The 72,089-nt window shown below is 37.3% G+C and overlaps 5 protein-coding genes and 1 long non-coding RNA gene across 8 annotated transcripts in view; 3 read left to right on the top strand and 3 right to left on the bottom strand.

The window, feature by feature from the left end:
* Nucleotides 1-22,539: 22,539 nt before the first annotated feature.
* On the top strand, nucleotides 22,540-24,444 carry LOC145122559 (uncharacterized). The gene is made up of 2 exons (XM_079058149.1): nucleotides 22,540-22,648; nucleotides 22,781-24,444. The coding sequence occupies exons 1-2, from the start codon at nucleotides 22,540-22,542 to the stop codon at nucleotides 24,442-24,444; spliced, it is 1,773 nt and encodes a 590-aa protein (XP_078914275.1).
* Nucleotides 24,445-32,384: 7,940 nt separating this feature from the next.
* On the bottom strand, nucleotides 32,385-34,576 carry GRX4 (glutaredoxin 4). 2 transcript variants are annotated; one of them, XM_079056039.1, is made up of 7 exons: nucleotides 34,494-34,576; nucleotides 33,983-34,077; nucleotides 33,736-33,870; nucleotides 33,556-33,655; nucleotides 33,392-33,458; nucleotides 33,194-33,272; nucleotides 32,385-32,547 (listed from the first exon to the last, which is right to left on the bottom strand). In XM_079056039.1, the coding sequence occupies exons 2-7, from the start codon at nucleotides 34,052-34,054 to the stop codon at nucleotides 32,497-32,499; spliced, it is 504 nt and encodes a 167-aa protein (XP_078912165.1). In that variant the 5' UTR covers nucleotides 34,055-34,077; nucleotides 34,494-34,576; the 3' UTR covers nucleotides 32,385-32,496. The 2 variants fall into 2 exon arrangements, with proteins under 2 accessions (XP_078912165.1, XP_078912164.1); XM_079056038.1 differs by lacking the exon at nucleotides 34,494-34,576 and adding an exon at nucleotides 34,249-34,484.
* A 2,555-nt stretch (nucleotides 34,577-37,131) lies between these two features.
* Nucleotides 37,132-38,976, top strand: LOC145121179 (uncharacterized). Of its 2 annotated transcripts, XR_013714523.1 has the most exons (4): nucleotides 37,132-37,523; nucleotides 37,636-37,695; nucleotides 38,339-38,416; nucleotides 38,477-38,976. It is a non-coding gene; the product is annotated as an uncharacterized LOC145121179 (long non-coding RNA). The 2 variants fall into 2 exon arrangements; XR_013714522.1 differs by having other exon boundaries at nucleotides 38,339-38,976.
* A 17,498-nt stretch (nucleotides 38,977-56,474) lies between these two features.
* LOC145122558 (uncharacterized) lies at nucleotides 56,475-57,089 on the bottom strand. The gene has a single exon (XM_079058148.1). The coding sequence runs from the start codon at nucleotides 57,087-57,089 to the stop codon at nucleotides 56,475-56,477; it is 615 nt and encodes a 204-aa protein (XP_078914274.1).
* A 4,207-nt stretch (nucleotides 57,090-61,296) lies between these two features.
* LOC145122557 (uncharacterized) lies at nucleotides 61,297-62,506 on the bottom strand. The gene is made up of 2 exons (XM_079058147.1): nucleotides 61,652-62,506; nucleotides 61,297-61,569 (listed from the first exon to the last, which is right to left on the bottom strand). The coding sequence occupies exons 1-2, from the start codon at nucleotides 62,504-62,506 to the stop codon at nucleotides 61,297-61,299; spliced, it is 1,128 nt and encodes a 375-aa protein (XP_078914273.1).
* Nucleotides 62,507-69,382: 6,876 nt separating this feature from the next.
* The window catches only part of LOC145120576 (DEAD box RNA helicase family protein), an 8,043-nt gene continuing 5,336 nt past the window's right edge, over nucleotides 69,383-72,089 (top strand). Inside the window, exons 1-5 of the mRNA XM_079056384.1 lie at nucleotides 69,383-69,613; nucleotides 70,078-70,914; nucleotides 71,030-71,200; nucleotides 71,333-71,401; nucleotides 71,882-72,089. The exon at nucleotides 71,882-72,089 is cut by the window's right edge and continues 62 nt beyond it. Of these exons, the coding sequence (XP_078912510.1) occupies nucleotides 70,099-70,914; nucleotides 71,030-71,200; nucleotides 71,333-71,401; nucleotides 71,882-72,089 (1,264 nt within the window). The 5' untranslated portion in view covers nucleotides 69,383-69,613; nucleotides 70,078-70,098. The remainder of the gene's footprint in view (nucleotides 69,614-70,077; nucleotides 70,915-71,029; nucleotides 71,201-71,332; nucleotides 71,402-71,881) is intronic.

Raw genomic sequence — 72,089 nt, 5'->3', positions numbered from 1 at the left:
TCTGAATATGATGATTTCATGGTTAAAAATAAGCTGAAAACTATTTCTGAAGTTTGGGAACCCGTGGAGGTATATGTGATGGTATATTAATTAATATACTTTTTTTTGCTATCCATATTATTTTAAATAAGTTACTTTTTTATCCATATATGTACATTCATTATTGTGGGTACTATAAAAGGAATATTACAAAATGAAAAATGGTTTTATCAAACGTGTACCAACTGCAGTAGCAAAGCAGTCCCTGTCAATGATGAAGTAGATGGAACAACTAAATCTTATGAATGTCATAACGAACATTGCACAAAAACTACAACATTTGTAGTTCCAAGGTTTGTACTTTCCATAAGATTCTTTAAAAACTATCTAATACCAAATATATTTTAATATAATTTTTTATTTTCCTAGATTTAAGATCTCGATCCGTGTGCAAGATAACACTGGCACAATCACCTTAACTGTCTTTGAAAGAAAAGGAAGGTATTTGTTGAAGAAATCAGCCAAAGAGTTTTTTAACGCAGCATCCAAGGTCGTTTCCTTAATTATATAAAATGTTGTAAATTTTGTATTTGTTTTCACTTTAACCAGAATGTTTGATAATGTTTCATAAGTGTAGAATGGAGACAATGTTGATTTATATCCAGGGGAGATGAATGCATTGTAAGGGTTGAAATTTGCTTTTAAAATTTCTTCTACCAGATTCAACGTGTCCAAAAAAACCAACCAATATGGTATTTCTAGAGTTACTGATGATGAGAGTTTAATTGAACAACTGGAAGATAGATTTACCTGTTCGCAGGTAAATCCATTACTAATTGTTTGTTTTATGTTATTTACCTAACCATGTAGTATTTAATAAATAATTTATTTTGCTACTTATTTATGTATACAGGCAGATAATTCACAGTCATTAGATTTTAATTCAGCTGATTTTGAATCTCAAGACAACAAGACTTTAAAGGTATGATACATGTTAAAGTATCGAAATATAATATAAAATAGTACTTTATTTTAAAAAACAATTTTACATAAATGTTTTTTTAGGATGCAATTTCTGCTACGGATGATAACATAACTCCTTCAACTTTGGACAAAAACTCGGCAACAAGTCCAATGAAGATTTCAACCACAACACCAGTTTTAAAGCGAAATCTTCAACAAGTTTTTGATTTGGAGTCTAATGAAAAATTATCATCGTCAAAAACTCCAAAGATATCTCCAGATGGTCCAGGAAAAGAATTGTTGAAGGTAAAGTTGGAAAAAAATGGGTGACTTAAGGTTTCGTGATTAATTTGGAAGGGTTCTCCAATTTGGATTTACATGATGAGAGACTACTTTTTATTTTTCATTATGCTATTTAAACATCTTGGTTTTGAGTGTGAAGACTTTTGTTTCCCGGTGATGGTTTTTTTATTGGTTTGTTTCTTATACATTCATAAAACCTTTTGAATGCATGTTGCAACATTTTTTTAGGACAATATGATTTGGTCATTTATTCTTTCTAATTTTTTATGTTATGACATTAATAGAATGCTTTAGTAAACACTTTGGTGTAGGTAACAGTAGGACTGCATGCATTATGTTTGTCAATTCAATTTAAGGACACTAATTAAATTGCTACAATAACTTCTAATTACGTTGAGAAACGGGGTAATATTACTTAAAATTTGTACTTATGTTGTATCTTACTCAAATAACAACCCAATTTTACTTTATTTGTTTATTATACCATCCTATTTACTTGATTTCTATTTTTAAGTACAATCCCTAAATATATTGGAAAAAAATTTGAAAAGTAACATGTTCTAAAAAATCAAAATTACAGTGATTAAATTATTTTTAAAATTATTTTTAAACTGCATTGCTATTACTATCTATATCTATATTGTGGAATATACTCAATGATTTCCCATGTTTTTTTAAAAAATATATGATGTTCATTATTAAACAATAGATTTAATTGATCATTAAAATGTTGAATTTCCAAAAACACTATTTGACCAACAAGTCTTCGACTGTTGGTAAAAAAAAATTATAAAAGACCAACATTTTTTTTCAATATGTTGATTTTTATGAATACTTTATAAATAATTCATTATGTGAATCAATTAACATAATTTTATCCCGCCCAAATACACATTTACTCAATCTATATTGAAAACAAATTGAAAATTGAAAACTCCATATTCCATATTTTATAAAAGACCAAACACTTTTTTTTCGATATATTGTTTTTTATGAATATTTTATAAATATTTGTTTATGTGAATCAATTAACATAATTTTATCCCGCCCAAATACACATTTACTCAATCCATATTGAATTACATGGAAAATTTAAAATTTCGTATTTGAATTTCGGTATCCCTCAAAATCCGCAGCCGAAATTAATGTTGATCAATTTTTATTATGGAGATTATCTTGCCAAAATTACAGTTAACGATTTTCATTTATGTATATATGGTCTATAATTATCTTTCAATTTTTCAATTCAAATATACCGTGAATCACTCAATATCAGGTTCAGAATAAATGGATATTCATATATTAATAATTATCAGTTCCTAATATCGGTTTTATTTGCAGAGAGTATTATATTTCAAAAACTTTGACGACATTCTCTCTGATTTCTAATGACTTCCATGGAATAGGCAAAACTAAGAACAATCGAATATGATAATAACAAAAGGTTTGTGGTTTATTTCTATTGCAACTCATTTATATCGTTTTTTAGTTATCATTAATTTAAATGTCTATATCTATGTGTGTTTCCTTATCATTAATTTACAGTCAACCAAATTATTTGTATGTTTCTGATTCATCATTTGAATTTTTATGAAAAAAATTATTAAATACATAAGGTCTTATATACGTATGTTGTTTGTTCTTCGATTAAACTCTATACATGATTTGATACTTTTTTACTGTTTCTTAGTTATGATTAATTTTGATGTCTAGGTTTCTATGTGTTTATGTATGATTGTAATATAAAGTCAAGAAGCAGTTTCACATATATTTTGTTTAGTCGTCCATCTTTTCTGTTTTTAATCATTTGTTTATGTTTTTATTCATCTTGTAAAAGGTTTTTCATAAATATGATTTGTTTAAAATAACTTTTCAGAATATTACCCAACTATTTAGACATCTATTTTTGATTGATGGTAAAATTACACATCATTGAAAGTATGGATCCTATTTTATATTTCAATTCTTTTGAACAGGGATCTATTTTACTCAAATTTTCTGAAAATATTAAGGTCTAATTATCATAATATAGCATCATATTTTTCTTATGTAAAACTATTATAAAATAAAACTTAGTTTTTTAACCTTCTTTTCTATAAGGGTGGATCATTTGCTGCAAAAAAATTATTAAAGGGAAAAAGGGCAATTTTGTCCTTTCATGTCTCTTACGAAATCATCCACAATAAAATCCAACTACAATGATTTTTTCCCTTTTTCACATATATTGTGTTTATTCATCCATCTTTTCTGTTTTTATTCATTTGTTTATTTTTTTATTCATTTGGATTAAGTTTTTCATAAATTCTCTCTTTAAAACAACTTCTCAAAAGTACCATCATATTTAGTAATATTTTTTTTATTGTTTTTTAAATTACACATCATTGAAAGTATGGATCATGTTTTATATTTCATTTCTTCTGTACATGGATCTATTTTACTCAAATATTCTTAGTTTCTTAACCAGATAACAGAAAGTTTATTTTTTTTAACCTTTTTTACTATATATTTCCTTTGCAGATCAATGTCTGAAGCAAATCCTACTTTAATTGCCGATGTAGATGTTCTTAGGGATGATTTAACATTCAAAGTTCGTGTTATAAACATGTAGAACCAGAACCCATTCAATAACAAAAAAGAAATTTACTCAATTGAATTGATCTTAATAGATGAACAGGTAACCTTATAATTTAATATATTTTTTCTTTACACATTCAATATAAGTACAATTTTACTTATAAATCCAAATTTATATCATACTTCTTTTAGGGAAACAAAATTCAAGCAAATGTCTCAACAAAAAACATCTACAAATTCAAAGATATTCTAAAAGATGGGCATGCATTTTACATAAATTGACCAATCTTTGCATCACAATGGATGGGTGGTTTGAGGTTAACTTGTCATCATCATAAACTTACTTTTGTCCATAACACTGTTGTTACGGATTGTCATGACTTTTCCAGGCCTACATTTGGTTTTGAATTCGTTGATTATCAAACTCTTATCTCATTGGTCCATCCGCAAGACAAGGCAATCGGTTAGTTGATTAGAATATATTTTAATTATTGACAAAAAAAATTTGGGATAAAATATCATATATTAACATTCACAACAATGTTTTTTTATCTTTGTTGTTTTACATAGATGTTATTGGATTGGTGGTTGCGATTGGTGACATGTGGCTAGATAATGCAGATATGAAAAAACACAGACTCAACATACAAATTCAAGATGCAAAGTTTGTTTTTACATATTTTTATTTTTATTGCTTATAATATTATGCTTTAACAATTTATTTTTCAGTGGTTTGATGCAAAACTATTTGGATGCGATGTCGCTCTGTAAATGGTTCGGATATCCTGATTTTTTCATAACCTTTACGTGTAATCCAAAATGGCCAGAAGTTCAAAGGTTTCTTAAAGACACTCCATTTCATCCAGAAGATAGACCAAATATATTATGTAGGTTATTTAAGATCAAGTTGGATGCATTTATTAAAGATTTAAGGGAAAATGAAGTTTTTGGCAAGGTTCAAGCAGGTATTTAAATTTATAGTTTATGTAACAACGTAAATTTTCAAAACAATTTTTCATTTTCAAATCATACTTTCAACCACATGCCAATCACAAAATCACAATGTATCATTGTATCATAACAAAAACATGTCCCAAGATCTCATGTACATAAATCCTCTCAGTGTGTACGAATCATGTCGGCGCCTTCCCGCGATCCTCACTAGTACCTGAAACACATCACACAACAACTGTAAGCATAAAAGCTTAGTGAGTTCCCCAAAATACCACATGAAACACATACGCCACTCGAGGCTACAATACGACCCTCCGGTCTGATGTGTCTCAGCGGGACCCTCTAGTCCCGTAGCTCGTTGGACCCTCTGGTCCGGTCATAGCTCGTTGGACCCTTCGGTCTGGTCTATATCGTTGGACCCTCCAATCCGGTCTATATCATTGGACCCTCCGGTCCGGTCTATACAACACATAGCATACTTATAACACAATGCACATAATCTCATACATACACATAGCATACAAGACCCTCCGGTCTACACATAAATACCACTCTAGGTAATGTATAGTGAGAAGACTCACCTCGGGTATCTCGGATGATCTCGCACACGTATCTACTGATCTAGCCTCCGCCTAATCACATACACAATATCCTCAAATAAATAACGGCTCTCAAAGGCTAGATTAAATCCCCTTCTACGGTCCCTCAGAAGGGTAAAAGACCATTTTACCCCTCCTTGACTCAAAAGTCCAACTGTTGACCGAAACCCTAAAAGTCAACGAAAGTCAACGGCCACAGTTGACCCTACTCGCCGAGTGCACTAGGGTGACTCGGCGAGTACACGCCTGCCCTCTTCGCCCCTGGTCCTCTCTTGACTCACTGAGTCAACCCTATGCGCCACGGGTCGTCACAGATCGCGAGTCGCGGGGCAACCCGACTCAACTCGTCGAGTCCACTTATGGACTCGGCGAGTTGCCTCCATGATCATACTCAAATGACCTTCTAAGGTCAGATCTGCTTCACCACACAGTAGATCCATCCTTCTAACACTCATAAGTCACGTAAAGGTACAACCTTTACGTGCATGCAACCCATATCAAGCCTCAAATGGAGAAATATCCCTAAAAATGACAACCTAGTCTCCAATCCTCCATGAACAAGCATAAAGCAGAATGGGAAAGGTCCTCTGGACCTCTATAGGTCCAGATCTGATGTCATAATCTCAAAGTGGACCTTATACTCCCTAGATCTTCCATAGCATGAGGGTAAAAACCCTAAAAGCAAGGAATCCATCAATATAACACGAAATGGGAAAAGGTTTATACCTCCAAAGATGATACCACAAGATGATTAGCTCAGATCCAGCCCCCTTCACGTTCTAGATGAGTGCTCCTATCTTCCTTCAAGCCAAATCACACAAAAAGATGAAGAAATAGCCTCCTTTTGCTCTCAACTCTCTTACTCTCTCTCTAGGGTTCCTCTGGGGTGCAATGGCCGCAAATGGAGGCCATAAAGGCCTTTAAATAGGGCTCAGGCCCCGAGGATTAAGGTTTCGTTAAACAGCGTGGACTCGCCGAGTCCACGTATGGACTCGTCGAGTCCGCCACTAAATCAGTCCAACCATGCGCGATCCTACTCGGCGAGTCTGTGCGCCTACTCGCCGAGTCCCTCTCCAAAACTCAATATAATTACATAAAATAAGATACCTGGGAATCCGGGTGTTACAATTCTCCCCCACTAGAATCAGACTTCGCCCTCGAAGTCCTGCTCGACAAACAACTCCGGATGCTGCTTCCGCATCTCCAACTCCGGCTCCCAGGTCAGCTCGGACCCTTTCCGATGTTGCCACTGGACCTGCACCAGTGACACCTCCTTGTTCCTCAGAACCTTGATCTTCCGATCCCGGATCGCGATTGGCCTTTCCGCATAATTCAGGCTCGCATCCACCTGAATATCCTCTAGTAGTACCACCGCCGACTCATCGGCTACACACTTCCTCAACTGGGACACGTGAAAGGTATCATGAATCTGGCTAAACTCCGCAGGTAGCTCTAACCGATAAGCTACCTTGCCCACCCTAGTGGTCACCCTGAATGGACCAATGTACCGGGGCCCCAACTTGCCCCTCTTCTTGAATCGGATCACTCCTTTCCAAGGAGATACTTTCAGGAGTACAAAGTCCCCCACCTGGAACTCCAGCTCGGATCGTCGCCGATCCGCATAACTCTTCTGACGACTCTGAGCCGTCAGTAACCTCTGTCTAACCTGCTGTATCTGCTCTGTCGTCTGCAGCACTATCTCAGTGCTTCCCATCACACGTTGTCCCACCTCTCCCCAGAAAATGGGAGTCCAACACCTCCTACCATACAACAACTCGAAGGGAGGCATTCCAATACTAGAATGGTGGCTGTTGTTGTAAGAAAATTCAGCCAACGGTAGGTACGTGTCCCAACTTCCTCCGAAGTCCAACACACATGCTCGGAGCATGTTCTCGAGCGTCTGAATCGTCCGCTCACTCTGTCCGTCCGTCTGGGGGTGGTAGGCGGTACTGAAGTGCAATCTCGTACCTAACTCCTCGTAGAACTTCTTCCAGAACCTGGAAGTGAAACATACATCTTGATCTGACACGATCGAGATCGGTACCCCATGACGCGATACCACCTCCCTCACACACAACTCTGCCAACCTCTCGGCAGAAGAGCTCTCATTGATAGCAAGAAAATACGCACTCTTCGTCAGCCGGTCGACGATCACCCAAATTGCATCGACACCCCTCGCGGTCCTCGGCAATTTGGTGATGAAATCCATGGAAATCTGTTCCCACTTCCACTGGGGAACCTCGAGCAGCTGTAACTTGCCATGCGGACGCTGATGCTCGGCCTTAACCTTACGACAGGTCAAGCACCTCTCGACAAACCACGCGACATCCCTCTTCATACAGGGCCACCAATAATCTTTCTTCAGGTCCAAATACATCTTCGTGGCCCCGGGATGGATCGAGAACCTCGATCTATGCGCCTCCTCCATCAAAATGGTACGTGCCCCTCCTGCATACGGCACCCAAATCCGACCCTGAAAGGTCATCAGCCCTCGACCATCGGTAACAAACTCGGACACCTGCCCGATCACCCGCTCCCTCTTGCGGTTCTCCGACATCACAGCCTCTGCTTGGGCCTCCCGAATGGTGTCCAACACCGGAGTCATCACAGTCAATCTCATACAAGTGCCTCGAATCGGGGCACTCTCCGCCCTACGGCTCAGCGCGTCGGCTACCACATTAGCTTTACCACATCCAACCATCTCCTCTGTCGCATATTCAGGTTGGGCTGATCCATCAGATACTTCAAACTCTTATGGTCCGTGTATATGGTACACCGAACCCCATACAAATAGTGACGCCAGATCTTGAGGGCGAACACCACTACCCCCAACTCCAGATTGTGGGTGGGATACCTCGTCTCATGAGGCTTCAGCTGCCTCGATGCATATGCTATCACATGCCCCCTATGCATAAGCACTACACCCAACCCCGATATCGATGCGTCACAATACACCACAAAATCCTCCATCCCTTCTGGGAGGGCTAACATAGGGGCTTCGCATAATCTCTGGCGAAGTGTCTCAAACGAGGTCTGCTGCTCCGGACCCCATGAAAAAGTAACGCCCTTCCGGGTCAACCTGGTGAGAGGCAGGGCGATCTTGGAGAAATCCCTGATAAATCTCTGATAGTAGCCGGCCAATCCCAGAAAACTCCTGATCTCGGTGGGAGATCTCGGCACCTCCCAACTCATCACCGCCTCAATCTTGGCCGGGTCGACCAATATCCCATTCTGATTAACGAGATGTCCCAGGAACTGGACCTCTCGTAACCAGAAATCGTACTTGGAGAATTTGGCATAAAGCCTCTCCGTCCTCAATACCCCGAGAATCTCTCTCAGATGCTCCTCGTGCTGCTCTCTAGATCTCGAATACACCAGTATATCGTCGATGAACACGATCACCGAACGATCCAACATCGGTCTCCACACCCTGTTCATGAGATCCATGAACGCTGCTGGTGCATTGGTGAGCCCGAAAGGCATCACCACGAACTCGTAATGCCCATAGCGAGTCCTGAACGCCGTCTTCTGGATATCCTCATCACACTCTCATCTGATGATATCCAGATTTCAGGTCAATCTTGGAGAACCAAGACGCTCCCTGCAACTGATCGAACAAATCGTCGATCCTCGGTAATGGATAACGGTTCTTGACCGTCAGCTTGTTCAACTCCCGGTAATCAATGCACATTCGGTGTGAACCATCCTTTTTCTTGACAAAAAGGATCGGCGCTCCCCATGGCGAGCTACTCGGTCGAATAAACCCCTTCCCCAGCAGCTCCTGAAGCTGCGAGGATAACTCCTGCATCTCTGGCGGCGCAAGGCGATAAGGCGCCTTGGCGATAGGCGCTGCCCCCGGAACCAAATCAATGCGGAACTCTACCTGCCTCTCGGGAGGCACACCCGGCAACTCCTCGGGAAAAACATCCAGAAACTCACGCACTATCGCAACGTCATCCACCGAACTCGGCCTCCCAGTGGCCTCTCGTGTGTCCATCACATAGGCTACAAACCCGCTGCAGCCCTGCTGTAAACTCTGTCTCGCTCTGGCAGCCGAACAAAACGCTGACCCGCATCGGGTACCCTCGCCGTACACCGTAAGTACTCCCCCACTGGAATCTCGTATCGTCACCAACTGTCGCTCCCAGTCTATCACAGCCCCAAATCGGCTAAACCAATCCATGCCCACTATAACGCACACGTCCCCCATCGCAATCGGGACCAGGTCAATCAGAAACTCAACACCGAAGATCTCGAGTACACATCCTCGAATCACGTCTGTAGCATATACCGCTCGCTCGTCAACTATGGAAACTCGTAGAGGTCGACTCAACGCCTCTCGCTGGATACTGATGTGCCGACTAAACGCTATCGACACAAATGATCTACTCGCACCCGAGTCAAATAACACTAAGGCAGGTACAGAACTCACAAGAAAAGTACCTACGCATAACATCATATAAGCACAATATCTCAAACTCAGCATAAATAAATGAAAGAATACATACCAGCCACGACATCAGGCGTTGCGCGGACCTCCTCCGCTGTCAACTGGAAGGCTCTCCCGCGAGCCTTCGGTGCCTCGGCCTTCGCTGGCCGAACCTCGGTAACCCTAGCAGCAGGTGCAGACCCCTGCGCTGATCCCTGCAGTAGCTGTGGGCACTCGGCCTTCCAATGGCCGGTCTGGTTGCAATGAAAGCAAACTGAGAATCCCTTGGGGCAGTCCCTCGCGTAATGCCCCTCCTTCCCACACTTGTAACACACCCCAGCTCTGCATGTTCCCTCGTGGCTCTTGCCACACTTTCCACAAGTGCGGCCCTTCGGACCTCCAGATCTCGAATCAGCGGGCTTTACCCGCTTGGCTGCCGGCTGAGACTGTGACGGCCGCCGATCCACCCTCTGAGATTCGGCCTCCTCCCTGGCCTGAGTCTCTAGCTCAATCTCCCTCTTCCGGGCATTTGCCTGGCGCTCAGCAAATGTCCGGTAAGTCGAGTTCGACACGAACTCCCGAATATCCCTCCTCAAAACGCCCAAGTACCGGCTCATGCGTGCCTGCTCGGTAGACACCTGCTCAGGACAGAACATCGCCCTCTCATGAAACTTCCTGGTAACCACAGTAACAGAATCAGTACCCTGCTTGAGGGTCAAGAACTCCTGAGCCAATCGCTCCCTCTCCACCGGAGGAACATACTCATCTCGAAACTGTTGGAGAAGATGTCTAAGTCCATAACTTATTTGGTATATACTTGACCCGACCCGGCATGGTCCATTTGGGTTGCACTTCACCCAAACAATTTATGGATAATTTTATGAGAGTTGTATACTTACGATTTATTAATATATTATAAGTTATAATATATTAATATAAAGTCATGCTACTTAATTAGTTTTAATCTTGAATTAATTATGAATTGATTTAGTGATTAAAAGGAAGACTAATTAAATCATGGGCTGTTATATTTATATGGTGTGGGCTAATGCTCATTTGTTAATGGGCTAAGCTTATATGGAAGTCCATGGATGATCCATGGAGCTTTTACCCATGGATCCTTGGAAGAGGAAAAGACATGGGTTATTAGGGTTTCACCCTAACCATGTACACTATATAAACAAGCTTATGTTGCATGAAAAAGACACTAAAGTGTGTGTGTAAGTGTGGTGGCCAAAACCAAGAGTTAGAATACTCTCTCATATATTTTCCAAGTTTGGGTGATTTGTGATTTCCATTTGAGGCATTCACATTATTGGTGCTTGGCTCTCAAACTCCAAGGAATCAACAATCAACAAAAGGTATGTAACTCATCTAGTTCCTTTATGGTTAAAAGTACCCCATGCCATGCTAGATAGGTTATAAACCTTGGAAAATAATATTTTGCATGTATCTTAGACAAACATAGATCCAAGGTTTAATAGGGTTGCATGTACACTTAGGAAGTGTTAGAATGCTCAAAACCCTACAGTGGTATCAGAGTCTAGGCTTGTTTGTTTGATACTTGATGCAAAATAGTGAAAAAAGTCGAATTTTTTGCTGTCTGCCTGATGAACTCGCCGAGTCCATGGGGGGACTCGCCGAGTTCATGTGTAAACTCATCCTACTCGGCGAGTAGGTTCGTGCACTCGGCGAGTAGGAGCCTCAGAATGCAAATTTTCGACTTTTGCTGCTGGAAATGGACTAGAAACATTACCCTAAACTGTTTTGGTGTTTTAAAACTTGTTTTAGTTGGTGTAATGGTTGTTCTAATCCATTTACAATAGCTTATATCAAAATTTCATGCTTTGTATGTGTTCATATAATTTTTGAAACTTTGATGATCATGTTCATGTTCTTATGAATTTAGAAGATGATAAGAATTATTTGCTGAATTGTTTAGGATTAATTCTTGATCATTTATGTGTTTTAATGGAGTCCATAATTTGTCCTCAAGTTATGGATATCCAAAGGTCACTTCTTTTAAACACACACTTAAAACACATAAGTTACATGGAAATGAAGAGTCTTCATTTTTATGAACCTTTAATTCATAAGTTATGAAATGAAAAGTTTTGAATAGTTTCAAAACTTGTCCTCAAGTTTTGGAATTTGTAAAGTTACACACACATTAATATACTTTAATTCCAAACCCTTAGAGTTTTAAAAGTTAAAATTCAACCCTTATACTATTTATAACATTAATGGTTAATTATTATATATATGTATAAGATTAAAGTCGTCTTACCGCTAGTACGCCTCATTCACGAAGCCAGTCTATAAGGTGGGTATAAGGTTGTTGCCTATAAAATGGCAACTTAATGGGTGTCCACTCTCACCCACCGCTTGCTTGACTGGTGGAGGGTCGTTAGCCGAACGGGTAGGACAAGGACTTATAAATTCTCATTAAAAGTATGATGAATATTATAAAGTAACTAAACCTTATATAAATTCCCAATCTTAGTTACTTTAGGAAAATGTGAATATGGTGCTAACCCATGAAATTCACACTTTGTACCTTACTAAGTCGTTGGTGGAGCGTGTGTGGTTAACCGGCACACTAACTTGGACTAGTAAGGATCACGAAGGGTGACTTAATGTTTATCATAGATCGGTGGAGCGTGTGTGGTTAACCGGCACATTGATTAGGTGATAATATTAAGGGTACCAAGTGAATTTGCATGGTTATTCACACCTTGTTTTGTGATCCTCGGCATCCCAGTCACAAAACTTGAAGGGCACAATCGAGATTGAAACATGCCATTGAAAAGTTCAATGAATCTCAAAGGAATCTAGGAATTTCAAAACCAATTAAACCTAATAATTCATTTCGTTTTCATGGTGGAAATTGGTGAATCGTCATTCACCTACCTTCAAATATATTATAGCTTAGATTACGGCATCCCTCTTCTAAGTTATAATATATTGTGTTGGATCCTAGCCTTAATATTACATTTGGGTGTATTATTAAGGATTCGATATATCTAATCTAAACTTGTTTTCTTCTTTTCAGATGTCTTCCAACAACAAAGCTTCGGGCTCTAACCCTACTGGCTCCTTTTCCCTCATGAACCTTTGTGGGAGGGTCATCTTTGATGGTTCCAACTTCATGGATTGGATCCGGAACATCAGGATGGTTACTCGTTACGAGGACAAGGAATATGTCCTTGATAAGGAGCTAAAGGAGCTTGATGAGTCCACTGCTACTCCTGAGGAGGTCGCTGAGTATCAGGCACATGAAAGAGATGCCACCAAGGTGGCATGCATCATGATGGCCACTATGACAGCTGAACTCCAAAAGTCCTATGAGGACTATTACCCTTTTGAGATGCACCAGGATCTGATGGAAAGGTACCATCAGAGTGCTCGTCAAGAGCGGTATGAAATAATCTCCTCCATGATCACTACCCATATGAAGGATAGCGAACCAATCACGAGCCACATGCAGAAAATGCAAAGGTATGTGGACCGTCTAATGAAACTGAATGTGAACTTCCCTGAGGAGTTGGCAATTGATATCATTTTGCACTCCTTGCCCTCGTGTTATGATCAATTTCGTATGACATACCACATGAACAAGGAGGAAGTCACACTCAGTAAGCTTCAAGGACTTCTGAAGACTGCCGAAAGTGGTCTTAAGAGTAAGTCGGTTGCTACTCCTACTCCTACTACTACCCCTGTTTTGGCTATCGGGCAAGGCAAAGGGAAGAAGAGGAAGCACCCTTCGAAGGATACCAAGGGAAAGTCCCTTGAAGGCTCCTCATCTGGAACCAAAGGTGGTTCTATCACTCCTTCTGCCATCCCTAAGGATGCTGAATGCTTCTACTGTCAAAATAAGGGGCACTGGAAGCGAAACTGCCCAAAGTACCTGCAGGATGTCAAGGATGGGAAAGTGAAACCATCCCATGCAGGTATTTACACTATATTGTCTAATAACTCACCATATTCTAATTCTTGGGTTCTTGATACAGGTTGTGGTATTCACATCTGTTGTGACTTGCAGGGCCTAAGAAGAAGTGAGGATGTGGAGCACGGAAAGATAAACTTAATCATGGGGAACAAGAAGGTTGCACCTGTTACCAAGATTGGAGTTTATACTTTGTTGCTAGATAGTGGGTTAAAGTTAGATTTGAATAAATGTGTGAAATGGCGAGGAATATTATTTCCTTTCATGCTTTGTACAAACAAGGTTTTACCTTTTCTTTTGATAATGAAGTTGGTAGTATTAATGCTTTCTTAAATAATATTCTTTATTTTAAAGCATTACCTTGTAATGGTGTGTATGAAGCTGTATCGGTTGTAGATAATTTAGGGAATAATGTATTGTGTATTGATTCTTCTACTAGCTTGGATAAAGCATCTTTGTGGCATTGTCGTCTTGGACATGTAAGCAAGAAATGCATAGGCCAGCTCCAAAAGGATGGAGTCTTGGAGTCGTTCGACCTCAAGTCGGATGATAGTTGTGAGTCTTGTCTACTTGGAAAAATGACAAAATCACCCTTCACTGGTACTTGTGCAAGGGGTGAGGGTTTGTTGGACCTTATACATACTGATGTATGTGGACCATTCAAAACCGCCACAAGGGACGCTAATCGCTATTATGTGACTTTTATTGATGATTTTAGTAGATATGGTTATGTCTACTTAATCAAACATAAGTCAGAAACTTTTGAAAGGTTTAAAGAGTTTAAACAGGAAGTAGAAAATCAATTGGGCAGGAACATTAAGATGCTTCGATCCGATCAAGGTGGTGAGTATCTTAGTACTGAGTTCCTCGACTATCTTAAGGAGTGTGGGATTGTCTCACAATTGACACCTCCCAGGACACCACAGCTGAATGGTGTAGCTGAGAGGCGCAATCGAACTTTGTTGGACATGGTTCGCTCTATGATGAGTCGAGCTTCGCTACCAATCTCTTTTTGGGGGTATGCCTTAGAGACTGTCGCCCACATCCTTAATCTAGTCCCTACAAAGAAGGTTGCCAAAACACCTCATGAAATGTGGACTGGGAAAGTTCCCAATTTGGACCACATCAAGATTTGGGGTTGCGAGGCTTTCGTGAGGCGCGAAACTCATGACAAGCTCGAACCTCGAAGTGAAAGGTGTATTTTCATCGGCTACCCACAAAAATCCTTTGGTTACCTCTTCTACAGACCCAGTGAGAATGTGGTCTTTGTGGCTAGGAGAGGGGTCTTTCGAGAGAGAGAATTTATAAGCTAAGGAGACAGTGGGAGGCAAATTGACCTTGAAGAAATTCAAGACTCAATTGGTGAAGGAGCCTCAAACACTAGCAATCAACTTGAGGAGGAAATTCCTGTTGATCCAGCTGACGAGTCTGTACTTCCGAGGCGTTCCACAAGGGTTAGGAACACACCTGAGTTTTATTATGGATTTCATATTACTACGGAAGGTGATACATTTATCAGTGACAGTACACTGGTAAATCTGGATGAACCTAACAGTGTTAAGGAAGCCATGGCAGGCCCAGAGTCTGCTAAATGGAAGGAGGCTATGGACAGCGAGATACAGTCCATGTATGACAATCAAGTTTGGAACTTGGTTGACAATGTACCAGGCCGTAAGACAGTCGGGTGCAAATGGATCTTCAAGAAGAAGACCGACATGGATGGGAAGGTGCACACGTATAAGGCTCGACTGGTTGCGAAGGGGTTTACTCAGACTCAGGGTATTGATTATGATGAAACCTTTTCACCAGTAGCAAAGATTAAGTCTATTAGGGTTATGCTAGCCATTGCTGCATTTCATGATTATGAAATATGGCAAATGGATGTCAAAACCGCTTTCCTTAACGGAAAGTTAGCTGAGGATGTTTACATGAATCAGCCAGAAGGTTTTGTCAGTGCAGAGTACCCCAATAGAGTGTGCAAGCTTGAGAAATCCATTTATGGATTGAAACAAGCATCTCGAAGTTGGAATCTTTGTTTCGATGAGAAGGTCAAAGAGTTTGGTTTCTCAAGAAGTGAAGATGAGTCCTGCGTGTATGTCAGAGCTAGTGGGAGTATAGTTAGTTTTTTGGTACTGTATGTGGATGACATACTACTCATAGGAAATGACATCCCAACCTTGCAGGAGGTTAAGTCCTGGCTTGGGAAGTGCTTTGCTATGAAGGACCTTGGAGAAGCTACCTATATCCTAGGGATAAGGATATTAAGAGAAAGGAGTAAAAGACTAATTGGACTTAGTTAGGGTATCTACTTGGATAAGGTGTTGAAAAGGTTCAACATGCAGAATTCCAAGAAAGGAGAATTACCGATCCAAAGCAATGCCAAACTGAGCAAGGCTCAGAGTCCGAGTACGGAAGATGAGATAGCTGAGATGATTCGATTACCTTATGCTTCCACTGTTGGTTCGATCATGTATGCTATGACTTGTACTCGTCCTGATGTGGCCTTCGCTTTGAGCATGGTCAGCAGATATCAGGGGAACCCTGGCAAGGCTCATTGGACTGCGGTAAAGAATATTCTCAAGTACCTGCGGAGGACTAAGGATTGGATCCTTAACCTTGGTGGGAGTGATGACTTGAGAGTAGTAGGGTATAGTGATGCTAGCTTTCAGACTGATAAGGATAACTTCCGCTCTCAGTCGGGCTGGGTCTTTACCTTAAATGGAGGGGCAATCACTTGGAAGAGTTCCAAACAGGAGACTGTAGCTGATTCGACTTGTGAATCAGAGTACATAGCAGCGAGTGAAGCGGCAAAGGAGGCGATATGGCTGAGGAACTTCATCGGAGACCTTGGAGTTGTACCAGCTATTAAGGAGCCTATGGAGATTTTCTGTGACAGCAATAGTGCGGTTGCCTTAGCCAAGGAACCAAGAGATCATGGCAGATCCCGACACATTGACAGAAAATATCACTTCATAAGACACAAGATAGAAGAGGGACTCCTCGTGGCAAAGAGGGTATCGTCAGATGAGAACCCTGCGGATCCCCTTACGAAGGGACTGACGAGGGTTAAGCATTTGCAGCATGCGAGGCGTATCGGGCTGAGGGACGATATTAGTTTTACAGATTAGATAGCCTTTTCTGAAACTTGTAAAATGTAATCGACGTTTGATGATGAATAAAATGTGTGATTTATTTATGAGTAAAGTGTTACTATCATTGTCAATTATTTACTATTGTTTCAGTTTTGCATGTTTTGACTTCCAGAATAATCAATTTATTCAAACCTCCACAATCGGTCATACGTCGGAAGTAGGTATGAATCAAGATTGTCATGAATTGGGTTTGTAGATGGCTAAAGGTGTTTAGACATAGCAATGGTTGCTACAACGTTCATGAGTGCTCATAAGTTATGAGTATTGGAATAAACCCACGCTCACTTGTATCACTTCATGGAATTTATCTCGAGTGATCATGAGACGGTAATATCATATAAGTCTTCAAACCTAGAGATATGAGTTGTTACCTATGAGTTGGTTGTGCATTGATTGCACGTAAACGCATCAGTAACTTGATGTTATAAAACGTGCCTTTGTGTGCAATTCAATAAGTAGTAGAACAAGCATATGAGTCGAAGTTTATATGTTCCTTCTAGAAATAGAAGCGATATCTGGGCCCCTCGATGATTTTGTGTTGACCCATGTACCGGGCCCGGTCAGAACTAAATTGATGTGTTCAGTTAAGTTCTTTGTCAAACAAATCGGAAATCGAGAAACAACTGCTAGACAATAAGTAAGACATTGTTCCATGTATTTGTCCGGCTGATATCATGAGAGCAGAGGATTATATGATCACTTATCTAAAATGGCGCTTCATAGTTCACAAGAGTTTTCGAGAGCTACGATTGCCGGTTGGTTCCTGAAGTAATATAGGCAAATACAGTTATTAGACTTATCCAAGTGGGAGTCTGTTGGAGAAGATGTCTAAGTCCATAACTTATTTGGTATATACTTGACCCGACCCGACATGGTCCATTTGGGTTGCACTTCACCCAAACAATTTATGGATAATTTTATGAGAGTTGTATACTTACGTTTTATTAATATATTATAAGTTATAATATATTAATATAAAGTCATGCTACTTAATTAGTTTTAATCTTGAATTAATTATGAATTGATTTAGTGATTAAAAGGAAGACTAATTAAATCATGGGCTGTTATATTTATATGGTGTGGGCTAATACTCATTTGTTAATGGGCTAAGCTTATATGGAAGTCCATGGATGATCCATGGAGCTTTTACCCATGGATCCTTGGAAGAGGAAAAGACATGGGTTATTAGGGTTTCACCCTAACCATGTACACTATATAAACAAGCTTATGTTGCATGAAAAAGACACTAAAGTGTGTGTGTAAGTGTGGTGGCCAAAACCAAGAGTTAGAATACTCTCTCATATATTTTCCAAGTTTGGGTGATTTGTGATTTCCATTTGAGGCATTCACATTATTGGTGCTTGGCTCTCAAACTCCAAGGAATCAACAATCAACAAAAGGTATGTAACTCATCTAGTTCCTTTATGGTTAAAAGTACCCCATGTCATGCTAGATAGGTTATAAACCTTGGAAAATAATATTTTGCATGTATCTTAGACAAACATAGATCCAAGGTTTAATAGGGTTGCATGTACACTTAGGAAGTGTTAGAATGCTCAAAACCCTACGTAAACATCGTGGTGAACCTCTCCCAGGTCACCGCAGTCAGCTCTGCCGTAGTGAAGTCTGCCGTCACAAACTTCCACCACTCCTTCGCTCCCAAGCGAAGCTGGTTCAGCGCAAACCGAACCCTCAGATGCTCTGGACACGAGCAGGTATAGAAACAACCCTCAATATCGGTAATCCATCTCATAGCAGCAATCGGATCCTGCGTCCCATCAAACTCTGGTGGCTTCGTGTTGCTGAACTCTCGGTACAGCAACGAGTCACCCCCCTGCGGTCTAGCAGCAGCGACGGCTGCGGTGGCCGCAACAACAGCTGCATCAGTAAGAGCGGCGTACCGCTCATCAAAAGTCTTGATCAACGTGGTCTTGATAGACCCGAACATCTCTGGTATCTCAGCTCGAATGGCCGCAGCCACCTTCTCATGAATCATCCTACGGATCTCCTCATCACTGGTACCACTGCCTCCTGGGTGATGACGTGTCCCAACCATGATGTCTCTGAAATACAACACAAAAGGAATCATAGACTCGTTCGAGTATACTCACACTCGATAACTCAACCCTACTTGTTCCTTAGTACCCAATGGATTCTTACTTAGGGTGCGCACTACTCCGGTGTCTTCAGTAGTACGGGCCCTATACTACCGTCCATACCGCATCAGCATTCACTCTAAGTCCTCCTCCTTGGATCCCAGATCGCAAGTACTCTATATCTCAATGGCATAGGCTACCCTTCGGTAGACCACTCATCAGCTCCTCACTGCTACCTACTCGCTCTCAAGCATCACATAGCAGCAAAATCCTTCCTAGGCTAAGGCATCACAAATCAGGCCACTCTAGTCCTAACATGAATACCTAGCCTACTCTAGCATGCATATCGTATCATATCTCATAACACAAAATGTAAGGGTATTTTGGGAAATCACCGTTCGGGCGCTGGCTGATCGTACACACTGTCTCCTTCTGCCTTTCTCAAAATCTTTTACTCTTTTAGAAAAATTGTTTATTTTATGAAAAACTTTCTCAATTCCTCAGTTTGAGTTCAGATCCATCCGAAGATGCACCCGAATCCCTCAAACCAAGGCTCTGATACCAACTTGTAACAACGTAAATTTTCAAAATTTTTCATTTTCAAATGATACTTTCAACCACATGCCAATCACAAAATCACAATGTATCACTGTATCATAACAAAAACATGTCCCAAGATCTCATGTACATAAATCCTCTCAGTGTGTATGAATCATGTCGGCGCCTTCCCGCGATCCTCACTAGTACCTGAAACACATCATACAACAACTGTAAGCATAAAAGCTTAGTGAGTTCCCCAAAATACCACATGCAACACATACGCCACTCGAGGCTACAATACGACCCTCCGGTCTGATGTGTCTCAGCGGGACCCTCTAGTCCCGTAGCTCGTTGGACCCTCTGGTCCGGTCATATCTCGTTGGACCCTTCGGTCCGGTCTGTATCGTTGGACCCTTCGGTCCGGTCTATATCGTTGGACCCTCCGGTCCGGTCTATATCGTTGGACCCTCCGGTCCGGTCTATACAACACATAGCATACTTATAACACAATGCACATAATCTCATACATACACATAGCATACAAGACCCTCTGGTCTACACATAAATACCACTCTAGGTAATGTATAGTGAGAAGACTCACCTCGGGTATCTCGGATGATCTCGCACACGTATCTACTGATCTAGCCTCCGCCTAATCACATACACAATATCCTCAAATAAATAACGGCTCTCAAAGGCTAGATTAAATCCCCTTCTACGATCCCTCAGAAGGGTAAAAGACCATTTTACCCCTCCTTGACTCAAAAGTCCAACTGTTGACCGAAACCCTAAAAGTCAACGAAAGTCAACGGCCACAGTTGACCCTACTCGCCGAGTGCACTAGGGTGACTCGGCGAGTACACGCCTGCCCTCTTCGCCCCTGGTCCTCTCTTGACTCACTGAGTCAACCCTATGCGCCACGGGTCGTCACAGATCGCGAGTCGCGGGGCAACCCGACTCAACTCGTCGAGTCCACTTATGGACTCGGCGAGTTGCCTCCATGATCATACTCAAATGACCTTCTAAGGTCAGATCTGCTTCACCACACAGTAGATCCATCCTTCTAACACTCATAAGTCACGTAAAGGTGCAACCTTTACGTGCATGCAACCCATATCAAGCCTCAAATGGAGAAATATCCCTAAAAATGACAACCTAGTCTCCAATCCTCCATGAACAAGCATAAAGCAGAATGGGAAAGGTCCTCTGGACCTCTATAGGTCCAGATCTGATGTCATAATCTCAAAGTGGACCTTATACTCCCTAGATCTTCCATAGCATGAGGGTAAAAACCCTAAAAGCAAGGAATCCATCAATATAACACGAAATGGGAAAAGGTTTATACCTCCAAAGATGATACCACAAGATGATTAGCTCAGATCCAGCCCCCTTCACGTTCTAGATGAGTGCTCCTATCTTCCTTCAAGCCAAATCACACAAAAAAATGAAGAAATAGCCTCCTTTTGCTCTCAACTCTCTTACTTTCTCTCTAGGGTTCCTCTGGGGTGCAATGGCCGCAAATGGAGGCCATAAAGGCCTTTAAATAGGGCTCAGGCCCCGAGGATTAAGGTTTCGTTAAACAGCATGGACTCGCCGAGTCCACGTATGGACTCGCCGAGTCCACGTATGGACTCGCCGAGTCCGACACTAAATCAATCCAACCATGCGCGATCCTACTCGGCGAGTCTGTGCGCCTACTCGCCGAGTCCCTCTCCAAAACTCAATATAATTACATAAAATAAGATACCTGGGAATCCGAGTGTTACAGTTTAATGTATAAATTTAAACATAATAATTTATATTTTTCCTAAAGATATTTAAATTTATAGTTTAACGTGTAAATTTAAACAAATTTTAATTGCCAACTTGTATTTTATTTGTATATTTTGCATGCAGTTGTTTATACAATTGAATTTTAAAAAAGAGGTTTGCCTCATAGTCATATATGTCTGTTTATGCATGCTGACTGCAAATCCCTACAGTTGAATATATCGATCCCATTATTTCTGCGGAGATTCCAAATATCAATGATGATCCAGAATTGTATTCACTTGTCAAGGAGTTCATTATTCACGGTCCATGTGGAGCTGAAAATTTGAATTGTCCATGCATGGTTGACAGAAAGTGTTCTAAAAACTTTCCAAAGCAATTTTGTAATCATACATCAGTCGATTCAAATGGTTTTCCCTTATATAGGAGAAGAAATGATGGGCATTTTGTTGAAAAATCTGGTGTTCAGTTAGATAACAGAAATGTTGTTTCATACAACAAATATCTGTTGAAAAGATATCAAGCACACATTAATGTTGAATGGTGCAATCAAGGATCTTCCATAAAGTATTTGTTTAAATATATAAACAAGGGTCCTGATAGAGCTACCGTTTCTATGGTGCAAACCAATAATGATTCTGATAACAACGATGCAGTGGATGAAATTAAAGAATACTATGATTGTAGATATATTTATGCATGTGAAGCATCATGGCGGATTTTTAAATACAATGTTCATTATAGACATCCTGCTGTGATTAGACTACCTTTTCATCTTCCTGGTCAACAACAAGTTGTATATGAGGCAGACGATGATATTGGAGATGTTCTTGATCGCCCTTCAATTGCTTCTTCAATGTTCACATCTTGGATGAAGTGTAATGAAATCAATAAAGAGGCACGAAAACTTACATATGTTGAATTTCCTACAAAGTTTGTTTGGAAACGTAAAGATCTGATTTGGAAGCCAAGGGAAGTTGGATATGCGATTGGTAGAATTCACTCGGTTTCACCTAAACTTGTAGAAGCATATTTCTTAAGAATTCTTTTAAATAAAGTGAAAGGTCCTAAATCATTCGAAGAAATTCGCACAGTCAATGGTGAACTATGTTCTTCTTTTACAGATGCGTGTTATAATCTTGGCCTTTTAGATGATGACAAATAACTTATCGATGCAATTAAGGAAGCAAGTCTTTCTGGATCTGGTTTTTATCTACGGTTCTTATTTGCTACGATGCTATTGTCCAACAGTTTGTGTAAACCAGAGATTGTTTGGCAAAACACCTGGGAATACCTGTCGGATGGAATTCTTTACAATCAACAACAGAGATTAAAGTCTCCAGGTAATCTAAATTTTTTTCTCATTATTATTAAAAGAGTATCATATAAATTTCTAGTATAAATTCAATTATATTTTACGTTTTATTCAATTTGTTTTTTTATACGTTCTAATCAATATATTATTTTACGTATAGGTTTATCACTAAACGAAGATCAACTTAAAAACTTGACTTTGTTTGAGATAGAACAAATTTTACCGCCTAACAATTTCAGTTTTAAAAATTATGGAAAAATGCCTTACCCCGATGCTCATTTTGTCTCATCTTCAAACAATCGTCTTATTATTGATGAGCTAGATTATGACATACCAAATTTAAAGAACGAGTTTGATCGGCTGTTTGTTGCATTAACAAATGAGCAACGGGACATTTTTCTTGATATTATGGATGCAATTAAACATAATAAGGGAGGTGTATTCTTTGTTTATGGTTATGGTGGAACAGGTAAGACATTTCTTTGGAAGACAATTTCTAAAGCAATTAGAGCTCAAGGTCAGATTGTTTTAAATGTTGCTTCAAGTGGGATAGCTTCATTATTATTTACTGGAGGCAGGACAGCACACTCTCGATTTATAATTCCCATAAATCTTACTGAGGATTCTTTTTGTAGAATAAATCCAAAAAGTGATATTGCCAGTTTAGTAAGAAAAACCTCATTGATCATTTGGGATGAAGGACCCATGGTACACAAACATGCATTCGAAGCTTTAGGTCGAACTCTGAAGGATATATTAAAGTGTGTCAATCCTAGGAATTCAAATATTCCATTTGGAGGGAAAGTGATTGTTTTTGGAGGTGATTTCAGACAAATTCTACTTGTTGTTCCAGGTGGCAGTAGACAAAACATTGTTAATACTTCTTTAAGTTCTTATTATTTATGGCAACAATGCAAAGTTCATAAATTAACAAAAAACATGAGGTTAATTGTTGGAAGCGATCCATCTGTTATTGAACAAATAAGGGATTTTGCAACTTGGCTTTTGGACATAGGAGAAGGTAATCTTGGTGGTCCGAATGACGGTGAAGCGATTGTTGATATTCCACGAGATATTGTTATTACTAATACACATGATCCTATAGGTTCATTAATCAGTTTTGTATATCCTTTTATACTGGAAAACTTCAACATTGCTGATTATTTTCAAGAAAGAGCAATACTAGCTCCCAAGAATGAAGTTGTCCAAGAAATAAACGATCGTTTGTTGTCATTATTTCCAGGAGAACAAAAAGAATACTTAAGTTCAGATAGCCTATGCCGTTCAGAGTTTGTTTACGATGAGTTTGATGCAAATTTATACTCACCTGATGTTTTAAATGGTCTTAAAGTCTCAGGTCTGCCAAACCATAAGCTCATTTTAAAAGTCGGTGTTCCAGTTATGTTATTGAGAAACATTGATCAGAAAAATGGCTTATGTAATGGGAATAGACTACAGGTTAAATCTTTGGGCAAACGTGTTATTGAGGCAGTTGTCTTATCTGGAAGTAATATTGGAAACCGGACTTTTATTCCAAGAATGTCTTTAACTCCTTCTGAAGACAAGATCCCGTTCAAATTCCAAAGAAGACAATTTCCATTGGCTGTGTGTTTTGCAATGACAATTAATAAGAGCCAAGGACAGTCTTTATCGAAGGTTGATTTGTTTCTCAAGGAGCCTGTTTTCACACATGGTCAATTGTATGTTGCTTTATCCAGAGTTCAAAGTAGAGAAGGATTAAAATTGTTGATTTTAGATAAGGATGGTAGACTAACAAATAAAACATCCAATGTTGTGTATAAAGAAGTTTTTAGAAATTTGTAAAAAAAAACTTTGTATAATTTTATTATTTATATAAATTTCAGTATTTGTTTTAGTTAAATTTAAATTTCATTTTATAAAATTATTACTTTTTTGCATATCTACAAATACAAATTGCCAATTGCATTTTCAAACCACTTTCTGTTCGTAATTTCAACCAACAGTTATGTTATCATATTACTGCAAAACATATACACTTTTTTATTACTAAAGATTTTATTATCAATTTTCAATAAATAAGTTACAATTTAATTGAAAAAAAAAATTAATTTCTCACCCGTGGTGCCCACGGGTTATAACCTAGTTTAATAATGTTAGTAACGTTTGTTAAAAATAACATGTTTATAGTATAAATGGATGCCATAATATTTAGTTATATTTCTTATTTAGGATATTGTAATATTTGGACTGTTTATTATTGGTTAGAACCCTGATTATTAATTAGGGTTGTTTTTGAAATATGATTAGTGTGAGGAGCCGTGTTAGCAGCAGCTCGAGTGTGTGGTTCAGTTATCTTCTTTTGGAGGTGAGTCTTCTTACTACACTAGTGGGTCGAAGTCACCAATGCCGACCCACTGGTTTGTATGTGTTAGATGTATGTGATTATGTGACTATGTTTTATATGATTGAATGATATATAGAGCCTATCTTGGCTCGGAGTCATTATGGACTCGGAGGTTTATACGGACCCGACACAACTTCTTGCTGTCATATGGGTTGATACAGACATGGGGGTTGATACGGACCCGACACATCTACATGTTGTCATATGGGGTTGATACGGACCTGATACAACCACATGTTGTTAGATGTATATATTTATGTTTTTGTGGTATTTTGGGAAAGCTCGCTAACTTTTGTGATTACAGTTTTGTTTATGGTTTCAGGTACTTCCGGTACAAAAGGGAAAGGATTGGCATGATCACAGCGCATCCAACCATGTTCTGTATTTTCTTTATGATTTGGATTTATACTTTGATGATTATCCTCATTTGACATACTTTGTTTGAGGTTGTTATGAATACTTGATGGTTTTCGATTAAATTAAAAATGAAAATATTATCCATGATTTTGAGGTGTTACAGCTGCCAAGGCGTGGCGGATGGGCTAAGACTCGTCTACCTTTTCGTTTAGTGGCCACGACGTGGCCAAGGATGGCCACGGCGTAACGACCACCTGGAGTTGACTACGACGTTTACCGTTGACCGTTGACTTCGACCAAGTTTGAATTTAGGTCATTTTGGGTATTTAGAGTAGTAGATTGAAGTTTGAATCCCTGTCATTATTAAGGTGATCGGTAGAGGTAGTATTCGGAGCACTGATTTGTTCAGCTATCATTTCAGACTGTGAGGTGAGTTTCCTCACTGTACTTGCGGGTGGAAGGCACCAATGCCGACCCAACAGGTTATGTATCCTGGTTTAGGATGTTGCAATGCTTTAGTATTTTTTGAGATCTGCATGATTATCGGTTTGTTGTTATATGTTTTATCTGTTACATATGTCAACACGGTGTGGTTGGGTTGAAGTAATGTTGCTCTGTACGGAAGGCAACAAACCCGGGAGCAAGCCAGACATAAGTTGTATACCAGTAAGGGCAAGCCAGACTATATTGTGGGCTCGTAAGCAATCCAGACATGAGTTATGGGCCAGAAAGGCAAGCCAAACTCATGATGTGGGCTTAGGGATAATCTAGTCCGATGGTTGAGGGCTCAATATGCATGTTGTTATATGTTTGTGTGGTGGTATTTTGGGGAACTCACTAAGCTTTGGCTTATCATTTAAGTTTTATGTTTTAGGTACTTCATATGATCGGGGGAAAGCAAAGGCATGATCGTACACATCCTTCGATGACATGCTTTAGAGATATTATGATAAATTGATTTTGGAGCATTTATATTTGATCTTGTGTTTTTATGGTTTGGACTGATTGAAAACAGTGATTTCTCTTTAATTAAAAATGAAAAAATTTATTGGGATTTTTGGGATGTTACAGTTTGGACTTAAGGCATTAAGTGCTTAATGTGGGTTTTGGTTGTCAGGGAAGTACGTTGGGCGTAAATTGGCGTACGCTCAGCGTAACACGATTCAACCCCGTTTTCCTTGCTGTTAAGAGTTGTACGCGAGGCATAGTGGTGGTACGCATGACGTATTCACCAGAAGGCCTTTTGGGCCTTATGTCTTTATTGGTTTAGGTCATTGTTGGGCCTTAGGTCCTTATGAGTTTGGGCCATGGTTAGATGGGTCGAATAAGAGAAGGGTAATATGGTCTTTTACCCTTAGCGTGTTAGATTATAATCTGGACCTTTTATGGGTTATTACCCTGATTATTTATTTGGGTTAATTTGGATAATGTTCAGTGTGAAGAGCCGTGGTAGCAGCAGCCCGAGAGTGTGATTTGTCTATCTTCAGATTGAGGTGAGTTTTCTCACTGTAATTGTGGGTCGAAGACACCAATGTCGGCCCACTGGATCATGTTGTAGCATAGTAGTGATCATTGTGACACTTACTAATATGTATGTATGTGCTTGTTGTCTATGTGACTCTTGCTAGTATGATTGTATGTTTAGCTGTAGGGGTGAAATAGACCCGTACCGGTTGAAAGATATCGAAGGAGTCAGAAGGGACTCAGCGATTCGGAAGGTACTCAGGGGTGAAATATACCCGTTATACGTTTCAGTATGATATGTATGATTGATGTATGGTATGTGGTATTTGGGGAACTCACTAAGCTTTGCGCTTATGGTTTAAGTTTATGTTTCAGGTACTTCCAGTTCAAAGAGGAAGGGCCCGGCCTGATCGCAATGCATTCACCCGTGTTCCCGTAATTTTTGTGATTTTGGGATTTGTACTCTGATAATTGTTTTCACATTTGCATACTTTGATAGTTTGATTTGATGGATTTTGGTTGATTTAAAAATGAAATTTACTTATGATTTTTGGGACGTTACAAATTCATCATAGGTCGATGATTGAGTTAATTATTGACTATTAACGTGATGAAGTCCCGATATTACTCACTATGCATTCTTAGTAATTAACATATTATTTTTTAACATGTATTCATGTGCTAGTAATGATTAAGGATTTAAGGATGCGAGATAATTTAGGCCATTGTGATGTTGTGATAGTTACTTATGTAACGATATCTGAATTGTTAACCCTCGTCTATAAATTTTGAAACTTAATATGTTTTTTGTTAAACTTAAAAGACGTTTGGGATCATTTTCTGCAAATGCAGTTCAATTAATTTAAAATTATGATTTAAATGGATTTTAAACTTTAAAACCAAATGAGAGCTGTTTTAATATATGATATTGCTTTGTGTGCAATGTGTCTACTACACATGTTGTGTATGCATTTCATAAAACTTATTTTGAAAATATTTTTACTCACTTGAGAAGCTTTGTTGGTTTGAAAATGGTTTGGCATCCTTATGTGCATACATGTAAGACGGGAGAGCTTATGATTCATTCATGATATTCATGTCAGATTTGACATTATTTGAAGTGATTAGATTTCTAGATAATCATCATAATGCACAAGCGATGCTCACTGCTCCTCGTGTGGTGCTTTTGTGATGGTTCACAAAACACATTGAAAATTTTGAATGTACATTGAAAGTGTGTAAGGTGTTATGTGGTAATTACACATGAGTCCTAATTTTCGAGCGTACATTAAAAGTGAATCGTGTTGCTTGAAATCAATACATGAGCTCTAAATAACCATTTATGCAAGATTGAATTATATGAGGTTAACTTGGGACAGATCTATATTGCATTATTAATTGTCGATTGAGTTATCCTATTTTAATGTGTTGATATATTTGAAAATGGATGATATATTGTTGGCTTATTAAATTATATTGGAACTTTGATTTGGATTATGAATTACTAAAGCCCTTGGTTTTGAATTGCGGGCTTATACACCCTTTGACTTTGGATATGAGTTCATATTCTATTTGAATTTGAATATACGTGTATATACCCCTTTGATTTGTATCATTGGTTAATATACCATTTGACTTTGGATTAGGGTTCATACAACCCTAGACTTTGAATACAAGTTTATACACTCCTTTGATTTAGATTGTTGGTTATTATACCCTTGAATTTGGTTTATGGGTTATCCGACCCTTTTAACTTTGAATTTGGTTTTATAGTTGCCTTAATTTGAGATTATTGAACCTTTGAGAATTTTGTTGATTTTGTAGGATTGGGTCGAGTGTAATGATTTTCAGCATTACTTGCTATAAATTACTCAACCTCAGTGAGAAAGTATTCTCACTGGGCATTGCATTGCCTAACTATATTGTAACGTCCATCTTTTCACACCAGGTACACCCGATAAACAACCTTTTTATAAAAAATAACTTTTTAAACATTTTGGTGTACACTGGAACACTAGAGCACAAAAAGCTATCACCAGGGATTGTACTGGCCATAAATACAAGATCTGAGTCGGGCGCTACCACATCTAACCTGCAAAACAACCACAAACAAGAATTGTAAGCCACACCGCTTAGTGAATAACAACTACAATAACATGAATCACATAACCACGTAAATATCACATTCATATATCAAACAAATTATCCACAGTTATAATCACGAATCACCCTAAAGAGATTTAAAAAGGTATCAAACCTTGAATTGTTACTCAACAAACTACCAAAAAGATCATCATGTCAGCTAGTAACACACTAACAAATAACATTGTGTTAGCCCGTGGCACATCAACGAATAATATCGTGTCAGCCCCTGACATATCAAAAATACCACTTCCTTATTTGATTCACCTGCATGTATAAATATATCATCATGTGGTACATGTGTATCTATATAACATCACAATATCAACGATATGATATTCAATCATTCATACTATAATATTAAACACAATTATGTAACCCACATTTATCACAAACAACAGGTGTTAGAGTAGTGTTACTCACATGGTTAGTTGGCAGACATATCAACTTTAGTCTTGACCTACTCTGCTTTCCAGTTCGTCACATGCCAATACCTAACCAACAATTATTAAGTTCCTTAGAACCCGTCACAATTCACTATTCGCTATATTTCGTGATTATTTGTCACCAAACTCATTACACTCAATAATACACCCACAATAGGCTTAACCCGTAAGTCACTAACTAAATCTACCCCATCGGGCAACTTTAGTAAATTAGGGTTTACAACCCTTACAATCCTGACTATCTCACCATAAGATTTATTTACAAATCTTACTAACAGGTCCGTAATAACACCATATCAAGAACCCTCGTAAGATGTACTCGGGTCTAACAATTCCCGACAACTATCACATATAATAATTACACAATAACGAGGTAAAAGATACCTCCATGATCTCGTAACCCAGCCCCGTATCTCCCGTACATCAGTATAACTCCTCCGATATAAACTCCCAAGAACGATTCTCGACCAACATCTCCGGATGAATGTACCAAAATCCCCCAAATGACACAAAAACTCGCATATTTATAACCTGTATTGGTCATGTCGTGACCATATATGTGTCACGTCGTGATGACCAATTGAACCCCAGTTTTGTCACGTGTCGTACTCTACAACCACGTGTCTCGGTGACTCGTCATTTGTCACGCCGTGATGCTCAAAGATTGACCTTTGACTTGACTTTCTCGAAATAACAATCTACCTTCATCTCAACTTCAAGTAGTCGTAACTTTCTCATACAAATTTCGTATCAACAGACTTTATATCCACGGAATCCTCATCACACGAACTACAACATTCCTCAACTATATTTTGTTAAATATCATTTCTCAAATTAAAGCAACTCAGGGCTTTATCTCATCTGTTCATCGCACAACAGTCTATATCTTTTATGGTAGTGCATGTTTAGAAAATAGGTATTACATATACTTTGACATGTGCTCAGATTGAAGACTATGGAGATAGAGTAGAAGATAGCAAAGTTATTTTGAAGACCAGGACTTGTGTGCTAATCTTGAATTATGTTATAATAGTGAATTGTCGCAACCTATCTCTTTTTCACTATTAATTGTTGTTTTGGTATTTGGGATTGTATTTTCCGCACTAATGAACTTAAAAATCATTTGGAATTTAAAATTAAATGATTTCAAAAGTAATTTAAACTACCATAGCGACGAGTGTTTCATTCTTAAATAAACAAAGTAAAAAGTTTTCTTTTTCGTTGTTGATTTATTGTTAAAAATATTTTTTATGTGTTATGTGTAACAAGACAAAGAAAAAAAAAAGATAAATTTAATTCGTATTTTTCAGTATTATGCGGGTAAGAAGTGGTTGGCTCAAAACTAAATTTAATTATATAAATTACTTTCGAAGTTAAAGAAGTTAACCTATGTTTCATAGGTTGGGATAATATCATTTATGTGCTCAGATGAGAACCAAAATTTTAAAAATCTTCAATATTTAGGGACCGAAAATGTAATTTACTTTTCTTTATCTATTATTCTATTAAAGATTCTTAATGATATATTTTGTAGTTTTTTATACAGTTTTGTGACATAAGTATGAGGGTATCAACACCATGTATATGCCCGTATAACAGTCTAACAGACGATCGGAGGATATTGATACTAATTAATATGATATCAATATTTGTTCTGTTTCTACCCATATCTTTCTTTCTTCTTACACATATGTGACTAAATTTGTGATTTTTGTGAACTTGGTGATAGATCAAGGGCCTATTTGAGCATTCAATGTTGTGCGAGGGCTGTTGGGCAAAGAAACTTGATAAAGATTGCATAAGCGTTTCAAATTAGCTATGAGAAAGTTGACTACCTCATCCTCTGAGTAAGCTGGTTTTTGTAAGTTTGCTCTAGAGAAGTAATTTTTCTTGCAAATTTAGTTTTTATATTGAGGTTTCTTAAAGATTTTAGTCCATGTGTCGAATTCAAAGTACATTGCCTTAAATGGGTTAGAAATGCAAGAAACAACAATTTCTAAGAGGTCAATCTAGGTGGAGAGCGACACCTTCAAAGTGATGCAGTGCCACCCATACCAACCAATATCTAATAAGAGGTCGGAGTTGTTTTTCTTTTTTATCTGATTTTTGGTTTTCTGCACATCACTAAAACAAATAGCAACGTGCTTTTGTTTGTTGTCTGCATGGAACTTTCTTTAAGCTTCCATTACTTTCTTGCTCACTATAAAGTAGAATGCTATTTTATAAAATCAATTGCATTATATCTATAATAGCATCCTATTTTTAATCCTTACAAGTCATTGCTTCTCAGAGTTATTTAAAGATGTAATTATTCACAACTAATAATCAGAAATGACAAGGGCTACAAGTTGTAAGGCAACAGCTTAAGTTGTTCTTATATTGGCTCATCCTTTTGGAGCCTTGTTTGGTTGTACTAGAATAGCATCTTCTTTCTTTGTTTGAGATATAAATAGTGAATGTGTTCTCCTAACATTCTACTTGTGTTACTTATCCGGTTATATCAATCTACTTTTATTATTTTACCCATTATATCAATGCACTTATAACAATGTACTTATTTTACTTAACCGATTATAGCAATGCATTTCAACTGCTCTAAAACTTCATAGAAAATGAGTTTAAAACTTTTTGAGTGTCTCAATATAGCATCTAACTTCCAATTCTAATTGTTAACTTTTTTTTTTGTTTTGTTTTCTTTTTTAATTTAAGCATTATACTTTAAAAGTACAATGCTTTAATAAGAAAAAAAAACATTGAAATAAAATTTTAGAAAACTAAGAAATAGAAATGAAAGTATGATGCTATATTAGGCAAACAAATGGAAGTACATTGTTATATCTTGCATTTAGCCCCTGGTTGGGGTACATGCAAGAAATATCAATGTATTTTCATTTGTTTATCCAATTTTCATTTCTAATTCTTAATATTTTCTTTTCTTATTTAAGCATTGTACTTTGAAAGTACAATGGTTTAATAAACATTAAAATAACAGCTTTATAAAAAACAACCAAAAAATACTTTACACTTTATTTGATACAAATATCTAACAACTTGAACACAAGGACCCTATATTAAGACCGGTCACTGCTTTGATGCAACTGCTACCTTTAGCTTTTCCTCCAGTTCACCCTTCTGCAGAGGGACAAATTTGTAAAAAGTTACAACTTAATGAGAAAAAAAAAAAAAGCACCTCTATATAGCTTATTCTCTATTACAGGGTTGTTTCTTTTTTACTTAATGGGTTAAGCACTTAATCTAGACAGCAATACATGATTGCTTCTATTAGACTTAATCTGGACAGAAGGACTAAAGGGGTTAAGCAAAAAAAAAAAAAAAAAACTGGTTTAATGTATTAATACACCACACCACCTATTTTTCCTTCTTTTTTTCCCTCACACGTTAAAATTGATGAATATAGTAAAAATTGTTTGGTGGAATGTAAGGGTAAAATGGTCATTTAGGTTCATTCTTTCATTGAGATAGTTTATTTAGTCCAGAGAAAAAAAAAAAAAAAAAACAGACCTGTATGCAATCCATATAGAGTTACAAACATCATTACCCATACAGGACTGTGTGTGTGTGTGTGGTGGGGTGGAGAAACAGCCCCTAAGTATTGTCCCCATTAAGTCAATAAGAAATGGGAACAGTACCTAACTTTATCAATTGCTCAAAAGGCTAGCCCCAATAAAATAGGAACCTTGATGATGTGAGATGGGATGTAAGGGTAAAATGGTCATGTAGTTTCATTCAGATGGTTTATTGAGGAGAGATCACTTGCCTTATGCATGTCAAGGATAATATCCGACCCTCCAATGAATTCTCCATTGATGAATATTTGAGGAAACGTCGGCCAAGTGCTACGAAACAAGTAATATATCATGAATTTTGGTCATTTAAAGATTACTATGAGTTCAAAAATCAAAGAAAATAACAAACTATATATTAGCAAAATAAAATTTAAGAAAGTGTATATTACCTGAAAGCTTTTACAGCACTCTTAAGCTCAGAATCTTCCAATATGTTCCTGGAACTTATGGGAACCCCTACAAAAAGTCAAAAACAAATGCACATCTTTCAATCATTGCAGCCAAAAATAATAATAATAATAAAGCAAAATTGTCATGTGATTTGAGCACTTACTGTATTCTTGCAAGATTTTGACTGCTAGTGAGCTGAATCCACAAAGAGGGCGATTAGGATCACCTTTCATGTAAACCATCACAGGGTTGTTCTTCACATCCTACAAACCAGGTTCATGTTGTTCAACAACTTGACTCAATGAGAACTTTACCCATACAGTCACTTGCAACTACAGATTACCTGTTCAATGATGTCTTTCAGAGTGACTCCTGAATTCTCAAGCTTATTAGTTGGCTTAAAATCATCATGTGTATCAGGATCATTGGGTGCAGTTGTTGAGAATCCCATTCCATAATGGTACAACGATCCAGAAGCCTGAAAATTGAAAGAAATACGAATTTTAATCTTGTGTTGATTAGAAAAAGTTACATGGATATGGATACATGCTTTTGGTAAAAAGTTCAATGACTACTATATCATGTCGTACCATTGCTGTTGCACGAGAAGATTTGAACGATACAATCCCATTTAAGACCATCTTAGATAACGCCTTTGCCATCTTAAGAGACAAAATCGATGAATCTACAGGAAAAAAAAATCAAAATTATTTTCAACTACAGAGTTCAGAAATATGAGTAGATTGTCATAGTTCAGTCGAAGAAAACGGAACAGCTGAATAATCGTAAATCAGAATTTGAGAGATTCGTAAACCTTCACGAGAAAACAGAATAATAAAATCCACTCTCTATTTACCTGTCGTGCGAATATTTCTTAAAGCGAACATTTATGCTAGGAATAAATTCCTAAACTATAATAGGTATCAGAATACGAGAATTTTGTCCATGAACTCATAGCATCGAATAGTGATTGAACATTGAAGGAGAAATTGAACATGTATGCTTCAGCGTTAGAACAATATGTGCCAGGATTTCACTCGCCATGTTTATGTTGCAGTGATTTCAACAATAAGAAGATGAAAGAAGAGGGAAAAATGTTACCAACAAACGACGGAAAGGTTGTACAGCCAACTGATCCTGCTTTGCTTCTGCGTTCTTGGAATGTGGTAGATGTTTCCCTACTCCTTTTTTTTTTTTTTTTTTTTTTTTAAACGGAAAACGATTCAGCGGAAGCCTCTACCCAATATTTCAGAGTAGACCCCGCAAAGCTGGCAAACCCAGCCCCCCACACATGGGGCATAATTGCAAGAGGCGCACAACTTGTGCTTTACCGGGTTTGAAACCCCAACCTCAAACCCACATGGAGATGTAAACCCAATGCATCAACCGAACCGATCAGAAACCGATCCTATTGGATTCTGAAAACCAGAAACCGACCACTTATGAGTTAGGTTGGGTTTGAGTCCAAAACCGACCCATGGACAGCCCTAGCTTTAGGTCGAGTTTTTCAAAAGGAAATCACAAAAATGCCATTTTTTTTACTAAACGGTACAAATGGTCCTTGTGGTTTATCGAAAATTATCATTTTGGTCCAAAAAAATTTGGACTAGCACTCCAAAAGTTTGATTTTATTGCGAGTTTGGTCCAATTACTTTGATTTTTTTTAAATGACAGATTTGTCATTTATTAATTTCATTTTCTATTTTTTTATTTTGTTATATTTCTGATTTAAATTAAACAAAAAAGAAAAAAAATGTGTTTTCAGTCCTCCCTCCGATAAACACCACCACCATTGATCACCCTCTCTCTCTCTCGTTGGAACACCTCCGGTCTGAACCCTCACCAACATGCTCTTTGTTTCCTCTCTGGTGATGGAAACAGATCTACAAATGAGGGTTTGCTCTGAGCTAGGTTTTACTGAGGAATAATTGAGTCGGAGGAGAAGACGAAGGGCGGCGAGAGGCGATAGGTTTGCTTCTGACGGTGGTATCCCACAAACCGGCTTCAAATCTGGATGGAAGAGGATCTGGGCGAAAGACGATCTGAAGCGTCGCCACCAGATCTGTCGATTCATGCTTTGTAAGGATGCATTTCAGATTCTCGGAGGTGGCTTCGTCTGGAAACCCTCAAGATCGACGATGTTCCAGATCTGTAAACGTTGTCGTCTTAACAACTCGACGATAGCTTCGTTTGGAAACTCGAGCCACAAACATTGCCTCCGTCTCTCGCTCCTTCTTCGGCGAGTCTCTTCTCTCTCAGATCTGATTACTAGTTAGGGTTTTAAGATCCGACAAGTTAGGGTTTCAGATCGGCGACACCCTTCTTTTTCACCGAAGGTGGGGCTGAAGGCGGTGACACCGACGACGAAGACGATGGTGGCGTCGTCAATGTTGTTGGTTTCCATCGGTGGCACCGGTGGTTTTAGTGAATAGTAGAGGGAGAGATTGAAGATTGAAAGGATGGGGGGTATACTTTAGGTTTTCTTTTTTCTTTTTTGTTTTGCGTTTAATTATGATAATGTAGAATTAATAAAAAAATGAAAAAATGAAAAAAGTAAGGACAAATCTGTTGTTTTAAAAAAATTTAAAGCAAATTAGACCAAACTCGCAACAAAATCAAACTTGTTGACTACTAGTGTTAGTCCAAACTTTTTTGGACTAAAATGACAATTTTTGACAAACCACAGGGACCATTTGTGCAATGTAGTCTTTTTTATGACATTTAATAGAGGTAAAACCGAGGTTTTGGTCCGGTTCCCGGTTCTTTATTTCCCACTAAATCGGTTTTCGGTTTTCAATTTTTGGTCTAAATCAGGACCGATGTTAGTCCCTTTTAGCGCGTTGCACTGAAATAACATTTTTGTAATTTTGTTACACACAACATATACAAAACACATGAGATCATTTCTTTAGTTTTGACCTAAGGGGTATTTTTATAATTTTGTACACAATTTCTATAATATATTTTTAATTTTCATAATTATACATAACATTAATTGTGAGGGGGCTTACGCACAGTAAACTTTTCCATTTCTAAAATTGGCCACAAAAATTTTTGCTTTTCGTATTTTCGACCCCTTTTTTTGTTACACTTTGCCACATTATTTTCGTTTGTTTTAAGTCGGTTGCTCCCTCCACCGCCTCTCCCACCCAATCAAATGTTGCACCGCTATGGACATCAGTCATTATCTTTCTCCCTCGATTAAATCCATTTTTATTCCAAACCTCTTTCTTCTTGGCTGTGCCGCTTCGCTTCCGATTAGACCAAGGCGAGATCGTATAAAAACTTGAATTCTCGTTTCCTTTTATAATTTTTTTACTCACCTTCCAAAATCAACCCTCAATTTCGTTTTCCATGGCCTATGGATTCGTTGCATCTTGGTACCAACTGGCAACTGGGTTTACTTACCTTGTTCTTGCCCATGGTAGCCGCCAAATCCACACCACTTTATCCCAGCAGTTGATTAATCGAGTCAAGCTCCACTACTTCCATGTTCGTTCTGAGTTATCTATAGTAACTCTCTTAACCAATAGATGTGACATCCCCATTTTTACGGCCAGAAAAGGCCGATTTTTGTTTATGCTTTATAAAAATCAGAGTACATCTTTTAATGAAAATGTTGCGGAATTTGTTCCCAAAAAAACATGATAAATACGTTATCAAAGCATTTACGAAGAAATGTATTTTTATTCATTTTAAAACATTGGGATGTCATCGTCAATACAGAAATATAAGCATAAACAGATGTACTTAAAATGGTATTAATCGGTTCGGGTATCGATTTCATTTCAATCCAACTCCTTCATAAGCCTTTACAGCGTCGTTTGTCGACTTGAATTTTGGGATTAATCGGTTCGGGTATCGATTTCATTTCAAGATTCGTTATCGACTGATATCATGAATTTTGGTTTCCAGTTTCGCTATTTGGCTGGGTTTTTTGTTTCTCCGCTTGGTATACCTGATTCCAGCCAAAGGTTTTTGGTTCTGGTAGTCGGCTTCCCTTTTCATCAAAGATTCGTTGTTTGAAAGATGCAGAATTATGGATGAATTTGCTTCGCGATTCCTTAACCCCTATTTTCCGTCTACCTATTTAACATCAACAACGCATCATATGTTTGTTGGCATTCCTAGGTATGTATCTTTTTTTTTTTCAATTAGTTTTCTTTTATGACTATGTTAAGAAGCATTTTGGATGATGAATATATATAAAAATGTTCTAATGAAAAGGTCTTTGATATCTTAGTTGTTACTCCACATCCTTACATGATGGTTGATTTGACCCGCTGGCTTATGAGATTTGAAAGTAAGTTTTATTGTGTACACCAACTACTCTATCAAATGCTTGAACCAAGTTTTTGAATTTTTATTCGGACCTCTTTTTGACTATTCTTATTGGTAAAACATCTTTGATTTATCTTTTCTTATATTCCTAATTGGTCTAATGCCATCTTTCTATTTTTTTTTTTTACCTGAGGGTATTCTTCAAACTCTCACCTAATATTTATGTTAGAAATGTTTGTGGAAGAAAATGGATGTTTTTTGAACGTTGATTTGGGAGTTTTGGGATTGGATATTGAAACAATTCTCAGGAGAAATCGAAAGCATTGACATGGCATTTGCAATATCAGTTGCGGGGAGAAAAAAGAGGAAATCATGTAATACATTTTGTAAACACTTTTCTAGACATGATAAGGATGAATTTAAGGTCCTACCACCACCACCAATGATATATAGGAATGAGGTGGTAAGTATGTCTGAACCATCAGTTAAATTATAAGGATTGCTTCCTGCATAAAAGATATTGGTATAATTGGTCTTAAAAATCGACTACAATTTTGATTTTCAGCGGTTTTGTCACACATCTGGTGTTCTTGCTTTTGTAAGCACATTTAATATTCTTTTGAGCCAGAATTTTGATAATAATTTAATGTAATATTTAATTGTAGTTGAGGCTTGGTGATGTGAATCCTGATGAACTTGGATACGTTGAATCCATTTATGTTGAGGAAATTGGTGGTGCTAGGGTATGTATGAATCATATTTTTTTTTGCAAAAGACAAAAATGCCCCTGTCATAAAAAATAGCCTTTATTTTTTCATGTGAATGTTGTAAGAAACAAAGAAGGGAGATGCGAGCATTCATAGCCACGCAAGATTATCAATTGTCTTCTGGAGGATGTCACGACTGCCCGAGCCGAGGTTAGGGAGCTCACGGACAGGCATGCCGACATGGAGCAGAGGATGATCGAGACAGAGCGTCGAGCTGAGGAGGCCAATGAGGAAACAAGGGAGATGCGAGCATTCATAGCCACACTTCTAGGGCCGAAGGACGTCACTCGCCGTGAGTAGTGTTTATGTTACTCAACTTTTGTTATAGACTAGGTCTTTTGAGTAAGCGTTGGTGCTACTCCCTCATGTATGTAGGTCCGACCCTGCGGATAAGTGATTACACTATTCTAAGGGTCGTTATGTTGCCAATTTTATTTTGGGTTTCAGGTGTAATGTAGACCTCCATGAAGGTCAGATTTCTAAAACTATGTACTACTATGAAACATTATCAATGAAATGGTTTGCATTTTATTTCATTGGGTATTACTATTAAATTCATAAATTGTTATGCAATTGTTTACTCATTGTAGTAAAAAAAAGTTATTAAATGTTTACAAGTTACAATAAAGGCGAGACATAACAAACATATAACTGATACGTTCTATTTCGATAATACTCGACTTATAACTATTATCAAGGACTTACCATCATTCCATCTCTAATCCCTATGGCAGAAGAATGCCACCACACAGAAGTAACAGACGTGTCGGCGTAACACCAACAGTTCCACCAACACCAACTCCATATGTGGACCCTGCTACATTCCAAGCCGTTGTGGCAACCGCCATGGCACAATTTAGCACTAATGGCACAAGCGGAAACGGACACGGAAATAGAAACGGGAACGGTGCCAACAGTTCCAATCATGGTGAAAGCCAAGGACAACAATGAGTATGCTCCTACAAGGATTTCATGAGCTGCAAGCCCAAGACGTTTTATGGCGACGGTAGTGTCATCGCCTTAACGAGATCGTTTGAGAAAACCGAATTTGTGTTTGAAGTTTGTTCATGCCCGGTTGAATGTAAAGTCAGGTACGCAGCTTGCACTTTCGCTGACGCGGCCTTATCCTGGTGGAATGGCCATGTTAAAACCCTAAATCTCGATGTGGCCAACTCTATGAGTTGGGAAGATCTGAAGGTCATGATGCTGGAGGAGTACTGCCCGAGGGGCGAAATTCAGAAATTAGAACAAGAGCTTTGGAACCATACAATGATGGGGTCTGATGTGACCGCCTATACTACCAGGTTTAACGACTTGGCAGTTTTGTGCCCTAGGATGGTCACCCCGACAGAAAAGAAGGTGGAACGTTACATCTGGGGACTATCCCCCTAGATTCAAGGAATGGTTGTATCTGCTAACCCAACCACCTACGACAGTGCCAAACATTTGGCACAAAGTCTTGTCGACCACGGAGTCCGCCAGAGCATTATGACGCCCACACCGGATCAACCAAAGGGGAGAGATAACAAGCGAAAGTTTTGGAACAAGAAAAAGGGCCAACCAACTCAAAAGTCTGCCAAAAGACCACAAATTGTGGCAGTCCATGTCGTCACTGTCCCTACTGCCCCAGCGCCGACTAAACAATATGTTGGGAACCTGCCTAAATGCAACAAGTGCAACTTCCATCACAATGGAGCTTGTCGGGAGATGCACTGCAACAGTTGTAAACAGTAAGGGGCATACCGCCCGTTTCTGTAAGGCGCCAGCTCAACTGGCCACCCAAGTCACTAATGCCGGGGTGATTCAGGCGTGTTACGGATGTGGGGATACGGGGCATTTCAAAAGGGAGTGCCAAAAGGCAAAGAACAAGAATGTCGGAGGCGTGGGAAGAGTCTTGACAATGAGGCACGAGGAAGCGATTAAGGACCCCGTTGTGGTTACCGGTACGTTTCTCCTTAATAACTCATATGCATGCATACTTTTCAATAGCGGTGCGGAGAGGAGTTTCGTGAGCTACGAGTTTAAAAACATACTCAAACAAAAACCTCAATAACCCAATGAAATATTCACAGTAGAAATGGCTAATGGAAAAACTGAAAGCACCAGAGACATATACATAGGATGCACCCTAACCCTAAACAATCACTCCTTCCAAATCGACCTAATGCTTGTTACAATAAGAAGCTTTGATGTGATCATTGGCATGGATTGGTTAAGTCCTCACCATGACGATATCATGTGTTACGAAAGAGCCGTTTGACATAACGTACCAAATAACGGAACCCTTGTCATCTATGGTGACAAACCCGACACAAACCTCTAAATTGTCTCTTGCATCAAGGCTCAAAAGTACCTGCACAATAAGTACCACACATTCCTAGCCCACGTTGTTGATGAAAAGAGGGAAGCGAAGGACATCAACGATATTCCAGAAGTCTGCAATTTTTCATACGTATTCCCAGAAGACCTTCCGGGAGTACCACCCGTACGACAAGTCGAGTTCAGAATCGACTTGATCTCTGGAGCCACCCCCATAGCTAAATCACCATATCGTTTATCCCCGACAGAAATGCAAGAATTGTCCAGTCAACTGAACAAAATGTTGAGCAAATGATTCACCAGACCAAGCTTCTCATCTTGGGGAGCACCAGTCTTGTTCGTAAAGAAGAAAGACGGATCATTCCGTATGTGCATTGACCATCGGGAGTTGAACAAACTCACCATCAAGAACCGATATCCCCTACCCCGAATTGACGATCAGTTTGACCAACTTCAAGGATCGAGCTACTTCTCGAAAATCGATCTAAGGTCGAGGTACCATCAGCTCAGAGTCCAGGAGGAAGATATTCCTACGGTGGTGTTTAGGACTCGTTACGACCACTACGAGTTCATTGTGATGCCCTTCAGATTGACTAATGCACCCGCGGTGTTAATGGATCTAATGAACCGCGTATGCCGACCTTACCTAGATAAATTCGTGATAGTATTCATCGATGACATACTAATCTATTCGCGAAGTAAGGAAGAGCATAGTCAACATCTGCGACAAGTCTTGGAGACGCTAAGGGTGGAAAAGCTATATGCAAAGTTTTCAAAATGTGAATTTTGGATTCGAAAGGTGGACTTGTTGGGACACGTGGTCAGAGAGGAAGGGATACATGTGGATCCCTCCAAAATCAAAGCAATTGAAAACTGGGAAGTGTCGAGGACACCGACGGAAATCCGCCAGTTTTTGGTCCTTGTTGGCTACTACCGAAGGTTCATACATAACTTTTCCATCATCGCCAAACCACTTCAATTCGGAGGATAAATAAGTAGCTGCCTTCCATACACTAAAGCAAGCTTTATGCAGTGCTCCGATCTTGTCCCATCCAGAAGGAACGGAAGACTTTGTGGTCTATTGCGATGCGTCCAAACAGGGTCTAGGTTGGATACTTATGCAACGGGGAAATGTCATTGCCTATGCCTCAAGACAACTTAAGACTCATGATGCCAACTACACCACACACTACCTTGAATTAGGGGTAATAGTGTTTGCCTTAAAGATTTGGAGACACTGCCTTTATGGTACAAAGTGTACGATCTTCACTGACCATAAGAGTCTCCAACACATCCTCAATCAAAAAGAGCTCAATATGAGGCAACGACGATGGGTAGATTTACTAAATGATTACGAATGCGAAATTCGTTATCATCCGGGCAAGGCCAACGTGGTAGCAGATGCCCTAAGTCGAAAGGAGTACTCTGGTCGCCGAGTAAAATCGTTGACAATGACTATCCATTCACATTTTTCCACTCCGATCAAGGAAGCGCAACTGGAAGCCTTGAAACCTGAGAATGTCACAAGTGAAGCCTTGTGAGGAATGGATAAAAACCTTGAGGTCAAGGGTGACGGAGCTCGTTACCTCGTGAATCGAATCTGGACACCGATATTTGGTGGGTACAGAGACGTTATCATAAACGAATCTCACAAGACCAGGTACTCCGTTCATCCCGGGTCAGACAAGATGTATCTAGACCTCAAGAAACTATATTGGTGGCCAAACATGAAGGCGGAGATCGCTACTTATGTGGGAAAGTGTTTGACTTGCGCCAAAGTCAAAGTAGAGTACCAAAATCCCTCGGGCTTGCTACAACAACCGGATATACCCGAGTGGAAGTGGGAGCGGATAACCATGGACTTCATAACTAAATTGCCCAAGACAACTAGTGGACTTAACACCATATGGGTAATTATTGATAGGTTAACCAAATCCACGCACTTCCTACCAATAAATGAGACAGACAAAATGGAGAAACTAACAAGGACGTACATTAAGGAGATTGTACGATTACATGGTGTGCCAACATCCATTATCTTTGACAGAGATAGCAAGTTTACCTCACGGTTTTGGCAATCACTACAAAAGTCCTTGGGAACCAGACTCGACATGAGTACAACCTAACACCCACAAACCGACGGGAAAAGCGAGAGAACTATTTAAACTCTGGAAGACATGTTGAGAGCTTGTATGATAGACTTTGGTAAAGCTTGGGATACCCACTTACCGCTGATCGAATTCTCATACAATAACAGTTATCACACTAGCATTAAAGTTGCTCCATTTGAATCCCTCGATGGGCGCAAGTGCATATCAGCTCTGTGATGGGATGAGGTGGGTGACACTCAGCTAACTAGAGGACAAGTGCCTAACAAAACTCTTACCGGCCCTGAGATCATACGGGAAACGACAGAGAAGATCGTTCAGATCCGTGAACGACTAAAAGCATCACGGGACCGACAAAAGAGTTATGTGGATAAACGACGCAAACCCTTGGAATTCCAGGTCGGATACCGCGTATTGTTGAAGGTATCACCCTGGAAGGGAATGATACATTTTGGAAAACGTGGGAAACTAAATCCAAGGTATATAGGGCCATTCGAGATCATTGCCAAGATTGGCCCGGTAGCTTACAGACTTCGACTACCACAGGAACTCAACAACGTGCACCCCGCTTTCCATGTGTCCCACTTGAAGAAATGCCTGTCTGGTGAGACTCTCGTCATTCTACTTGATGAAATTGAAGTAAACGAGAGTCTCCACTTCGTTGAGAAACCTGTGAAAATCATGGACAGGGAAGTCAAAAGAACGAAGCAAAGCCGCATACCAATAGTAAAGATCCATTGGAACGTCAAGTGAGGACCGGAATTTACCTGGAAACGTGAGGACAAAATGAAACAGAAATACCCACATATTTTCCCTAACTCTTGAGAACCCACCCGGAGTGCTAATTTCGGGACGAAATTCCTTCTAACAGGGAGATGATGTGACAACAGTCAATTTTGGTCAAACAAAGTCAACAAAAGTCAACCAGGTCAACTCAACTCGTATTAGAATTTTAGGAGAAATGTGATATTCTCTAATGTTTCTAATGTACTATTGGCAAGTTATAATACAAAGTATCTCTCTCGTTGCTAATTATTGAATATAAACCCTAATTAGGGTTAGTAACGTAAAAATTCGGTAATTCAATTATATATTATTTAGGTATAAATAATATTCATAACACAATGTAGTTGAGTTCATAAACTTTATGCTACATGACAAATTCATAACAAAGGTTACATATTCAGATTTTTTGGTGAATTCGTCACTAAATGCGACAAATTCTTTACTCGGCTTAAACACTCAAACTTTAACGAAAAGAATTAGGAATCATCCTAACTCTCGTGGAATGTGTAATTATTTTTTATGATAATAATTTAAATTTAGATGGTTCAAATTAAGTAATTACACATCATTTTTACCACAATTTTTATAAAAATCACCAACTCTTATAAAAATTACCCATTATTTTTATACAAATAAACTAAAAGACCACATTTGTCTTATATGATTATTACACACTTTTATAAAGTATTATTATTAAATTAAAAGAGTCATACTTGAATATTAAATTCAAGAAACCATATCATGCCCCCTATACCCACCCCACCCCCAACCCTCCCTCCCTCTCTTTCTTATTTCGGCCGACCCCCCCCCCCCCATCCCATCTTCTTTATTTTGTTCATCTCCTTCCACAAGAACAAGCTCTCTCTCTCTCTCTCTATATATATATATATATATATATATATATATATATATATATATATATATATATATATATATATATATATCAAGATTAATTTCCATAAGTTGGTTCTTGATCTTTTGGTAAGTTTTTCCTTACTAATCTAGTGATTCTATACACACACATATATACATACATATATATATATATATATATATATATATATATATATATATATATATATACTAGTTTTGTTACAATTACACACATTAATATGTGTTAATATCCATAGGATCTTTCAATCTTCAAGTGTTCTTCCAGTGTTCTTAACTTGAAATCTTTCATCTTCACCTCTTTATCCACCAAGAAACACACTTAAGGTGAGTTCATACCCCTCATTTTCATATTTATCCAAGTTTTAGGGGGGGGGGGGGATACAAGTAAACTTGTATGATTATACAAGTTGTTTAACATGCTTTATTTTCATGTTGTGTAAAAATGTTATTTACATGAAATAACATTATTACCTAGTATTATGAACATTTATGTGTGGTATGTTGTTTAAAATACAAATCTATGAAAAATGAGTATAAACATGTTATATGTTCTTAAGAAAAAGTCATAAAAACAAAACTATAAAAAGTATGGTTTTTATGGACATAATATGACTTTTGTAGCAAAAATGGTTATAACCAAGGTTCTAAATAACGTAAGGCGTGACTTGGCGGCAATGTCAAACCTCAAGCTTTTCCGAGCCTTGGCGAGCTACGTCGTTTGTAAGGCGTGACTTAAGGCGGCAATTTTGTATATAATTAATATTTTTATATGTATTTTCAACTATTATTCTATTTTATACACATATATGTGTTAAGGCGGCGTTTTGGTAAAGCTTTGCGGCAGGCACAACCCTTGGAGCCATGACGCGTCATGACGAACTTTTTAGAACCTTGGTTATAACCAAGTTATTACACCATTTTTGTGGGATATAAATCAAAATATGTTATTTGGGACATATGATATGATACTTGTTATAAATATCAATGATTTGGTTTTACAAAAAAAAAAAAAAAAAAAAAACCTAAAAATCTATCATTTTTGTGTAAAAAAATTTAGGGTTTTCTAACAAAAATGATCATAACCAGGTTATGGTACCATTTCTGTGAGACTTGACCTAAAATATGTTGTTTTAAACATGTAAGGATAACTTGACTTAAACGTCACAAAAAGGTAATAACAAATTTTACAAAGTTTATAATTCAATATTTACCGTTTGGTGACGTAAGAAAGTCAAAAACTAGAAAACTGACTTTATCGTATTAAAAGTTCATATACTTGTGTTAGGTGTATAATATATGTTATTTAGGAACATCTTAACATGTTAACCTATATATATATATATATATATATATATATATATATATATGTGTGTGTGTGTGTGTGTGTGTGTGTGTGTGTGTGTGTGTGGGTACAACGAAATATTCATAATAAACTATAATAGGTGTAGTTTATGGGTCATTAACATTATTATAACATTTTGGGACAAGACGAATAATTATATAAAAGTATATAATTATTATACACCATATTAATACCATTAAAAAGTGATAATTACACATACAAGAGTTTTCATTACAATAAAACGTAAACATGTTGAAACAATTATGTGAGACAAAGTCTTCACCGTACCTACTAGGGTACACACTAAAGTCCTGAATTATAACCAGAATCTCGGTAAGAGAGCGTGATACTTGTGTATAGATCTATAGGGGACTGACAATCCCACACCTAAGCTGCTAGCTACAGCTAGACCGGCAGTTGTGGGGTGACAAATGTCTAACATTCCGATGCTTGAAGAACGTCGCAGCAGACCAACTTCGGTTTTAGCATGGTCGTAATAACTCACATAGGAAATCAACGATACATTTAGTTTACGGGGTAACATGCGTTCAAATGATTTTATATAAGAATAAAACTACGTAATACTATCTTAAGTATAGAAGTACTTATACATTTGTGGTCTTACGGGTTTTAAGACTACAACTCATTTTTAAGAAAATATTTGATTTTCTGGGAACAAACACTATTATTTTACAAGGAAAGAATTACAGATTTTTCACGTACAAAACTCTTATGAATTCACCAACTTAATTGTTGACACTTTTAAAAAACTACTTGTATTCTCAGGAAACCGTTAAACAGATAGTCACAAGGCTTTTGAGGATGGGACGCTACAACGTCGTACTATTCATTTTGTCATCATAATGTAATTGGTTTTGAAACATACAACACTTGGAAACAATGTAACATTTTCAATTATATTTATGATGGTTACGTTTGTTTTTATCACTATTGTACATTATGTTGTGATACTGTTTATGAAGTCATCCACCCCCAGACATTTCCGTCATCCTAGTTTGGGGGTGTGACAGTAAAGTACGCTGCAATTTGCTCTAAAAAGTTATATACCTTTTTACTGGTCATTTTTATTTTTACAGATACCAACACCTTCTTTGAAACACTTCGATAACGAATGTTTAAGCCTGCCTGGTCTACCATTATCTCAAACAATTCAAATTAATTAATAGTTTAATACCTTTAAATATTTATTTGTTTTGTCCCTATCACCTTATCTTTATAATTTCCAAAATATAATTCAAATTCGTTTATTTCTTACACATGATTGTAACTTGGTAACAAAAAAGATGTTTGCCTTCCGTATTAGCTCTGCCATTGTAACAAGCCTTGATTGTGAGTATTTATAGATTATCTACTATAATTCAGTAATTTTAAAGATAAAAAACATTTGTGTTTTTAACAAATTGTAAAATATGTTTTGTGCCATATTAGCTCAAAGGATTCTTAATGCGGGTGACAACACATGATCTTCCAGTTGAATCAACCTTACTGGTGAATTACATCTGCTGTTATATCCCAGGTAAATCCTATATCACATATGACAGTTCTATTAAGTATAGATGTCCACAGAAAAGGTTACTTATTCTATTAAGACTTTTGTTATGTATAATTGTCAGGAGAAAGGCACTTGGATGAGGAACAACAAATTGAGGTGAATTGGATAAAAAAAACAAATCGAACTGAATCATGTGAAGGCGGGTAACAAAGGTTCGGTTCAAGGGTACACACCAAATTTAAAAAATCAGAAAACAAGCATGTGAGAAGTGGAAGTGCAAGCAGCCAATCAGATGGTTTAATCAATGATAATGACACATGTGTTCCTGCTGGTAAGTATATTTCTTAATATATTCCTTTTTTTTTATAAAAGGAATTATGTTATGCATATGACCAGGTCATTTTGAAGGTTTATTACCTCAAACAACCTTGAGATCACAGATGATATTTTTGCAACCTACACAGATCGAGCTACTTCTAAGCAAAAACCAAATTTTGTAAAAAATTTATGACCATTTAAACCTTTTGATGGTGGTTATATTCATTTAAGAAAAACAAATGATCAAGTAACAACAACAGAAGTAGCTAACTTTGCAATGCTTGCATGTAATGCTTTGAAGTTGAACAACGTTATCATTTTTATAGTTATTGTATCAAAAATAAAAAATAACGGCTGACATGGAACTTTTTACTTGATTTTTTTAAAGAGTGACGTAAAGCACAGATGTTGTTCAGCTTAGAAATTGCATTGTACTATGGATGGAATTGCTATAATTATATGGATATTAAAGTAAAATGTCATATGATAATAAGAGATGAAAGTGGAAAGCTATAATAAACAAATAGGTGGAGGTATGTTGTTGTTTCTTATATTCACTATTTTAAATTTAAGGTAAATGCCAAAAACAAGTTCATTAAGAAGAAATGAAAGTAAAATGCCATAGTAAATAAGTTAACAAAAGTATCATTTAATCCCTTTAAAATTTTCAGGAAATCTACCAAACGTAAACTGTCATCCGCTCCGGGTTTTGTGGAAAACTTCATGATGAATTGCATTTTTAACTTCGTGACATGATCACATGAAGCACGGATGCTCCTCAGCTTGCTGAAGTAAAATGCTCTACTAAGGTAAAAAAAATGTGTTATTTATGTATATAATTATAATTTACTGTAAAGTAACTTATCTCGGATAGATATTAGCAACTTTATCAGAATTGAAAAGATATCTTCAATTCTTGATAACAACATCTGTAAATATGTTTTTCTATTTTCCAGTTTGATCTTTTAGCTTTTTGTGTGCCCTTTTATCGTTTGAATGTTTCTCTTTTGTTCCAGTTCATGTGTCCAGGTCTTCTGATGTCGATGTTCCTTTTCAATCCATGTGTCTAAGTGTTTTCATGTTATTGTTTACTAATTGTGTTGATTGTCATGTGTTCATAGATAATTTTGGATGGTTGCTTTGCAGCAATTTGTATTTACTGTCTATAAAGAAATATCGTCTAACCCCCGCAACGCGGGGGGGTACATCCTTAGTTTCATGTATTTCTTAAAAAGGGACCAATTCTAGATTTTTTTTTTCTCGCACAAGGATATTTTTGTCGTTTTCTCAATTTGAATATGGACCATTTATGTAATTACACATGGACTATTTCTTTGAATTTGTCTTAGACAATCATCGTTGGTTTACACGTAAGTAAAAGACGATGTTTTGGCATAATTAAATGGTCAACTTGTTTTAAAATTTCAATCAATAGATATGTCAATGCCACGTTGGTTCCACCTAGACATGGCAAACGTGTCGTGTCAGATTCGTGTCGTGTCAAGACATTAAACGGGTAGAGAGGGCTTGAACCTAACCCAACCCATTTAAGTATCGTGTCGTGTCGTGTCAGCCCATTTATTTTTGTGTCGGTTTCGTGTCGGGTTTCGGGTTAAGGTTTAGACCTTGTAAATATATTATGTTATGTCGGGTTAAAATATTTTAAAGTTTGGAAAGTAGGAAATGGGGGTGTAAAAAGGAGAAAATGAAACATTGGAGTTGGGAGGTAGAGTGACATAATTCATAGTAAGTTTAAAAGACTAAATGAAAATAGTTAAAGTTGGGGAGCAAAAGGGATAGACGGTGAGGAGGAGTAAATTTAAGGTCCCGTTTGATAGTTACTGATTGAAAAAGTGCTGACTGAAAAAAATCTGTCTGGGTAAGGAATTATGATTGAGTAAGAAGTCATACTGTTTGATTGTACATCTGACTGAATGTGTTGACTAGTGAAAAATGACCATTTTACCCTAGGACAATATTTTTGATAATATTTTTTTTATTACCATTTAATTTATAACATTACATTCTGTTTATAAAAACATTCAATCTCTCCTCTTCAAACAAACCAAACTTGTTTATAATCTCTCCACCAAATATAAAACTTGATCTTCAGGCTCACTACAAATAATAATCATAATAAATAAATAAATAAATCACACACAGAAATTAGTTACATATTTTAGAAAAAGAACACAGAAATCAGTGCAGCTAAAGAACAAGTCTATAATCCTAGTTTTTAAGAACACCTTTGTATAGAATATTTTATTAATCTTATATGTATATATACAATATGTCCATAATAAATAGAGATTTGGGTTTAATAATATTAGAACACAGATCTCAACTATAAACAAATAATTTTTTACAAGCTACACACTCTCTCTCTCTCTCTCTCTCTCTACATATATACCTTGATACAAAATTGGAAAGGATACCACTTTCAAAACACAAATTTATAGCGAATCTGTTTTCATAAAATCAGATTCATCAAAATAGCAAAAACAAAATCCCCTAATTGCATTTGGATGTAGCCTAGTTTTGATATCAATACTACTCTAGAAGTTGTATTTCAATCACGTTTGATCAAATCCAAACATAATCCGATTTTTTTGACTCAAATATTCGAATTAATCACCAACCCTTCACGATTTCAAGCATTTAGAAAATAAATTTCAAGCACGGATTTTAGAAAATCAAGAAAGAAAACTTACCAAGGAGGGGAGGCGATGGAGAGGCAGGGGAAGGAGGATGTAAAGTGTTGGCTGAGGGTTGATGTTTGGAGAGTAAAGAAGGAAGAAGGAGAAGATGTGTAGCAGTAAAGAAGATGCAACAAGAGGAATAGATGAAAATTGACGAGAGGCGAAGGATGAGGCAGAAACAGAAGGGCAAAGGAGAAAGAAGAGGGCAAGTTTGTCTTTTGGTTCAGTCAGCCATATGATAAAGCTGACCGAGTAAGCCATATGGGTTAGACATTCTGACCGAGTCAGCAACTCATCAAACGGACCTAGTTGACCGAGTCAACCCAAATCGCTGACTCAGACCCAGTCAGACGAGTATCAAACGGAGCCTAAGTCACTTTGAAAATTTGAATTTTACTTTTAGTTATTGAGTTTGACCCACTACAACTCTATAATATATAATATATTTATAAAAATCTGAAATTTATAAAAAAAATGATATATAATTAAACGGGTCATATGAATCATCTTTGAGTTGAAAGTCTTGACCCAAACCCCACCCGTTTAATTATTGTGTCGTGTCGTGTCAACCCATTTACATAAACGTGTCGAAATCTCTTACCCAAACCTGCTAATTTTGTGTCGTGTCAAGTTGTCGTGTCGTGTTAGGTTTTGCCATGGCTAGTTCCATCTAAGCAAAGAAACGAACAAACCGAAAGTAGGAAATTAATTATAAGAGGAAAAATAAAAAATAAAATAAAATGATAGTTTAATGACTTAGTTATCACGATTTAACTTTTGATAATTGAGATTTCTCATAGATTAAAGGGAGTGGTTGTAAGTTTAGCATTTTGCCACATCATTTTATTTGGTGCCACCTAAGCATTTGGTAAAACAATATGTATACCTTGTAATTTTTGGGGAGTGTTGGTGAGCTTGAACTTTATGTTGGGAGAAAAAAAAGAACAAAACTATAATAAAAATGAGCCAATCACAACCCACCAACACACACACTCTCTCCACCCCCCACTCCCATATCGTTGGTGAACCGGCGTATTAGCCTTGACAAGGACCCTTTACCTGGGCCAAGGTCCAGTGTGCAGTGAGCTTGGCATGCTTGGCGCACCCCACCCCTTCTTAGGGGTTGTTTGATAGTTGTTGATTGAGTTAAATCCGACTAAGTTAGAGGTATAGTTAGAAACTCTGATTAAGTCTGTCTCCAGATAAAATTGGTTGTTTGATTATGCATCTGACTGACTGATTGCGTTGAGTGATGAAAATGATCATATTACCTTCTGTTATATCTTGTCATTCTTGTGTCCGATAAAATGTAATCGTTTATTTTTGTACGACAAGTCAGTCGAACCGCCAGCACGCCTCATTCACGAAGCCGATCTATAAGGGGGATATAAGGAAACTGCCTATAAAATGGTAGTTGAATGAGTGTCCACTCTAACCCACCAATTCCTTGATTGGTTAATGGTCGTTAGCCGAGCGGGTTTGATACGACGTTTAATTCTCATTAATAAGTATAAAAAAATAATAAAGTAACTAAATGTTTTTATTAAATTCTCATCCTTGGTTGCTTTAGGAAAAATATGAATTTGATGTTAATCCATGAAATTGCACATTGCACTTTATAAAAGTCGTTAGTGGAGCGTGTGTGGATCAACCGACACACTAATATGGACTAATAAAGGGTGGCAATGGGTGTCTCGTAAATTATCATTGATTAATGGAGCGTGTGTGGCTAACCGACACATTGTGACGTCCCCAAATTCACGGTCATTTTAAAAATTTTATTTATGCTTATTTAAAAATCAGAGTATCTATTTTAAAGAATAATATTGCGGAATTTTTCCCCAGAAAACATGATAAATATATTATCAAAGCATTTCCGAAGAAATGTATTTTGTTTATATTAAAACATTGGGATGTCATCGTCAATACAGAAACATAAGCATAAACAGACATTACATTCATTTACACTAGTGATTTACATCTTCGTTAATCTCTCAGTGTAATGTAGCTTCGTATCGACACCTGTGATACAAATAAACTGAGTGGGTCAGGTTGGGAAACCTAGTGAGTACATAGGGTTTTCAACCCACAATAATATAGTTAATTTGTTTCTTCACATATTTCATGTCAAACAATTAACCCAATTACTCATCCCCATTTTCTTTATTTATTCTTCCCTAAAGTTTTATCCTAAGGGTCATCTCCTACATCATATTTACCTCTCATCGCCTTACATCGCATTTCCTTATATGTTTGTTCCTAAGGACTATTCCTAAGGATCATCGCCTACATCGCATAGACATTACTGATTCGGGGATTACTCCCTCAATACGTGTCCAGTAAGGGTAGAGTATCATCGCATGAATACGTAGTTACAACATCGCATGAACTCGTAATGCATCACCTAAAGGTTATGAGTCTGTCGGTGTTTCCACATGACTTTTTAGATTAGTCAGTGGTCACCATCTATACTCTGGTAGATGACTATATCGCAACATCGCAGGTCAAGGTTATGACATCAACTAATCATCTCTTATCTTGCATCACATATTCATCATCACATATCTATCATCACATATCTATCATCACCTATCTCTCATCACCCATCGCTACCCAATACATATTTATAAGTATAAAAATACATATACAATTTAAATCAAGTAAAAAATGTATATTTTGTTCATCCAGCATAGATATCAAGAACACAGATAAAATGCACACACAATACTGATTCAGGGATTACTCCCTAATGGTTATTATAAATTGTTTGTTTCTCATTATATTTACAGAATGCCTGTATTACTCACATTTGTTATGATTTTTAGGGAAATTTGGAGCACATGGACAACTTCGTGAGTTCGGGATGCGTTATTGGAAGCTTTGGAATTCAATTGGAGACGGAACTAAGGAAGGATGTTGAGGAATGATCAAGAATAGTTTGGAAGGAAGAATTGCGACCAAAAAGAGACAACATAAGGAATATGCGATTGCATATGTTGTTTATGCAATCGCGAATATGATCACATATGAGCTTCGAGGGTTTTTCGTGCCAATAATTCAGGTGGAAGAAAGAAGAGAATTTATGTGATCGCATATAACCCAACTTACAGGTGGTTTAGCGAGAAACCGGACTCTACGCGAGTAGAACTTCTAAACCGAAAGCTCTATTTCTCGGGAATTTTTGGCAACCCAGAGTTTTGCTACTATTACTTAGGAAGTGTTAGAGAAAGGCATTGAGGCCTTGAGAGGGTTTTGGAAGAGAAGGAATGAGAAGGTGTGAAGAAATGAGTGAAATTCGGCTTCTATTTATAGGTTGGAAGTGGTCCAGCACGCAGGGCGTACTAAAAAATTACGCTGGGCATATGCGAGTTACACTGGGCGTACTAAGGGCAAGGTGTCGCCATAAGATCGCAAGCCTTGGGGAGGAAGGGGTGTGCCAGATCACGACACGTGTCACGCCGAGGTTAATCCGAAAATTAATTATCTTGTAAAATCCATAACTTTTGAATACGAGCACCGTTTTTGACGTAATTTATATCCATGCGTAGATATCAACGAGATCTACAACTTTCGTTTAGACTCCATCGACTAATTCTAACTTTATTTTTAAAGTTATATTTTAACAGTTTAGACAGTTAAAGTCCGTTAAAAATTCATAACTTTGTCATTCGACGTCTGTTTTTGACTGTTTTTATATCTTTGAACTCCTATTAACGAGATCTTCAATTCTCATTTAGATCATCTTGGCTAAAAATTGATCGATCTAGAATTCGATTTCCGAGCTGTACACTGCTACAATGAATCTTAGAAAAACCATAACTTCCTCAAATGAAGTCAGATTTGGACGTTCTCTATATCCACGCTCTCGGTTTAACGCATACTATGACTTTTGTTTAGATCGATAAGTCTAAAAAGTAATTTGTCAAAATTTTACTTTTTTACGATACGCAGATTCGTGCCGGTTTAATTGCGAAACTTCGACGAGTCATAACTTCTTCGTTATAAGTCGGATTTCAGTGTTCTTTATATGTACGAAATCCTTGTGATATATACTATAACTTTGGTTAAGATTATTTATCCTAAGTAATCTTCTATCAAAAAGTCATTTTAACGCTTATTATCTCTAAATTGACTAGCCCGAATCTGCGGGCGTTACACTATATAACATCATAAACCAAAAGCCATACAAACAATTCCATCAACAGTTACATCTAAAACTAAAAGTCACCCCAATCAAATTTTCAATCCAGATAAATGAACCATGTTCAGGGGTAAGAACAAGAACATTGAGCAACCATGCATACACTTCAAAAATTAATCTTTTTGCTACAATAACTACACATCACAATAATTTTCCCAGTTGTTATGAAAAATAAGTAAATATGTCATAGGTGTATTTCATTCGGCTAAACCACTAAAAATATGCATTTAACAAATTGATTTGAAGCATGGATTACACATAACAAATCAATAAATGGGCATGGATACACATAACACATAAATCGATTTCAAAGAAGGAGAATAATATCGCAAACCTTGCTGATTGTTGGTTATAAAATCAGCTGAACGACAGTGGTGTTGGATGAAGGTCATGCTACCGACGGTGGTGCTGGACGGCGGGGCGGGGATGGACGGTGACGACGAATGAAATGGAGGAGTGAGATGGGACGATCTGGAAGGAATGAGTTAGGAGAAGGACAACAAGGGAAAAGAAGATACATGCCCGACCCAATAGAAGGGACAAGTTGGGCGACGACCCTGGGCCTCGAGTTGGTTTGGGGTCTCAAAATGAAATCTGCTTAATATGTTTTATATAATATTTGTATTATGAAAATGTTCAATATAGATGTAAAGAAGTTGGTTTCGACAAATTACTTTTAACGGAGGTGGTTCCTTTCGATTCCCATCTATGGTGTTTTTTTTTTTTTTTTTTTTTTTTTTTTTTTTTTTTTAATTATAACCCCAAAAGATAATAATATACAAACCTTTCAAAAGGTTTTGTAATATAATATAAAATAACTATATTAGACTTGAGATCAAAGTATCAATTTGTTTTTTACCAATCTAATGTAAAAATGAATATAATACTTTCATATATGAGGTACACAAAAAGTTGAATTTTATATTTTTAGAGTTTATCTAAATAATATTATTTATTTTAATTTTTAATATATATATATATATATATATATATATATATATATATATATATATATATATATATATATAACAACGAAATTAAATTAAAAAGCGACCAACAGGAAGCTGGAATGCAAAAGAGTACTCACAAAACAAAAAAGAAAGTAAAGAAAACTAAGTTTGAAATACAAACATAGCTTGAGAAATAAAAGATATGAAAAACAAGCCGAAGTCTTCAGATGCAGCCCAAAATCACAACACCATGGAGATACAGATACAACCAAAGGATGCTTTGTGATCTCCAACATAACATCCGTGATAAGTACTTGAGGATCATCAAACATATAAGATATTTAGGGGGAGAGAATCATCCAAGAGCCTCCAACAAGTTTGTCCCATCCAAGATACAACCCAATATGTTTTCCAACAAGAGGTTAAATTTGTCCATTCCTTGAAATTTTGGATATAACGGTATCCTCCAATCATGCAGCAACGGGTACATGTAAGTGTATATGTCATTACGCCTGACATAAGATTCAAGGCACCATTGTGACCAAGTTTACACGAAATAGTACCAATAGACCATATATCAATATCTGTAGGGAATTAAAACAGGAATACACCAACATAATCAAACATGATAACAAAGGAGAACTCACACCGACACCAAGTATACATCCCCTCCCTTACCCCAATGTACACGAAAGAACACATCCAGAAAAAAATGTTTACCTGCAGCTCAATCCTATAAATAGATCTACCCCAAGAATTGAAACACACACCAAACCCACACCAGCTGCACTAAACATATCGCCAAAGAACACCAAGATTACCCAATCCCCTCCCCCCCAACCCACCCATTCACTTATTGAACCAAGAAAGGGAATAAACACCATTTTCGCCAAACCAAAGAGAATCATCTTCCTCTGTTTTTTAGCCAGAGGAAAGAAGTTGCTTTTATTTCAGCAACAGCCTTCCCTGGTGATGTTACAGTCAAATTAAAAACAAGATCATTCCTTGCCTTCCATATGGACCAAATAGTGGTCAAAATGACAGCATGCATGATTTTCTTTTGTAATGGAGTTTGTAGGAAACTGTGTGAAGTGGATAGGAGTTGTTCCATCGAAACAATCTCAGAAGTCTTAATTTCACACCAACATTCCAATAACGCCCAAACTTCTTTTACCCATCGACAAAGCAGAAATATATGAATTGCAGTCTCTTCCTCAACACCACAAAAAGCACAAAGAGTAGATGATAAAGTGATCCCACATTTTGAGATTTCTACCATGGAAGATAGTCGATTAAGTACCGCACGCCATCCCAAAAAATTAGTTTTTATGGGTACAAAGTTGTTCCAAAAGTGTTTGTATGGTATATCGCTACATGAGTACGATTCCCATAGGCGGCGTACGGAACTAACTGAGAAATTGCCCGATGTATCTGGCAACCATTTCCAGCTATCATCAAAGAAGGTGAGGTTTATATCCTGCAAGATTAAATCACAGCAAGATAATTCAATTTTCTCCATATCTGAAGATGGTGATCGTTTCCAGCTCCACTTTCATTCAAAAGTATCACCAATTTTTTCATATCTATCAGAGAGTAAGCATTGCTTCTTTGATTCCAATTTGAACAGTTCAGAGAAGGAGTCTTTTAGAGGACCATTCCTAGACCAATTTTCAAACCAAAATGAAGTTAGATTACCCTTACCCAAATCCTTTTTGAGTAACTTAGCAAATTGAATGTTGTACATCGCAAAGTCTTTGGTAACGCTTACAATGTTTTTCCAGACACCACTAATTTCTAGTCTGACAGGGAAAAATTTCCATACACGCTCCGACTTATGCAGAGATAGAATTAACTTAACCCAAAGTGCAGAGGGATCTTCTTTTAATCTCCAAAGCCATTTGCCAAGTAGGGAGATGTTAGTAGCTCTAAAGCTGATAACACCAAGACCACCCATGGATTTGGGCATGAGGACTTTGTCCCAGCTAATCCAACATATTTTTGAATTTGGGGATTCATCACCCCATAAGAACCTTCTTCTAATTCTCTCCAACTCTTCAATGATCTTGAGGGGGGCTTTAAAGAGGGAAAAATAAAAGATTGGTAAACTCCCCAAAACCGAGTTTACTAGGGTGATACGACCACCAAAGGATAAAGACTTGGCTTTCCATGATGAAAGACGAGCTTTAATCCTATCAGTTACCGACTTCCAGTGCTTGGTAAGGGACATGTTTTCTCCAACCAGTAACCCGAGGTATGTGAAGGGAAGGGTGGCAGACTGGCAATTTAAGATTTGAGATAAATACTCTACATCAGGATCAGCTACACCAATCCCAAAGACCTTACTTTTGGTGAAGTTCACTCTAAGTCCCGAAGCCAAGTTAAAACATCGGAGAATTCTTGCAAGGTTTAGAAGGTTACTCTGGGACCATTCACCAACAAACAACGCATCATCTGCATAGAGCAAGTGGGATAAAACCGGACCCATATTTGGTGTATGTATACCCCTAAAAATTCCCATATTGCAGGCTTTAGACATGATAGCAGTGAGGGCTTCCATAGCTAATACAAAGAGAAAGGGTGATAATGGATCACCTTGTCTGACACCTTTCTCCATCGAGAATTCCTTCGTGGGTGAACCATTCAGTAAAACAGAAGTCCGAGCAGATTGCAGACAACCTATGATCCATTGATTCCAGCGAGTAGGAAAGCCTAGTTGATCCATAATGGAGACAAGAAAGTTCCAGTTCAGCGAGTCAAAAGCCTTATTGAAGTCAACTTTGAATAGTAATGCATTCATGTTTGACCTTTTTAACCATGGTAACAACTCATTGATCATGAGGGGACCATCAAGAATATTTCTTCCAGCAATGAATGCAGATTGGGTCTCCCCAATCACAGAACCAATGACAAATTTTAATCGATTTGTCAGAACTTTCGAGATCACTTTATAAATACAGCCAATTAGATTGATAGGACGGTAATCTAACAAGCACAAGGGGTCTGTGGTTTTGGGGACTAGGGTGATAAACGAGGAGTTGCAGCCCGGGTTAATGTTACCAGATGCATGAAAGTGAAGAAGTATATCATGGAAATTTGGTTCAAATGAAACCCAAATTTTTTTGATAAATTTAAATGAAAATCCATCCGGTCCAGGGGCACGCTCATTACCACATTCACATACTGCTGCTTTGATTTCTTCAGGGCAGAAAGCTTCAATCAAGAATGTTGCCTCGCTTTCAGATAAGGTTTTATTAAAGTTGCAGGATAGTGAAGGTCAAGATCTCATTTTTTTAGCGAATTTCTCTTTAAAGAAAGAGAATATCTCGTTATTGATTGCCATCGGGTTAGTTGACCAATTTCCCCCGATCAAAAGTCTGTTGATTCTGATTTTTGAGAGGTTACTGTTTATGATACCATGAAAAAATCGTGAGTTTTCATCACCATCGATTGCCCACCGAATCCTAGCCTTTTGTTTGAGGTCCATATTTCTACGATGTTCTAGTTCGAGAATTTTCTTTTTCCACTCAATCCTATTCTCGATTTCGACACTGGATAAGGGTCTCGATTCAACAATTAAATCTAAATCACAAACCCATTGTTTGAGTTTTCGAACTTCAAACCAATTAAATCTAAATCACAAACCCATTGTTTGAGATTTCGAGAATTTTAATATATTTAATCAAGACAAAACTTCAAAAATGGTCCCTATGGTTTCCAGGAATATCAAGTTTAATCCCTAAGTTCAAAAAATCTCACAGATAGTCCCTGTGGTTTCAAAACTTTTAACATTTGGTCCTTCCGGCTCACTCCGTTAGCATTTCACCGTTAACTCATTTTTTAATAAAATATTGCAGGGGTAATTTCGTCATTTCAGTTGTAACCTTCTCTCTTTAAAAGACATTGCATGTCCGATTTTTGGGCAAACCCCTTTACCTTTATCAGTCGTCATCTCCTCTCTTCTCCCTTCCACTGTTGCTCGACCGTTGCACCCTTCACGACATCTAATCGCTTCTGATTCAAAGATGGTGACTTGTAGATGTGGGAATGAAGCAATGAAGATCACTTCATGGACGGATCGTAACCCTGGAAGACAATTTTGGAACAATACAAGATGTGGGTTCGTTCGATGGTCTGATCCTCCTATGTGTGTTAGGGCATTGGTGGTGATTCCAGGTTTGATAAGATCAATGAACCGATTGGAAGAGAGGGTTGGCATTGTGAGTGCAGAATTGTGTAACTACCGATTGATGTTGTTTTGTTCATGGGTGTTCTTTTTTTGGTTTTATTTTAATCTCTAAGTATCTTGTGAAAGTTTGGATGGCAATGGAGTTTTGGTTTTTGGTTTGTAACCATTGCAGGGTTTTTATTTTATTTTAATCGAGTAGGGGTTTTTTTGCTTTCAGTTTATGTAGGGGGTTTTGGAGTTGGTGTTGTTGTATTTGGTTTATGTATCAGATTAATGTGTAATGGAGTGGTAATAGTAATGATAATAGAATGTAGTATGTTATAGTTGATTGTTCAATTTCTTGAATGTTTTCATTTGCAATTGAAAAGTACAATGTTATTAATTGATCTATGAAGGGTAGTACACAAAACATGTTAATTCATTACCAAAATGTGCATACACACCATTACATGCAAAGTTTTAAAGATTTTAACACAACCATCATACTAAGTTTCAAGACAAATAAAGACCTACAACACAAGCATGACTTAAGTGTCAAAAGACCTACAAGACAAGCATTACATGCAAAGTTTTCAAGTTCTTAACACATCTTCAAACAAGTACACATGACATAAGTTTCAAAAGACTACAACACAAGCATCCTAATAACTACTAAAAATAGTTTTCAGCCCCCTCCAACTTCACCACTGCCTCCCTGCCCTTTACATGTTCTGGAATTGTGCCCTTTGTTATGACACTTTGAACAAGTGATTGCCAAATATTTCCTGCTCAATCTACCAGCTTGGCTGTTTGGCTCATCAACACCCCTCCTTCTCTTCTTCTTAGGCCTCCCAACCTACACATATTGATATACTATAGTTAAAATTGAATTCATTCCATGTTCACATGTATAGTATATATTTAGTCTAGTTGAAATACAAACCTGTGTTTTATGTTTTGGTGGAAGTAAAGTGAATGGGCAGTCACTTTTAGGCCACATTGAACGTCCATTCAATGGATCAATTTTGTTGAAATACATGGCTTTCCATGTTGATAACCTATAGCAAGGATGGACCCATTCATCAACATGTGGGGCATTTTCACCATTTTCAATTTTGTCCCATATAGCACAAACAACATGTCTACATGGGAAACCTGTAATCTCCCAAAACCTACAAGTGCAACTTTGGTCATTCAAGCTTACCACATACTGGTCTTGCCATGTGCTTGCCACTTGGTACTTTCCTGCCCCATTGTATTTAGCCACATACTTAGCTGCATCAATCTTAATCTTTTCAAACATTGTAGTTGCAGTAGGGGTTAGAAGTCCTTCACACTTATCTATTTCCTTTTGCACCACACATAACCTCTTCATGAGATACTCTCTAATATACTCTAAGCAAGTGATAATAGGTTTATCCCTACCTTCATCTAGCTTAGAATTGAATACCTCACAAAGGTTATTCAACAAACAATCAGTATGTGCCCTTCCTGAATAATAGATATTAAGAGAAGACAATTACATATATAGTAAACACACAACAGGGAAGATTAACATTTATCAATAAATTTCTAAAAACTTACCACTAAAGTGAGATTTAGCCCAAGTGTTTGCTGGGATCTTACACACCCAAGCATGAGCCTCTTCATTGATCTTCTTCAACTCATCCATTGCTCTGTTAAAATGATTTATTGTTGTTGCTCTACCACACTCCCAAAGCTGGTCACTTAAGTCTTTTCCTTTCCACTGTTTCTTCATGTTTTCCTGGATATGCCTCAAACAGAACCTGTGTTCTGCACTAGGGAATACCTTCTCCATTGCTGGTATTATTCCCTAAACAAAAGTCAATGTATGCAACATCAGTTACCTAAATGTATTTAGTAATGGTACCAAAAAAAAGTTAGTTGATACTCACCTTTTGTCTATCAGAAATGAATGTAAAGTTTGAATTTGCTCCAAGATCCAGATCTTCTCCTAACAGTTCCAAGAACCAGGTCCAACTACTTGTTGATTCTGTCTCTACCACTGCATATGCTACAGGGTATATGCCATTGTTTGAGTCCAACCCTACAGCAGTTGATACTTGCCCAGGATAAGGGCCCTTCATGAAAGTACCATCCAGACCTAGAAAATCTCTTAACCCAACTTTGAATCCTAACTTCAATGAACCCAGGCAGACATATATTCTTCTAAAAGTTCTTGTGGTAATAGACAGGGAGGTTTCTGGATACACATCAATCCGAACTGTTGTACCAGGATTAGTGTTGAGCAGCTCCAACACATAATCCCTCAAAAATCCATACTGTACTTGGTAGTACCCACTAATGATACGTTCAGCCATTGACTTTGCCCTAGCAACCTTTTGCAATGACATTCCTACCTCTAGTTTCTTGCACAACTCTTCGTGTAAAGCTTTCACTGGAATTTTAGGGTTACTCTGAATTTGTTGAACAATTAAATTTGCTACGAATCTAGAAGTGCAAGCTTTAACCGCCCTTGTTTGCAAACATTTATGCTCATCATGTACTGTTTTCACCAACCAGTCCTGATTTTCATTAGCCCTCGATATTTGGACTGCCCATGGACATGTACCTTTATATGCAATTACATATTTACCCTTGCACTTTGCCTTACTTCTAGTTGAGGGCCCACCACCATCAAATACTTTAGATGGCTTACTTACAACACCTTTACATTTCACCCTAATCCGGATTTTATCATTTTTGGCTAGGTATAAAGACCTCCTTGAAGCTACAGCGTGTGACTTCATGTAGTTTTTAACATCACTCTTGGTTTTGAAGACCTGGCCAATCTGAAATGGTTTTACATGAACCTCTCCATGAGATCATGTACTTGACTTACTCAACTCTTTTAGCAGTCTCTTCCTATCATCTTCATGAAATCCTGCAAATTGATAATCATCAGTGGCAATAACTTCCAACTCATCATCAACCATGTCATTCCCTTCATCTTTGGAATGATTGTTCAAGATTCCATGTTCATCAACATCAACAGCATTATGGAATTCACTCATGTCTACATCTACATCAAATTGTATGTTAGACTCATCCACATTGTATTCACTGTCATCAGAATCATCTTCACTATCCTCAGAACCATGGCCACTCTCAGAATAGAAAGCCTCTCCACTATCATCACTCACCATACCCTCTAGATAATCCACTTCTGGTTGTTGTTCAAATGAAGTTTGAACATTAAACTGAGCATCATAATCAGCATAGAGTGAGTAATCCTCTATAAATGGTTCATAGTCATCAACTGTTGCAGTATTAGCTCGATCATCAGCTTGGCAGCTTGATTCCTGTACATGGTAAGTTCCCAATGGTTCTCCAGTTTCAACTGCACTAGTGATCACTTCTTCTTGAGTTTCAATTTCATGATTCACCACTTCCTCTTGAATGACATGACTTTGTTTGCTAGCTTGTGACCTTATAAATGGCAGAATACTCTTTGAGTAATCATGCCCTTCATCAGCATCTAATACTTGTGACTGCTCACAATCAGGGTTCATAGACTTGTTCAGATCAAGCTTTCTACTACATGATCCTGCTTCTCTCCTACAAGGTTTCTTTCTATTCATTTCAGGTGACACACTATCAGGCTCCAACTCTTCAATAACAACTTTAGAAGGGGACTTGTAATAACTAGCCACCCTGGTCTGACCAGTTTCAATATACACCCTAATAAGTCTGTGTTTAGGGACATATGATACCATTTTAAGTACATCTTGGTCATTACCTAAAGGCATTAAGCCATAGTCCAAATGGTATTCAGGGATACAAAAATGGTAGTAAAGTGTTTGCTCAGTTTTGTACCCTAGTTCTCGGACCATGTCGTGAAGCTCATGAACTGAAAATAAATCAGTGTCAACATCATCTACATATGCTACAACACCATCAACGTATTTCCTTCCAGGTGCTTTGGTGAAGACACCACTGTAGTGTATCTTCAACGTGAAATAGTTGTCATATCCTTCTGCAAACACAAAAAAATGAAAGAGTAAAATCAATATGTGGCTCATCAACACAATCGACCAAGAAAAAACAAGTTATTTTGTAGTATTGTACCGTATCTTTTTCCTAAGTCCTCCACGGTTACAAATTTTTCTCGAAAACACCATATTGATAGCACCATTGCAATTCCTGCAGCTTAAAACCCTAAATCCCAATTTCTGTTCTTGCTTCTACGATGGGAATGAATCCGATGAATATATATGTAACTGGTTATCTTCTTGGGAGAGGGACGGGTAGTGACGTGCAAGAATCAGGTAATCATTTCATATTAAAGAGAGAAGGTTACAACTGAAATGACGAAATTACCCCTGCAATATTTTATTAAAAAATGAGTTAACGGTGAAATGCTAACGGAGTGAGCCGGAAGGACCAAATGTTAAAAGTTTTGAAACCACAGGGACTATCTGTGAGGTTTTTTGAACTTAGGGATTAAACTTGATATTCCTGGAAACCACAGGGACCATTTTTGAAGTTTTGTCTTTAATCAATTATATTTATACATGAAAGGATGTATATTTCGATTTAGTTCTATTTTTTTTTATAAAAAAAACCTAATCGAACCTAAAAATCCGGTCTTTTTAAAATCCCAAAATAGAACTGCATGTTTTTCAAAATAGTTCCATTGCTCGATTTCTTTGGTTTGGTAGATGTCTTCTTTGTACACCCTAGGAGTTGTATTGGTTTTAACATTCAACAAGGTCCATTTTCTATATATATATATATATATATATATATATATATATATATATATATATATATATATATATATATATATGGAAAAGTTCAATAGAGAACCATTATTAATCATGGAACCAAGGAACCAATCAAAAGCGTCAGAATTTAAAGCGATTAACGACAAAAGGAAGGGTTGTAAAATTTTATAATGGACGCACATGTACCAGATTATAACAAAACCTACTTCATTTTTCATTTAAATTTTTTTTAGGCCAAGTTTTTTATCGAAAAAAAAAACGAATATACCGTTGTTCACGATTTTTCGTCTTCTTTCTATAGAGATCCATGATGATATATAAAAAACAAACTTTTTTTTTCGAAAAAAACTCACTTAATTTTCTTAGTTTTTTCAGTATTTAAGTTTATTTTTATCAAAAAAAAAACTAATTATACCAAAAATATTAATTTTTTGTACTCTATTAATAAACATCAACACCGATTAAAAAAAAAAAAAAACCTCGAACAGTGTAGATTCACACTGTGAATCTAAACTGTAAATATTTCAATTTTTAACATTCACGATATGAAAATCTCAAACAGTTTAGATTCACATTGTGAATTTGAATTACTATTATGCACACTGTGAATCTGAGAAGGTTCACAAAAAAAAACCTTGATCAGTGTAGATTCACACTGTGAATCTAAACTGTAAATATTTCAAATTTTAACATTCATAATGTGAAAAAGCTCCGATCAGTTCAGATTCACACTGTGAATCTGACTTATTATTATGCACACTGTGAATCTGAGGAGGTTCACAATGTAAATCTGAACAAATTTACAATATGAATCTGAACAGGTTCACAATGTGAATCTGAACTGAAATATCTTTTTTTTAACATGAATATGAATCTATGTTTAAAAAGTACAAAAAATATGAATTTTGATATATTTATTAATTTTTTTCTATAAAGATAGACCTTAATTTTTTTCATCAAATAAAATGAAGAATATTTTTTTCGAAAAAAAAAGATCGTTTTTAATATATCATCATGGATCTCTATGGAAAGAGGACGGAAAATCGTGAACAACGGTATATTCAGATTTTTTTTTGATAAAAAACATGGCCTAAAAAAAATTTTAAACGAAAAAAAGTGGTGAGTTTTTTTGTAAATGGTGAATTTTTTGGTATAATCCGGTGTGTGTGCGTCAAATGTAAAAGTGTATATCTATTTCATTGGCCGTTGGTCGTTATGATTTCCGACGCTCACGATTGGTTCCTTGGTTAATTATGGTTCTCTATTGAACCTCACACTATATATATATATATATATATATATATATATATATATATATATATATATATATATATATATATTCCTAATAAAACACTCTCTAAACTGCCACATGGCTCCTTCTTACGCCTACTCTATGCCACATGTCATCTTCTGAAGAAACTATTTTGATGTTTCCCGCTCAAACTATTAATCTGCTATCTCCAAATCCGATTTATCTTATTACTTTTGAATTTTGAATTTTAAATTCGGATTTTTCTTATAACAGTAAGTTGGAAACTGATAAGAGTTTCCAATTTAAAGCCGAGAAATCAGCTACTCATCACCGAGAATCATGACCGCCAGCCTATTCTCTCCATCGACTTTCAAAAACACATAAAACCCTAGAAGTGGGTTCTTGCTTCACCATCTCAGAACTTGTTCTGAATTTCACACATTCATTTATCTTGAAGGAAATCCCATTTGATTTTCATTCATATATCGTCTCTCCTTTTCTCCAACCCTAACGGTCGTCGGCCACATCTCACGCATCAGAAGGTTCGTGCTTCTTTGTCATAGCTTTCATCATCTTCAGAGATTAGAGATTTTATTGGTCATCTTTGTTTTGTTTTCCCATTGATGTTTATTTTATGGTTTTATGTGGCATGTTCTTCAACCCTTTCTCTTCTTATTGGATGTTTCAGGTAACAGGCTAACAGCGTTAGCTAGAGGTTTATTGGAAGAAACTTTGCTAGGGGTTTTGTATATAAAGTTTTATGGTAATTTGGTTCCCGAGAAGGTTAAAATTAGGAAAATTGCATCTTTACAGAATACTATTCATTCACTGGATCCATAACACTAACAATCCGGGTTATTTTTATGTCATTTATTGTATTTAATCGCACTTCACGTTATCCGCACAAAGTGACCATTGATAAGCCCCTGATTCTGTCGACGTTAAAATATACGACAAAGGCATTAAAAGTGAGATTACTCTTAATGATAATATTCTGCTTTTGTATCTAGAGTAGTAGCACTGATCTTATTCCTTCTTTCTCGCTCTTTCTCAAAGCAGATAAAGATAAGTCTTGATCTGAAGTCTTGGGTTGTTACCAAAACCTTAAATTAAAAGGAATACTGCAAATCTAATTTGGATGAAAGAAGAAGCATATTAGGCATTTGAACACAAGAACTTTGAAGATTTTCATTACTTGCTGATCAGGTTTGTAGCTTTTTCTTTTTTCTGAAATTTTTGGCATATAAACCATTTTGCGTTGCTTTCCTGCCTAATAACTGTTTTGACATCATATGTTGTTTCATTTGGGTTTTAACGCCTTATTTTTTCTGGATTTTTCATGATTAATCTGGATTTTGTGCTTGAGGTTTGTAGATCTTTTTGTGTTTTTAGGTTCTGGTGTTTCTTGAATTGGATATTTCTTGTGCTTTGGGTTATGGAGTTTCCCTTTCATATCGATTGCAATTCAATCTTCATGTAAATCTTGTCTCCTGGTATTCTTTGGGTGAATAACATAATTGATAGTAAGCACATCTATTTTTTACATTTTTCTTTTTGAACAAAAAGAGTGATGACTGAGGTGATGCAATTTATAGGGAAATTTATAATTAATGAAAATAAATAAGGATGAGAATAGACACAAATATGGTTGACCATATTAATAAGGAAAATGCCTAATGTTCATCAGGTTATATATATATATATATATATATATATATATATATATATATATATATTCATTTATAACATTTTTAAATTATAATCTCAGATCCATGGGTTATTGCATTTTTTTGGGATTTGATCGAGCAGAAGCAGAAATTGAAGAAGAGGAAAATGTATTTTCAGGAATCTTGGATGGAAAAGGAAAGGATTGATACAAAATTAATCAACGCAGCATGTTGTGTTGAAATTTTCAATTGCAACCATTGCCATAACGAAGCCTACGTTTATTGCTATTTGGCTTCGGTACAACTCATATGAAAAAGTTATTGTGAATTTATTTAGCTACTAACTTTTTACTTCATTTGATAAAACAGATTAATTGATCCTGTACATCGCCACAATGTTCCTTAACATCAAGTTAATAATGTAGGTTTTGTGTTCTGTGTTTTCATTCAAGATTATTATATTATATTCAACTTCTATTACAATCCTCTTTCTGTTTAATATTATATTCATTTATACTTAGCGCCAGTGTTGCAAAACTCGGCCTACTCGGCCGAGTACTCGGCCGATTACTCGGAATCGGCCCTCCACCGAGGCGAGTAATGTGAACTCGGCCAAAAAACTCGGATTCAGTCAAACTCAGTCAAAAATCGGTCAAACTCGGTCAAAAATCGGTCAAACTCGGGCCTATTCGGGCCTACTCGGTCAAACTCGGCCAACTCGGTCAAAATCGGTCAAACTCGGTCAAAGGGTCAAAATTGTCATAAAAAGAGAAAAAATAAGAATTTCAAGATTAATATGTATAACGCACTTAATGATTTATTATTTAACACACACATGTGATTATTACTACATATATATCTTAAATTTTCAGTAATTATTCACGTAGTGAGACAATTGTGTGTATTTCAGTTTTTATGTATTCACATGTATCTAATTTTGGTTATATATTTCAATCAAATTATGATTTTAGCTTATGATTTTGGCATATATAATTTTCCAAAAAATATTTCTACATGAATTACCGAATCCGAGTACTCCCCGAGTACTCCCGAATACTCGTACTCCCCAGTCGGCCGAGCAGGTACCGAGTAACGAGTTCTACAAGCTTGCTTAGCGCCCTTTAGTTTATATATAAACTTCATGTTACATCTTTTTATAACATTTTTCATAATTTCATTTTAAACCCCTCATTATATTTTTAATTTATAAAAAGTAAATAGTGAAAATATATATTAACTGCCAAAAGAAACTTTATAGATATGTATTTTAATATTTCTATTTAAAATATATTTATGTGTTAGTTTAATAGTACTTGTGATTTAATCATACATGTCTCATTGGATGAACTATTATATATGCTTGTGATTGGATCACTCATACTTTCGAAGTACATTGTCGTTTTTGCTCTTTTATGTTATCAACTTGTGTATTACATGATTTTGAACTTATATATGGATCTTAAATTTATATTCTGTTCTATAAATCATAATTATATTAAATGTCTTCATATACATAAAATATATAAGATATTCAAATAAAAGTGAATGTTAATTTTAAATAATCAATATAAAATACTAAACAAAACATATATCTTATTAGTTTAATAAAATTTTATAAAACTTACCCGTGGTTTCCACGAGTTATAACCTAGTATATATATATATATATATATATATATATATATATATATATATATATATATATATATAATTGCATAATAGGAGCCTCTTTTTCGTTTTTGCTCGGGGGCCTAAAATACGTTTGGACGAGTCCTGAGAAGATATTTGGTATCGGTCAGCTCCTTTATTTTCATGACTGGATTGGACATCAATGGACCGAGTCAAATAGTTTTTTACCCATATCAAACACGTTAAACGAATGAACCCGAGAGGCACAAAGCAAACAGCCCCTTGGTTTTAAAGTCAAATATACCCCTAAAACGTGGTCATGTTCCGACGATGTAATATACATACGATTAAAGAACGGACCATATAAATGTAGCTTTCAATGAGCACCGGTCTCCCTTTAGTTGCAACCCTAACCCTCAACAACTAATCAGAGAGTGAACAGCCCCAGAAGCGCAGATTATCGGAGGCACCCTTCAAGCCCTAAACACAGATTCAAGCAGCGCTAGATTCTCCCCTCCATCATCCAATATACATCCACTCTTGGAGAGTTAAAGGCTTATCGGGAGATCGGCTCCAACGAAGGTCACCATTCACCAATAATGCTTTTATAGTTCATATATGAACTCGATTAATTTTCATTTAATGTTACTGTTATAAGGTGTTTCATCTTTATATTTTATTGTTTTCCCGCAATATCTGGATTCTGTTCGTTATTAGGTCTTTAATGTATCATTTACGGAGATTGTAGGAGGGGAGAGTTTCAGAAGCGATAGGGGTATCTCAAGATTAACATACTTACCATAGCGTATGAGTTGGTATTAGACTTCCACATCGTGCAATCCTAGATATGAGATTCTTGCTTCTTATCTGTTAATACCTTAGTTTCTGGACCTTAAGTCAATTTCTCAAATTCCATGTCGGTATAGTTGATGTAACTCTTGAGCTGAAATAGGAATTTTACTTGCAGAATCCAGATTATTTCAGTTTTAAGTGTATTGATTGTCTTATGCCTTGCGCACTAACATATCTTCATCTTTGAACATCAGGTTGTGAACTTCTATAAAACTATGGCTGCTGAAGGAGCCTCTGATGCTCTGGGACCTCGTTATGCTACACCTGATCCATCTTTGCCCGAACCTTGGAAGGGTTTAGTTGATGGGAGCTCAGGTGTCTTATACTACTGGAATCCTGAAACTAACATCACCCAATATGAGAAACCTACTGCTGCTTTGCCACCTCCTGTACCCTCTGCATCTAAACCAGCTTCTATATCCACTGCACAACCAAATGGTGTTCCTGGTCAAGGTCAACAGCCACATCAATTAACACAGAACACACAACAATTTACCCCACAACCAGACCAGCAAGTTGGACCTGCTATGCAGCAAATGGGACACCACTTCAGGCCTCAAATGCAACCTCAACAAGGAAATAACATGCCCCAATCACATTCACAGGGCTACCCGTTTCCACATCAACAGATGCAGTATGGAGGGTATCAGCCAAACATGCCTCCTCAACAGATGCAGCAGTATCCTCACCAACAAGACCACAGACCTGCATTCCCTCAGAGAGATGATGGCAACTCACAGACTGGTGCTATAGCTCCACCTGGCCAGGCTACACAATATGGTGGTTCTCAGTTCAGCATGCAACAACAACAACCTCCGTCTTTCGGTCAACATGGACCAAATTTCCAGAATCAAATGGGTCAACCTCTGTTACATGGTCAGCAGCCGAATGCTCCACCAGTAGGAATGAAAATGGGGTTTGAAGATAATCCACCTGGAAGAGGAGGTGGGAATGATCCCTATTTTAATGCTAAAAACGATGTCCCTAATCAACCTAAGCTTGCAGCAATTCCAATGGCAAGAATGCAGCCGGTAAAGTATTGTATTTTTTATCTTCTCCTATCTATACTTTGGTTTAGTCCTGTTTTTTTTATGAATTTAATCTTGCTGAGCGACTAAGCTATATGATTCCTAATGTAATTTGTAGGAGATGAATCCAGCATCACATAACATGTATGGACAAGCACAAGCTATGGGTGGTCCACCTTATATGAATAATCCTATGATGAGGCCAAATCCATCGGTTATGGCCTCTCCAGATGCTATGAATCTATCATCTGTTGATGTTTACAGACAGAAACATGATATTACAGCAACGGTTTGTTTACTGACTTGATACTTATATGGGAATGGTGATGTTTCATGTTGCACAAGATATACTAAACCCCTATCTTTATATTTTGGAATTGTGTCAGAGATATTATTACTGATATTGGATTTGATTCCATAGGGTGACAATGTTCCTGCTCCATTCATGTCATTTGAGTCTGCTGGACTCCCCCCGGAGTTGTTGAGAGAGGTAAGTCATTCTTCTTGAGAGTTAGAAGATTTTAGTTGTTGTTTACTGGATTTTGATATTCAGTAAATTTTGGTGGATTTGTTTTCTTTACACATTTTAACTTTTAAAGATTAACAGTTTTGACTTGTCGCAGGTGCGATATCTGCTCCAGAGACGGAGCACATGTCGTACTGCTGCAAAATGCAAATGGCATCCGATTCACACTTTTTTTGTGTCTGGGATTTCTGGCTCGCCTCTTTTCTCTTAATTGCACCATTTTCTTGCCTCTCGAGTTGCTTCAGTAAGCAACTCTATACCTAATAAGGCATCCATTTCACAAACTTTTCCTTCTTTTTTTCATTTCCGACGTCCTCTGAGTTGTAGGGCTTTCTTTTTAATTTCTCCAAAAAAGCTTAGGAATCCATCAGATATATATCTATCTGTTTTGTTAATGCAGTTAGTGTATTGGAGTGTTTATCTATCAACATGATTCTGTTTCAGATACGTGCTGCTGGTTTTGCTTCTCCAACACCTATTCAGGCACAGACATGGCCTATCGCCCTTCAAAACAGGGACATAGTGGCAATTGCAAAGACAGGTTCTGGTAAAACATTGGGGTACCTGATTCCGGCATTCATGCTGCTCAAACGTTGTCACAACAATCCTCAGAATGGACCTACTGTTGTTGTTTTATCTCCCACAAGGGAAC

This window comes from Lactuca virosa, chromosome 6 (genome assembly GCF_052849685.1).
Source record: "Lactuca virosa cultivar CGN04683 chromosome 6, Lactuca_virosa_CGN04683_v6, whole genome shotgun sequence".
NCBI lineage: Eukaryota > Viridiplantae > Streptophyta > Magnoliopsida > Asterales > Asteraceae > Lactuca > Lactuca virosa.
This window is presented reverse-complemented; position numbering and strand designations above follow the sequence as displayed.

Excerpts from the sequence above, each read along its gene's own strand:
- LOC145122557 (XM_079058147.1), bottom strand. The coding sequence starts at position 62,506 with ATGAAGTCACACGCTGTAGCTTCAAGGAGGTCTTTATACCTAGCCAAA. Across the intron at positions 61,570-61,651 it reads TCATTTCTGATAGACAAAAG|GGAATAATACCAGCAATGGA; the intron begins GTGAGTATCAAC and ends ACTTTTGTTTAG.
- LOC145122558 (XM_079058148.1), bottom strand. The coding sequence starts at position 57,089 with ATGGAGAAAATTGAATTATCTTGCTGTGATTTAATCTTGCAGGATATA.
- GRX4 (XM_079056038.1), bottom strand. The coding sequence starts at position 34,279 with ATGTTCGCTTTAAGAAATATTCGCACGACAG. Across the intron at positions 34,078-34,248 it reads AAGAAATATTCGCACGACAG|ATTCATCGATTTTGTCTCTT; the intron begins GTAAATAGAGAG and ends TTTTTCCTGTAG. Across the intron at positions 32,548-33,193 it reads TTATCCTTGACATGCATAAG|AAGGGTGAACTGGAGGAAAA; the intron begins GCAAGTGATCTC and ends GTCCCTCTGCAG.
- LOC145122559 (XM_079058149.1), top strand. The coding sequence starts at position 22,540 with ATGCTATTGTCCAACAGTTTGTGTAAACCAGAGATTGTTTGGCAAAAC. Across the intron at positions 22,649-22,780 it reads ACAGAGATTAAAGTCTCCAG|GTTTATCACTAAACGAAGAT; the intron begins GTAATCTAAATT and ends TTTTACGTATAG.